Below are 67,112 nucleotides of genomic sequence, written 5' to 3' on the forward strand. Positions count from 1 at the left end.
AGGCCACACACAATACTCAGCCTCATCAGGAGCATGCCCAGGCGTTGAAGGGAGGTCATACAGGCACGTGGAGGCCACACACAATACTGAGAGTCATCAGGAGCATGCCCAGGCGTTGTAGGGAGGTCATACAGGCACTTGGAGGCCACACACAATACTGAGCCTCATCAGGAGCATGCCCAGGCGTTGTAGGGAGGTCATACAGGCACGTGGAGGCCACACACAATACTGAGACTCATCAGGAGCATGCCCAGGCGTTGTAGGGAGGTCATACAGGCACGTGGAGGCCACACACAATACTGAGACTCATCAGGAGCATGCCCAGGCGTTGTAGGGAGGTCATACAGGCACGTGGAGGCCACACACAATACTGAGACTGATCAGGAGCATGCCCAGGCGTTGTAGGGAGGTCATACAGGCACGTGGAGGCCACACACAGTAATGAGACTCATCAGGAGCATGCCCAGGCGTTGTAGGGAGGTCATACAGGTACGTGGAGGCCACACACAATACTCAGCCTCATCAGGAGCATGCCCAGGCATTGTAGGGAGGTCATACAGTCACGTGGAGGCCACACACAATACTGAGACTCATCAGGAGCGTGCCCAGTCATTGTAGGGAGGTCATACAGGCACGTGGAGGCCACACACAATACTGAGCCTCATCAGGAGCATGCCCAGGCATTGTAGGGAGGTCATACAGGCACGTGGAGGCCACACACAATACTCAGCCTCATCAGGAGCATGCCCAGGCATTGTAGGGAGGTCATACAGGCACGTGGAGGTCACACACAATACTGAGCCTCATCAGGAGCATGCCCAGGCGTTGTAGGGTGGTCATACAGGCACGTGGAGGCCACACACAATACTCAGCCTCATCAGGAGCATGCCCAGGCATTGTAGGGAAGTCATACAGCCACGTGGAGGGCACACACAATACTCAGCCTCATCAGGAGCATGCCCAGGCGTTGTAGGGAGGTCATACAGGCACGTGGAGGCCACACACAATACTCAGCCTCATCAGGAGCATGCCCAGGCGTTGTAGGGAGGTCATACAGGCACGTGGAGGCCACACACAATACTCAGCCTCATCAGGAGCATGCCCAGGCGTTGCAGGGAGGTCATACAGGCACGTGGAGGCCACACGCAAAACTCAGCCTCATTTTGACTCGTTTTAAGGACATTACATCAAAGTTGGATCAGCCTGTAGTGTGTTTTTCCACTTTAATTTTGGGGGTGATGCCAAATCCAGGCCTCCATTGGTTAATAAATGTGATTTCCATTGATGATTTTTGTGTGATTTTGTTGTCAGCACATTCAGCTTCTACAGAACAAAGTATTCAATGAGAAGATTTCATTCATTCACATCTATGATGGGGTATTTCACTGTTCCCTTTAGTTTTTTGAGCTGTGTATAATAAATTCTCCTCCGAAAAATAGAGCTCGAGAGAAAACCTTGAGTCTCTTCTGTCACCAAATGTCAACTTTACTTCCACATCATTTTCTAATCCGCTTTTTATCTTCTTATGATGTTAGAAGGCTTAAAAGTTTTTATTATTTCAATGAAATGTACAAAATTTACAAAACCTGTTTTTTTTTGTGACAACTTGAGTCTTGAAGTAATTTTGAGGGGTCTATATGTCATATCGTGCCCAGACAAGACCCCGTTTACAAAGCTACAACCCTTAAAGTTTTCAGACCACATTCGGGAATTGTATGAACCCTTCAGCTGCTTCATAGGAAAACAAAAGGAAAAAAATGACATTTTATTTTTTTTCACTAAAATTTTACTTTAGCATCAAATTTTTCATTTTCACAGAGATAACAGGAAACAGTGGACCCCGCAATGTATTGAGCAATCTCCTGAGAACAGCAGGACCCCACATTTGGTCAGAAGCTACTGTTTGGCCAGACGGCAGGACGGGAAGGAGCGCTATTAGACTTTTGAAGCACAATTTTGACTGTAATAAATTGTGGACGTCATTTTGCATTTGCAGAGCCCCTAAGGGCCAAAACAGCAGAAAACCCCACAAGTGACTTCATTTTGAAACTTGACCCCTGAAAAATTCATCTATGGATGTGGTGAGGAACATGAACCCTCAGGTGATTCACCAAAGATTTCTCCACATAAATCTTGCCTATCCCCAAATTTTTCATTTTCATTAAGTGTAATAGGAAAATATAGACCCCCTAATTTGGTTTGCAATCACTCCTGAATGCAGTAATACCCCACATGTGATCAGACACTACTGTCCGAGGACACGGCCAGGCACAGATAGGAAGGAGCGCCATATTGGAGGGCAGATTTTGCCTGAAAGGTCTCCATGTGACTTGTATCATTTGTAGATCCCCCAGGTGCCAGAACAGAAGACACCTCCGATGAGTGACCCATAGTGATGAGCGAGCGTGCTCGTCACTACTCATTACTCGCCTGAACATCTCACTGCTCAAGATGCTCGGCGCTCACCGAGTATTTCCGGGTTGCTAGGCGGGAGCTCGGGTCACCTCCCTGCATGTTTGGCGCTTATTGCAGAGCCAATGAACATGCAGGGATTGTCTGCCACTCACTGTAATGTGGTAGCCATGTTGGTTGTGGCATTACAGTGATTGGCTGGCCGCACAGCGTCATCAGGTGTATATCAGACCTGGCGCCGCCATGCTCGTCACAGTCACTCCGGATCAGACAGTGTAGGGAGAGTTGATGCTGCTGCTGCGTCAGGGAGAGATTTTTACCTGCATTTAGGCTGGGATCCCACCACTATTATTTATTTCATCTACACTAACAGTCCCCGTAAGGACTAATTCTGATGGATATTGATCCCGCTGATAGCAGTAGTTAGGCAGAGTTTGTGGAGACCTCGTATAGTACGGAATAGGGGCCGCTGCACGTTCTTTCTGCTGCTGGATCTCCTATCCATAGCCCTAGATATCAGGCTGATAATATTCTTTTTGCTCTGGATCCTGATACTTTTGGTAAGCAGTAATATAATATTCCATTTATACTGCTCCATTTGCTAGTTAGCAGCATACAGCCAGATTTGGTTGATGTGACTGGCATTGCTGTATTGTGCTATTTCCGCCTGTCAACTGAAAATGCTGATTGTCTGACTCTTATCAGAATGAATAAATTCTGGATTGGAGCCGATGTCTCATCACCACCGGATGACATCAGCGGAACATAAACTGAAATACACTTTTTTCTGGTCTATTCCCATGCACCCCTTCACACCCAGACATGGGTAGATGCTTCAGCATTTAGACTTTTGATGTCATCCTCCTTCTCCTCCACCACCATCTCAACAGGGTGACCATCATGCAGCACCCCCATTAATTTTTTAAGAGTGTTTATGAAGCCTGTCGGAACTATTATTAGAGGCCTACCTCTAACATTCTGTATAATATATATGTATACCCCCCAGGGGTCAATGTTTTTCAGCGCACGCACTTAGTGTATGGGCATTACCAGTCTAGGAGACCCACTCCTTAATAATGGAAAACATTTTTTACTGAGGCTCTCCACTACATCTCTTCAAAGGGGTATTGGAGCGCGTCATAATTTTTGGCAGCCCTTGCACTTACTGCATACGCATTAACAGTAATTTAGCAATAATTTACCAGATATATAGTTTCAATCCGGAAAAAAAACAGAAGCGACCAAAATATTAGAACTAAAAAACACTTTTTTATTAGAAAACATTTTAAAACCAATAAACAAACAGGAAAATGTCCTGTAAAAGGAATGTGAAGAGCTCCTGCCTTCAGCCCCAGGGCATTTTGATGATGCTGAGTCTAAAGAAATATGTTTTAGAGCACGCTTAAAACTCAGGAGGCTTGGAATTAATACTGTATGACTGCCTGGGGTGGAGTGTTCTGGATAACTGGTGCAGCACAAGAGAAATCTTGTAGAGGATTTCAATCTTAGGTCATTAGTGGAGAGAAGAGAACGAGGAGAGATATGGCAGAGATGAGGAGGAGATGTAGTTGGTGCAGAACTGTGGAGAGCCTCGTGGCCGAGAGAGATAAGTTTATATTGTACTCTGCAGTTAATGGACAACCAGTGCAATGTCTGGCACAGAGTGGAGGGATCGGTGTAGTGGCTGGATAGAAATATGACCTTTGCTGCTGCCTTTGGTGCAGATTGGAGAGGGGAGTTTTTAGTAAGAGAGAGACCAATTAGTCAGCCGTCTAGACAAAAATGAAAAGAAAATCATTAATGAAACAAGGGAACGTTTTTTCTTTATTTTGCTTCTCTCTGGGGAAAATGATGATAATTGGTGAGGAAAATGAAAATTGGTTCTATCCTGAAAAATTATCCAGGTGTAAATGACGAGATCAGATCAATATCCACCATTTGTAAAATTGATCTGATCAGTCACAAATCTTTTGAGTAGTTTGAAGTTAATGTAGCTGAGCTGCAATACTGTAAACAACCTGTGGGCGTCTTTGGTGCTTGTATAATGCCGTCATGACTTTCATGTTGTGATGCTCTTGTTTTGCTTCTTATATAAATGTTTATGGTTAAAGGATTAAAACTAAATTACAAAACCAGACAAAGGCAAAAAAAGCTCTAGAATCTGTGATATTTATCTTGAGTTTTTTTCGTCCTTATTGAAAGCAGCGAAATAATAGGAAAAATGTCCAGAAAAACATCACAAGAAGAGCTGAGGTCAATATCTAACAAATCCTGGAATTTTTCCCAGACTTTTAGAGATTTAAAGTAATAAGAAGTGCGGTGCTCGCTCCAATTAATTGGTGATTAGCAATGGATGTACAACCTCGGTGCAGTCACCACTCGGTTACTCGGCTGTTGTAGACCTCTGCACAGTAAGATCTCGTAGTTCTCCAGTGATTGTCGCCTCGTACTGTGTCATAGACTAAGTGAGTTTTTCTGAACTAAACAGAAAAAATATATAACATAGTCACTCAGTTTAAAGAAAAATAAGTGGAGGATGCGGGCATCGATCACGCTACCTCTCGCACGCTAAGCGAGCGCTCTACCATTTGAGCTAATCCCCCTTTGCTGAGCTAGCAGTTGCTGTTCCCTTTCTCGTCACTAGGCGGCCGGTCACTTTCCACCTGATGTTTTCTTTCTTGGTGGTTGATGGTGGAGCATTATATAATCTTCTCTGCTGTAATAATGATTCCCACAGACAGCAGGGACGTTCACAGCAGGTTCTCACCGCATAGATGACGACTGTAAAATAACGTCTACTGATAGATCAGGACTCTCTGGCGATACAGCAGCTCCTGATGATGTTGTAATACAATCATGCCTCTTGATCCTGTTGTATCCCAGCAGGGTTGCCACCAGGAATTTCAGGGCTCCATACTGGCAAAACCTTCGGGTTCCTTTGAGACTCCACCCCAGCTGCTCCTCCACCCCTCGAACCTTTCACAGTCCCACCGCCCACTGTTGGAAAAACTCCATTCTGCACCACGTCCTCACCAATCACACATTATCAGTTCCCATTGAACACCAGATCACATACATAGCCAGCAGCTTTTGCTTTCGCCAAAAGATTTTTTAAGCCGCCACTGCGACAAGTTAGGGTCCTACTCTACTCTAATATATTAAACAAGTCTTAAAATATCCAGTTCTCTTTTCAGATATATTTTTATTTATTTTTCTTTAAGGGAATGTGTCACATACATTTTTTAAAATGACCAATAATATCACATACAAGGGACAAATACCACCACACCATGACCAGATCACATATTACCACCACATAGTGACTGAATAATACCACATACAAGAGACAAATACCATTACATCATGGCCGAACTACATAGTGACAGAATAATACCACATACAAGTGACAAATACCGTTACATCATGACCATCCACATAATACCACCACATAGTGACCGAATAATACCACATACAGGGGATACATGCTGCCACGTCATGACCAGACCACATATTACCACCACATAGTGACAGAATAATACCACATACAAGTGACAAATACCGTTACATCATGACCATCCACATAATACCACCACATAGTGACCGAATAATACCACATACAGGGGATAGATACAGCCACGCCATGACCAGACCACATATTACTACCACATAGTGACTGAATAATACCACATACAAGAGACAAATACCGTTACATCATGGCCGAACTACATAGTGACAGAATAATACGACATACAAGGGACAAATACTGTTACATCATGACCATCCACATAATACCACCACATAGTGACCGATTAATACCACATACAGGGGATAGATACTGCCACGTCATGACCAGACCACATATTACCAGCACATAGTGACTGAATACTACAATACTGATCATTAAAAAAAAAACACAATACTCATATTAACATAAGTGCCATTATACACAGGAGCTCTGTACATAGTATACAGAGTATAGTGCAAGTGTATAGGTAATACAGTGATCACCAGTGACTTTATAGACAAGAGCTCTGTATGAAGTGTATAGTGTATAGTGTATAAGTAACACACTGACTCACCAGTGACATCTCTAGTTAAAGTCCTTTATCTTCGCTTTTCCTCTTCATCCAGGGCACACCGCCATCACTTCTTCCATCCAGGACTCATCTCAGCAAAAAATAACACAGTTATCTAGAGCAGCTTCCAGAGCACATTCCCCAATTTATCCCCAACTTCTACACTACGCATCATGAAGAAAAAAAAGCGATATTGTGCCGCCCTGCACAGTAACATGACCCCCCTCACTGAAAACAGTATCTTCAAAAATAAAATACATCATAGCAGTAATAATATCCATAATTAGCTACTACAGTAATAGTGTCCCCCATCCTGGCCCCCTTGTGTCTCACTCCTAGCCCCATGAGACTCATTCTTGGCCCCAGCCATATGTTCTCTCCTCATGTGTCTCCATCCTGCCCCCATGTGTCTCTATTAGTGATGAGTGAGCACTTAAATGCTTGAGTGCTCGTTGCTTGGTTTGAGCAAATCGTAATGCTCGGGTGCTCGACCTGAGCAACGAGTCATATGTAAGTCTATTGGAAACTCGAGCATTTTTCTTGTGGCCCACCCCCCGGAAGTCTGAAGGGGACTTAAAAATAGGCCAAATCGATGGGAACAGTGCTAAAATGCTATGGGAACAGCATGTGGAAGACCCCTGGAAGCATTTCTGACTCCCAGGTCACTGCTGTGAATAATGTTGTCAGAGTATTACGCCACTTTTACTGACTTACAATAAAACATACAAAAACGAAGCCAAAATGGATTTTCCTGAAAAAATGTTAAGGAACATTCTTTCCAGGGTACTGACTTGTATATAAGGCAAAATAAATAACCATAAACAAAATGCTCCTCCACACCTTGGGCTATGTTCACACGTAGCACTTTTGATGTGTTTTTGCACTTTTGGTGTATACCGGACTATTTTAAATTGATATATTTGAAACTGAACAGTGAGCAACACACTCAAACTGTTTTTTTTTAGGTAAAAATGGCCCAAAAGTGGATAATACAGAGGTTTGAACCGTGGAACTGCAAAACTACACTTCTATTTCTCTGTCCTACACCAGACTATTTTAAAAATATATATTTGTGTCTGAACTGTCACAGACACACATTTTTTTTTGGGGGGGGGTGGACACCAAAAGGTTAATAAGGTGGGTATTTGTACAGTGTGAAGGAGGAAAAAAAAAAAAGAGGATTTAGATGAAAAGAAAAGGATTTTTCCTGGTCCCTGGTCCCTGAGACCTGGAGCTAAGTCCAGCAATTTCAGCAACAGGAGCACACAGGACTGTAATGCAGCGTTTGCTGGTATAACCACTGTGTCTCCTATACAGCCTGCCTGCCTGATATCTGGGATGGTTATTAGTCCTGAGAAAGACTGTTTGATCTGGCAGCCTTCACAGACGCTACACTAACTATTTCGCAGTATATATCTCTCCTTAAATCAGCAGCGCTGTCCCTACACTGGCTGATACGGAGCGACTGTGTCCAAGATGGCGGTGCCCGGTTTTAAATTCTCGAGGTGACGCTGTGCGGCCAGCCAATCAATGTAATACCCACAACCAACATGGCTGCGGCATAATAGTGACTGGCTAGCAATCCCTGCATGTTCATTGGCTCTGTAAAGAGCGCCAAACATGCAGGGTGGAGAACCGAGCTCCCGTCCGAGTAACCCGGAAATGCTCGGTGCTCGCCGAACATCCCTAGTAACGTGATGCTCGGGGGAATACCGAGAAGTGTCGAGCATGTTCGCTCAACACTAGTGCTCACACAGTAACTATAAGAATCAGACAGTTACCGCGCCGCCGCCCTAAGCAATCAGACAAGAGACATGCACACAGCAGATACTGGAGCAAAGTGTGCAGCCAGGACTGATAGGTAAGATGGCGGTCTTGCATGGTGGGAGGTGGTAAGCCATGCCAGCACGCCGCCAGGGATGTTACAGTACCCCGCCCCTTTATGCCCGCTCTTCTTCAAGCCTGCAAGGATTTTCTGCAGAGAATTTGTAGGCCGATCCTTCTCTTCAAGAAGATTACCTCTTCTGTCCACTAGAGGGAACGAAACATGTCTCACCATCTGGGTGACTAGGATGCTTCCTCCCATCGAGCCATCCTCAGCAACAGATGAAGTGAGTGAAGTACCCGGAACAGGACACAGGAAAGTCTCTTTCCATTTGTTAATATCGGGTAGCACCCCAAAGGATTCACGGGACAACTGGAAGTCCTCCGCCTGGTTGGAGGGGTGCAGAGACTTGGAGATAGCCACCGCCTTGATGGACTTATTGCCAGATTTATTAGAGATGGAGGAACCTTGTTTAGGGACCAACTTCAGTCTGATTTCTGAGATGACACGTCTGCGAGGCGGGATGGTACCTGAAGCCAGATCATTGGTACAATCATCGAGACTGTGTGGGGACAATGCCTCCGCTTCCCTTCCTTCGGAGACTTCAGCACACAGCCAGTCAGCGACTAGCAGATCTGGTGAAGAAGATGAAGACACTGCTGACAGTCATGAAGATATGAGGACTGGACACCCCTTGTACCTCAACAGTCCCCCAGGAAACACCATACAGGATCTCCAGACCTGAGCAGGCACTAGATCTCTCGGCTCTGGACGACCTGTGGGTAAACCAGACAGCACCTGGAATGTGAACTTCTTCATTTGTTATGCTTCAATCTGGAGCTTAATTTGTACAGACATATTTTGACTGTTTCTAAGTAGGGCTCGTCCTTCCACTGACAATGCCCAAACCAGATTCTGGAGTTGTCGGATGGGAATCAGACACCGACTCTTCAAGGCAATACGCCCGAAACTTCCGGTTAATCTGAGGTCTTCACTTGTCATGGAGACTGTCACGGTCATCTGTGGAGAGGAAACACTAACGCCAAGGGCAGCCTCTCCTACAGGTCTAATGTCTTGGGATTCTCCAACCTTCGCTGGACAAAGATCGTCAGGGTGTTCCAAACAACCGCTGCGGGACCGCAATCCAATTTTGTGACTGAGTTCCGGCCTCTGCTTTGCCTGACAAACATGATCATCCTTCATGGATTCTGTATGGGTAGCTGCCTCTACAGGCTGGGGATCAGGAGGTCTTTGGGAGGACAGAACCTGGCGTGATGATTTACCTCTACGCCTAGCACGTTTGGACTGCCTCTTGAGGTTGGGAAGAGAAGAATTCTGTGGAGCATTGTCATCCTGTGTGGATTCTGTGTGGGCAGCAGTCTCTTCAGGCTGGAGAGCTGGTGGGCTACCTACACGCATCACCCATCGGGACTGCTCCAGGATATTGGGAAGGGAAGCTTCAGCAGAAACTTCAGGGTTAGGGTCATCGAAGACCATTAGAAAGGCCACCAGGAAGGCCTGCAGGTCAGAGACGATAGGATCCCATGCTTCCCATAGGGGGGTGATCCAATTCAAGGCATCACCCGCTAAGTAGGACATCATAAATGCTACTTTAAACCGATCAGTGGGAAAATAGTGAGCATAGAATTTGAAATGCATTGCTCCACAAACGCATGGCTTTGTTTTGGATCCCCGTAGTACCGTGGTGGATCCGCAGGAACGAGTGCTGATAGCTCCATTTGGACTGGTGCGTAAATCTCCTGGACCTCAGGTTGAGAAAAAGTTTTTCCTTGGAGCACGTATTTGCCAGGCAAGAATTCAAATGTCTCCGAGAGCGAAGGGCCGTGGGGCTCAACGGGGACCATGGCCTGAGCAAACTGTTACGCAAACGCCCGGACTGACTGGCGTGAGCATGGTTAGTGATCCCACTGGACCATGAACTGAGGAGTGCTGGATAGGTGTGACTAAGTATCAACTCGGTCCGACCAAGGTTGCACGGCGGCTCAGTCGACTAAGTGAACCAGGGAGGAACCGAGCAGAGGGACCAGGTGCTACTTCAGGTCAGACCCCTGTCACAGCTGTTGACCCACACCGGGGAAAGCAGGAACAGACACGTTATGCTGGCATACTGAAAGGTGGGTACTGGCAGGCACGGCCGCTAAGCAGACAGGTGGGTACTGGCAGGCACGGCTGGTATACAGACAGGTGGATACTGGCAGGTAAGAACGGAGGCAGAATAGAGACCAGTGCAGACTGGGACAGAGGAACAAAGCCGCAGGTGCGGTAAACGAGCAGAGCAGAGCAAAACCCGCAGGTGCGGTAGACGAGCAGAGCAGAGAAAAACCCGCAGGTGTGGTAGACAAGCAGAGCAGAGAAAAACCCGCAAGTGCGATAGACAAGCAGAGCAGAGCAAAACCCACAGGTGCGGTAGACAAGCAGAGCAGAGCAAAACCCGCAGGTGCGGTAGACAAGCAGAGCAGAGCAAAACCCGCAGGTGCGGTAGATAAGCAAAGCAGAGCAAAACCCGCAGGTTCGGTAAACAAGCAGAGCAGAGCAAAACCCGCAAGTGCGGTAGACAAGCAGAGCAGAGCAAAAACCGCAGGTGCTGTAGATAAGCAAAGCAGAGCAAAACCCGCAGGTGCGGTAGACAAGCAGAGCAGAGCAAAACCCGCAGGTGCGGTAGACAAGCAGAGCAGAGCAAAACCCGCAGGTGCAATAAACAAGCAGAGCAAAACCCGCAAGTGTGGTAGACAGGCAGAGCAGAGCAAAACCCGCAGGTGTGGTAGACAAGCAGAAGAGAGCAAAACCCGCAGGTGCAGTAGACAAGCAGAGCAGGGCAAAACCCGCAGGTGCGGTAAACAAGCAGAAGAGAGCAAAACCCGCAAGTGTGGTAGACAGGCAGAGCAGAGCAAAACCCGCCGGTGTGGTAGACAAGCAGAGCAGAGCAAAATCCACAATTTCGGTAAACAAGCAGAGCAGAGCAAAACCCGCAAGTGCGGGAGACAAGCAGAGCACAGCAAAACCCGCAGGTGCGGTAGACAAGCAAAGCAGATACACAGAAGATACTTACAATGAAGTAACGAGTGAACACTAAACTCACAAACAGAAGTACAGAGACAATGAATTGGAGATAGGTACAGGATCAGACACTGCAGGAAAAGGGAAGATACGAACATAGAGACAAACAAGTAATGGGCTCGGACACCGTTCAGACCGGAACTGAACCAGGAACAAGATACAGGAACGAGCCCGGGGACTCAGCCCACAGGGTGGCGGAAACAGACTAAAAGTCACAGATACAGGTAACGGGCCTGGGTATACAGCCCCCAGGGTGGCGGAACAGACTAGAAGTCACAGATGCAGGTAACAGGCCTGGGTATACAGCCCCCAGGGTGGCAGAAACAGACAAGGTACAGGACAGGACCTGGCAACTCAGTTGCAAGAACAGACTGAAAGAAAGTGTTGCTCAGGCACCTCCTACTGGGTGGAGGGGGTTTAAGTACCAGTGACTCACAACAATAGGCTGGGGACGCATTAGGAGTGCTCACACAGTAACTATAAGAATCAGACAGTAATCGAGCTGCTGCCCTAAGCAATCTGACAAGAGACATGCATACAGCAGATACTGGAGCAAAGTGTGCAGCCAGGATTGATAGGTAAGATGGCGGTCTTGCATGGTGGGAGGTGGTAAGCCATGCCAGCATGCCACCAGGGATGTTACACCTTATAACTATTCAGTATCCAAGCTGGACACGTGGCATGAACTGGCTCTCTATGACTTTGAGGTTCTGGCCTGCCCTGCCACTAGTGTTTTGTCAGAGCAGGTTTTTACTACCCCCGAGGGAATTAAAACTGATAGGCGCATCCACTTGTCAACTGAAAATGCTGTCAGGCTGACTCTTATCAAAATGAACAGGGGCTGGATTGGGCCAGACTTCTCATCACCACCGGATGATAGCAGCGGAACACAAAGTTTTTGATTTTGTCTATTTTCTGTTGTCCTCCTTCTTCTCCTTCTTCTCATCCCCCACCACAGTATCATCAGGGTGACCGTGATGCAACACTCACATAATTTTTTTAAGGGTGTTTACGATGCTCGTAGGAAATTGTTTTAGAGGCCTACCTCCAACATTCTGTATGTTATACAGTATGTTTTTGTGTACCCCCCAGGGATAAATGTTTTTCAGCACATGCTTTTAGTGCAAGAGTTTTACCAGTATAGGAGACCCACTCCTTACCAATATAATAATTATTTACAATTAAATAATACTATGGCATAATTTTTTTTAGTGAGGACCTCTTCTACGTCTCTTGAAAGGGGTATTGTAGTACGGCCAATTTTTTTGAAGCCCTTGCAGTTACTTCATGGGCATTACCACTATGGAGACCTACTCCTTAATAATGGGAACAATTATTTTAATGACGCCATTCTTTACGTCTCTTCAAAGGGCTATTCGAGTGTGTCCTAGATTTTGGCAGCCCTTGCAGTTACTGCATACACAATAACAGTAGAGGAGACCCACTTTTTAATAATGGAAACAACAAAGAATAGCTGACTGATGGTTCTCTAACAATAGTGAGGGATGACTGCTGACCCCCTAACAATAGTAAGGGCAGCCTGATGGCCTTGTAAAAATAGGCTTTGTGACTTTCACTGTCCCTCCTTCATAAATGAAACAGGATGTGTCTGATCATGTCTCACACACCACTTGGCCAGATGAGGTAGTAAAATGTTAAAATTACATTTATCGGTGAATAAATTTTTCACCTTTGAAAGCAATGCAAAAGTGCAAAAACACATCAAAAGTGCTACGTGTGAACATAGCCCAAGGTGTTTAGGAGCATTTTTGTTTATAGTTATTTATTTTGCCTTATACACAAGTCAGTACCCTGGAAAGAATGTTCCTTATCATTTTTCCAGGAAAATCCATTTTGGCTTCGTTTTTGTATGTTTTATTGTGAGTCAGTAAAAGTGGCGTAATACCGCTGACAACATTATTCACAGCAGTGACCTGGGAGTCAGAAAAGCTTCCAGGGGTCTTCCCCATGCTGTTCCCATATCATTTTAGCACTGTTCCCATCGATTTGGCCAATTTTTAAGTCCCCTCCAGACTTCCGGGGGGTGGGCCACCAGAAAAATGCTCGAGTTTCCCATAGACTTACATATGACTCGTTGCTCGGGTCGAGCACCCGAGCATTACGATTTGCTCAAACCGAGCAAAGAGCACTCAAGCATTTAAGTGCTCGCTCATCACTAATAGAGACACATGGAGGCAGGATGGAGACACATGGGGAGAGAACATATGGCTGGGGCCAAAAATGAGACTCATGGGACTAGGAGTTAGACATAAGGGTGCCAGGATGGGGGACACTATTACTGTAGTAGCTAATTACGGATATTATTACTGCTATGATGAATTTTATTTTTGAAGATACTGTTTTCAGTGAGGGGGGTCATGTTACGGTGAAGGGCGGCACAATATCGCTTTTTTTTCTTCATGATGCGTAGTGTAGAAGTTGGGGATAAATTGGGGAATGTGCTCTGGAAGCTGCTCTAGATAACTGTGTTATTTTTTGCTGAGATGAGTCCTGGCTGGAAGAAGTGATGGCGGTGTGCCCTGGATGAAGAGGAAAAGTGAAGATAAAGGTCTTCAACTAGAGATGTCACTGGTGAGTCAGTGTGTTACTTATACACTATACACTTCATACAGAGCTCTTGTGTATAAAGTCACTGGTGATCACTGTATTACCTATACACTTGCACTATACTCTGTATACTATGTACAGAGCTCCTGTGTATAATGGTACTTATGTTAATATGAGTATTGTAGTTTTTTTTTAATGATCAGTATTGTAGTATTCAGTCACTATGTGGTGGTAATATGTGGTCGGGTCATGACGTGGCAGTATCTATCCCCTGTATGTGGTATTATTCGGTCACTATGTGGTGGTATTATTTGGATGGTCATGATGTAACAGTATTTGTCCCTTGTATGTCGTATTATTCTGTCACTATGTAGTTCGGCCATGATGTAACGGTATTTGTCTCTTGTATGTGGTATTATTCAATCACTATGTGGTGGTAATATGTGGTCTGGTCATGGTGTGGCAGTATCTATCCCCTGTATGTGGTATTATTCGGTCACTATGTGGTGGTATTATGTGGATGGTCATGATGTAATGGTATTTGTCACTTGTATGTGGTATTATTCTGTCACTATGTAGTTCGGCCATGATGTAATGATATTTGTCTCTTGTATGTGGTATTATTCAGTCACTATGTGGTGGTAATATGTGATCTGGTCATGTTGTGATGGTATTTGTCCCTTGTATGTGATATTATTGGTCATTTTAAAAAATGTATGTGACACATTCCCTTAAAGAAAAATAAATAAAAATATATCTGAAAAGAGAACTGGATATTTTAAGACAAGTTTAATAGATTAGAGTAGAGTAGGGCCCTAACTTGTCGCAGTGGCGGCTTAAAAAATCTTGTGGCGAAAACAAAAGCTGCTGGCTATGTATGTGATCAGGTGTTCGATGGGAAATGATAATGTGTGATTGGTGAGGACGTGGTGCAGAATGGAGTTTTTCCAACAGTGGGCAGTGGGACTGTAAAAGGTTTGAGGGGTGGAGGCGCAGCTGGGGTGGAGCATGGATGGAGTCTCAAAGGGACCCGAAGGTTTTGCCAGCATGGGGCCCCGAAATTCCTGGTGGCAACCCTGCTGGAATACAACAGGATCAAGAGGCATGATTGTATTACAACATCATCAGGAGCCGCTGAATCGCCAGAGAGTCCTGATCTATCAGTAGACATTATTTTACAGTCGTCATCTATGCGGTGAGAACCTGTTGTGAACGTCCCTGCTGTCTGTGGGAATCATTATTACAGCAGAGAAGATTATATAGCGCTCCACCATCAACCACCAAGAAAGAGAACATCAGGTGGAAAGTGACCGGCCTCCTAGTGACAAGAGAGGGAACAGCAACTGCTGAGAAAAGTTCAGGGGGGTTAGCTCAAATGGTAGAGCACTCGCTTAGCATGCGAGAGGTAGTGGTGTCGATGCCCGCATCCTCTACTTCATTTTTTTTTAAACTGAGGGACTATTTTATATATTTTTTCTGTTAAGTTCAGAAAAACTCACTTAGTCTATGACACAGTACGAGACGACAATCACTGGAGAACTACGAGGTCTTACTGTGCAGAGGTCTACAACAGCCGAGTAACCGAGTGGTGACTGCACCGAGGTTGTACATCCATTGCTAATCACCAATTAATAGGAGCGAGCACCGCACTTCTTATTACTTTCAATCTCTAAAAGTCTGGGAAAAATTCCAGGATTTGTTGGATATTGACCTCAGCGCTTCTTGTGATGTTTTTCTAGACATTTTTCCTATTATTTTGCTGCTTTCAATAAGGACGAACAAAACTCAAGATAAATATCACAGATTCTAGAGCTTTTTTTGCCTTTGTCTGGTTTTGTAATTTAGTTTTAATCCTTTAACCATAAACGTTTATATAAGAAGCAAAACAAGAGCATCACAACATGAAAGTCATGATGGAATTATACAAGCACCAAAGACGCCCCCCTCCCGACCACAGGTTGTATACAGTATTGCAGCTCAGCTACATTAACTTCAAAATACTCAAAAGATTTGTGACTGATCAGATCAATTTTACAAATGATGGATATTGATCCGATCTCGTCATTTACACATGGATAATTTGTCAGGATAGAACCAATTTTCATTTTCCCCAGAGAGAAGCAAAATAAAGAAAAAACGTTCCCTTGTTTCATTAATAGTTTTCTTTTCATTTTTGTCTAGGCTGCTGACTAGTTGGTCTCTCTCTTACTAAACTCTCCCCTCTCCAATCTACACCAAATGCAGCAGCAAAGGTCATATTTCTATCCAGCCGCTACACCAATGCCTCCACTCTGTGCCAGACATTGCACTGGTTGTCCATTAACTGCAGAGTACAATATAAACTTATCTCTCTCGGCCACGAGACTCTCCACAGTTCTGCACATCTCCTCCTCATCTCTGCCATATCTCTCCTCGTTCTCTTCTCTCCACTAATGACCTAAGATTGAAATCCTCTACAAGATTTCTCTTGTGCTGCACCAGTTCTCCAGAACACTCCACCCCAGGCAGTCATGCAGTATTAATTCCAAGTCTCCAGAGTTTTAAGCATGCTCTAAAACATATTTCTTTAGACTCAGCATCATCAAAATGCCCTGAGGTTGAAGGCAGTAGCTCTTCACATTCCTTTTACAGGACCTTTTCCTGTTTGTTTATTGGTTTTAAAATGTTTTCTAATAAAAAAGTGTTTTTTAGTTCTAATTTCTTGGTCGCTTCTGTTTTTTTCCGGATTGAAGCTATAAATCCGGTAAATTATTGCTAAATTACTGTTAATGTGTATGCAGTAAGTGCAAGGGCTGCCAAAAATTATGACGCGCTCCAATACCCCTTTGTAGAGATGTAGTGGAGGGCCTCAGTAAAATTTTTTTTCCATTATTAACGAGGGGGTCTCCTAGACCGGTAATGCCCATGCACTAAGTGCGTGGGCTGAAAAAAATTGACCCCTGGGGGGTATGCATATATATTATACAGAATGTTAGAGGTAGGCCTCTAATAATAGTTCCTACTAGCGTCCTAAACACCCTTAAAAAAATTAATGGCGGTGTTGCATGATGGTCACCCTGTTGAGATGGTGGTGGAGGAGAAGGAGATGGAGGAGGATGACATAAAAAGTCTAAATGCTGAAGCATCTACCCATGTCTGGGTGTGAAGGGGTGCATGGGAATAGACCAGAAAAAAAATGTATTTCAGTTTATGTTCCGCTGATGTCATCCAGTTTTGATGAGATGTCGGCTCCAATCCAGAATTTATTCATTCTGATAAGAGTCAGACAATCAGCATTTTCAGTTGACAGGCGGAAATAGCACAATACAGCAATGCCAGTCACATCAACCAAATCTGGCTGTATGCTGCTAACTAGCAAATGGAGCAGTATGAATGGAATATTATATTACTGCTTACCAAAAGTATCAGGATTCAGAGCAAAAAGAATATTATCAGCCTGATATCTAGGGCTATGGATAGGAGATCCAGCAGCAGAAAGAACGTGCAGCGGCCTCTATTCTGTACTATACGAGGTCTCCACAAACTCTGCCTAACTACTGCTATCAGCGGGATTAATATCCATCAGAATTAGTCCTTACAGGGACTGTTAGTGTAGATGAAATAAATAATAGTGGGGGGATCCCAGCCTAAATGCAGGTAAAAATCTCTCCCTGACGCAGCAGCAGCAGCAACTCTCCCTACACTGTCTGATCCGGAGTGACTGTGACGAGCATGGCGGCGCCAGGTCTGATATACACCTGATGACGCTGTGCGGCCAGCCAATCATTGTAATGCCCACAACCAACATGGCTACGGCATTACAGTGAGTGGCAGGCAATCCCTGCATGTTCATTGGCTCTGTAATGAGCGCCAAACATGCAGGAAGGAGACCTGAGCTCCCGACGAGCAACCCCGGAAATACTCGGTGAGCACCGAGCATCTCGAGCAGTGAGACGTTCAGGCGATTAATGAGTAGTGACGAGCACGCTCGCTCATCACTATGGGTCACTCATCGGAGGTCTCTTCTGTTCTGACACCTGGGGGATCGACAAGTGATACAAGTCACATGGAGACCTTTCAAGCAAAATCTGCCCTCCAATATGGCGCTCCTTCCTATCTGTGCCCGGCCGGGTCCTCGGACAGTAGCGTCTGATCACATGTGGGGTATTACTGCATTCAGGAGTGATTGCAAACCAAATTATGAGGTCTATATTTTCCTATTACACTTAATGAAAATGAAAAATTTGGGGATAGGCAAGATTTATGTGGAGAAATCTTTGGTGAATCACCTGTGGGTTCATGTTGCTCACCAGATCCATAGATGAATTTTTCAGGGGTCAAGTTTTAAAATGAAGTCACTTGTGGGGGTTTTCTGCAGTTTTGGTCCTTAGGGGCTCTGCAAATGCAAAATGACGTCCACAATTTATTACAGTCAAAATTGTGCTTCAAAGGTCTAATAGCGCTCCTTCCCGTCCTGCCGTCTGGCCAAACAGTAGCTTCTGACCAAATGTGGGGTCCTGCTGTTCTCAGGAGATTGCTCAATACATTGCGGGGTCCACTGTTTCCTGTTATCTCTGTGAAAATGAAAAATTTGATGCTAAAGTAAAATTTTAGTGAAAAAAAATAAAATGTCATTTTTTCCTTTTGTTTTCCTATGAAGCAGCTGAAGGGTTCATACAATTCCTGAATGTGGTCTGAAAACTTTAAGGGTTGTCGCTTTGTAAACGGGGTCTTGTTTGGGCACAATATGACATATAGACCCCTTAAAACTACTTCAAGACTCAAGGTGTCACAAAAAAAAAACAGGTTTGGTAAATTTTGTACATTTCATTGAAAAAATAAAAACTTTTAAGCCTTCTAACATCATAAGAAGATAAAAAGCGGATTAGAAAATGATGTGGAAGTAAAGTTGACATTTGGTGACAGAAGAGACTCAAGGTTTTCTCTCGAGCTCTATTTTTCGGAGGAGGATTTATTATACACTGCTCAAAAAAAACAGGGGAACAGTGAAATCCCCCATCCAAGATCTGATGAATGAAATCTCCTCATTGAATACTTTGTTCTGTAGAAAGCTGAATGTGCTGACAACAAAATCACACAAAAATCATCAATGGAAATCACATTTATTAACAAATGGAGGCCTGGATTTGGAGTCACCCCCAAAATGAAAGTGGAAAAACACACTACAGGCTGATCCAACTGTGATGTAATGTCCTTAAAACGAGTCAAAATGAGGCTGAGTTTTGCGTGTGGCCTCCATGTGGCTGTATAACCTCCCTACCATGCCTGGGTATGCTCCTGATGAGGCTGAGTATTGTGTGTGACCTCCACGTGCCTGTATAACCTCCCTACAACGCCTGGGCATGCTCCTGATGAGGCTGAGTATTGTGTGTGGCCTCCACGTGCCTGTATGACCTCTCTACAACGCCTGGGTATGCTCCTGATGAGGCTGAGTATTGTGTGTGACCTCCACGTGCCTGTATAACCTCCCTACAACGCCTGGGCATGCTCCTGATGAGTCTCAGTATTGTGTGTGGCCTCCACGTGCCTGTATGACCTCCCTACAACGCCTGGGCATGCTCCTGATGAGGCTGAGTATTGTGTGTGGCCTCCACGTGCCTGTATGACCTCCCTACAATGCCTGGGCATGCTCCTGATGAGGCTGAGCATTGTGTGTGGCCTCCACGTGCCTGTATGACCTCCGTACAATGCCTGGGCATGCTCCTGATGAGTCTCAGTATTGTGTGTGGCCTCCACGTGCCTGTATGACCTCCCTACAACGCCTGGGCATGCTCCTGATGAGGCTCAGTATTGTGTGTGGCCTCCACGTGCCTGTATGACCTCCCTACAATGCCTGGGCATGCTCCTGATGAGGTTGCGGATGGTCTCCTGTGGGATCTCCTCCCAGACCTGGACTAAAGCATCCGCCAACTCCTGGACAGTCTGTGGTGCAACGTGACGTTGGTGGATGGAGTGAGACATGATGTCCCAGCTGTGCTCAATCGGATTCAGGTCTTGGGAACGGGCGGGCCAGTCCATAGCTTCAATGCCTTCATCTTGCAGGAACTGCTGACACACCCCAGCCACATGAGGTCTGGCATTGTTCTGCATTAGGAGGAACCCAGTGCCAACCGCACCAGCATATGGTCTCACAAGGGGTCTGAGGATCTCATCTCGGTACTTAATGGCAGTCAGGCTACCTCTGGCCCCCAAAGAAATGCCACCCCACACCATTACTGACCCACTGCCAAACCGGTCATGCTGAAGGATGTTGCAGGCAGCAGATCGCTCTCCACGGCATCTCCAGACTCTGTCACGTCTGTCACATGTGCTCAGTGTGAACCTGCTTTCATCTGTGAAGAGCACAGGGCGCCAATGGCGACTTTGCCGATCCTGGTGTTCTGTGGCAAATGCCAAGCATCCTGCATGGTGTTGGGCTGTGAGCACAACCTCCATCTGTGGAAGTGGGACCCTCATACCACCCTCATGGAGTCGGTTTCTAACCGTTTGTGCAGACACATGCACATTTGTGGCCTGCTGGAAGTCATTTTGCAGGGCTCTGTCAGTGCTCCTCCTGTTCCTCCTTGCACAAAGATGGAGGTAGTGGTCCTGTTGCTGGGTTGTTGCCCTCCTATGCCCCCCCCCACGTCTCCTGGTGTACTGGCCTGTCTCCTGGTACCGCCTACAGCCTCTGGACACTACGCTGACAGACACAGCAAACCTTCATGCCAAAACTCGCATTGATGTGCCATCCTGGATGAGCTGCACTACCTGAGCAACTTCTGTGGGTTGTAGAGTCCGTCTCATGCTACCACGAGTGTGAAAGCACAACCAACATTTAAAAGTGACCAAAACATCAGCCAGAAAGCATTGGTACTGAGATGTGGTCTGTGGTCCCCACCTGCAGAACCACTCCTTTATTGAGGATGTCTTGATAATTACCAATAATTTCCAACTATTGTCTATTCCATTTGCACAACAGCATGTGAAATTGATTGTCAATCAGTGTTGCTTCCTAAGTGAACAGTTTGATTTCACAGAAGTTTGAGTTACTTGGAGTTATATTCTGTTGTTTAAGTGTTCCCTTCATTTTTTAAAGCAGTGTAGTTAATGCTAAGAAAAAAAATGTTCTGCGATGGCCAGCAATCGAACCTGGGTCAACTGCTTGGAAGGCAGCTATGCTCACCACTATGCCACCAATGATTGGACTGGGGGATGTTGTTTTTTTCTGGATTCCATCGCTCTGCCTGGAGGAAGTACATGAAAGCTCCCAGGATATTTCCCATACAGCTCACATACAGCTCAGGTACTTTTTTTGATGGAGATTCTACAATCTTTCTTTCTCCCCTATCACTTCTGGACTTGCTGCTTAGCTCCTTTCCATCATTCTAACGTCAATGTCTCACTGTTGAGTCTCTGCCATTTGGTCTAGCAGTTAGAGTTCCTGGTTTTCATCCGGGAGGCCTGGTTTCGACTCCCGGTATAGGAAGATGCTTTTCCTTTTTTTGGTTGTTACCTTACTATTGTCACAGTCAGAATCTTATTGACCAGTAATTAATGTACATGTATAACATGCTATAGAAATGTCCAGTATTATGTGACCCATACACCTGGAGACGCAGTGAGGTGATGACGGCAGGAGAGCTGCAGTACACAACCCTTTGATAGCTCAGCTGGTAGAGCAGAGGACTGTAGTGGGGCACAGACATCCTTAGGTCACTGGTTTGATTCTGGTTCGTAGGACATTTTATTACTTATTGTTAGTATGGTATAATTATCTCCAGAATTAAGCAGCCACATTACTGGTGGGGTCACATTAGCCACAATATTAATTTTCCTTAACGATCCCTCCTAGCTGTCCGCTCTCCTGAAGTAGGGCTTCTATTAGGGTCATTATGGTTCTTCACTTACAGCGGATTATCCGGACAGAAGTTTCCTCCCTCTCTTCCTCCTCATTTTTGACTTTTTCGGAAGATGATGTTTTTAGCTCTTTGGCCTCGATTCATGATTGTGTTTTTCGGCTGTACCTCAGTCATTACTTACTTTGAGCCTTTTTTAAGTCTATTTCCTCTGTGTTCACCTGTTTTTTCTTCTGGTCCCCATTGTGGGCGAGGTTTGGAGTTTCTACATCAGGGGTGGGGAATCTTTTCTCTTCCAGGGGCCATGTGGATCATTGTACCATCCTTCGGGGGGGCGTATAAATTACCCGCTAATTAAGTCCGTCCTGACGCGGCGCTGGTGTCAGGACGTAATATTTCATTGCAGGCGCCTCAGCATTTGGCGGTGAAGACTGCGTACACGTGCTCACCGAGCGAGGAGACATTAACCGTCACAATACAGCTGCCAGCCCCAAGTACTGGGGTCCCCGGATATCTACCCGGGGGCAGATAAAAGGTCATCGAGGGCTGTAAATGTCCCGCGGGCCTGAGGTTCCCCACCCCTGTTCCAGATGTTTTCGACTCATCCAATTGTCACTTTTTAAAAAGTCAACACATTTTTGTTAGAAGATGTTCTCCAGTCTCCCCATGGAGTGAATTTATGGACGTCTATAGCTTTTCTGCAAGTTTGGGGACATTTTAGCCGAACATGTCACTTTTTGCTCTAAAAAGACTCCTAAAAGAGAGAAGAGAAAAATAATAAATGATTTTGCAACATAATGTAAGAACCGCCTGCGACACTGAAGAAACTGGCGCATAAGATACCAATGAATGGAACAAGCCAAAAAAGAAAAGTGACTTTCTGTGAATGATTTACCAGGAGACAAGTGAAGCCGTGTCGCTTGGTCGCTTGGTGGAGGTAAAGGACTATAAATCTGTTAAAGTCTCCACGCGCAGATTTGTATCCTGCTGACTACATGAGAAGTTCTTCTGATGGACACTAATTACAGATCTGTACCTTATAGGGGCTGTTTTGCTGGGTTCACGTTACTTGTATTCCAAAAATGCGAATTATATAGAATCCGTGAATTTTGAAAATTATTAATTGACAACATAAAGCAATTTGGGTAGCTGTCCAAGCAAAAGACACCAACGTCCCTGGGTGGGCTTGAACCACCAACCTTTCGGTTAACAGCCGAACGCGCTAACCGATTGCGCCACAGAGACGCCTGTGCTCAGCAGCTCTGCCTGAACAGCAAATAACCAACATTTCGGCTCAGTGCACATTGCTCATTAGCGGCTGATGGTGACTATTGAGCTCCTGGGTCGGAGGACGACACCACAGAATCCTGGGAATTTCCTCTACATTCAGACATTCTCATTCTTATTCCAGTGACTTATGATCGCTCAGACGATGTCCTGGGAGGTCTCTACGTTTAGGTATCGGTGGCTCCTCTCTTGGGTTTTATAACACTGGATGATGTCGGGTTTTCATATGGACGGTCTTGGGTTTGATTCCTGGAAACGGAAATTAAGTTTCAATTGTTTCCTGAGAAAATCTATAGTTGTATTATGTGAATAAATATTGTTATTAACTAGAAAACAATATAACGGTATTGAATACATTTCATCACTGTCGTATTGTCTGCGACCTTATAAAACTCCATCACAACTTTTATGTGATCTTCTTTTATGGGCTTGATGTGTTTTTTGTTCCTTGTATCTTATTTTATATATGAAGGTCTATGGGAAAACAGTTTGAAGACAATCTCCTACAGCGCGTCTCGGACCCCGGGGGCCATTACAATATGTTTTTCTTTGAAATGCTGCAGCGTTTTAGAGTTAAACATACCTGGCTGAGATCATACAGCCGGTGGCCACGAACGTGGCATTATGTATCAGCTGTCAGGTTCACTTTACATCGGACAGGTTTCATCCCAAACACATAAAATCTCATTGAGCCATCAGATACAATGAGATATGTTCAGACCCCAGTGTCAGACTGAAGAACATTGGGCCCACCAGAGGATTTGATTCTGAGGGTCCTCCTTTCTCCCGCACTCAAGGCCCCCATAGCAGCTGGAAGATTTGCACTATGAACTCTCCTAAAGGAGAAGCCAGGGCCCACCGGAGGATTCTCCGGTTCTCTGGTGGGCCAGTCCAGCCCTGCCAGACCCTATATATCACTTTTGAATCATGGCTACCATCCAACAACAATTAAAAACCAGATTTCAAAAGCCACTAGAATATCAAGGAATCATCTCCTACATTACAAAACTAAAGAAAGACATTGGATCCCTCTAGTAGTCATCTATCTGGATGGTAGGTGACTACAATTGCAAATCGCCAAATGATTAAAGGAAAAAGATTACCAGTGGCTAAAGATTTCTGTAGCCCTGATCATAGCATCATGGACATGAAATTGCTGGTATTGAAAGAAAAATACACATAGTTACATAGATACATAGTTTATAAGGCCGAAAAAAGACAAGCGTCCATCCAGTTCAGCCTATTTCTAGTGCACTGCAGCTATTCCGCAGCGTTGATCCAGGGGAAGGCAAAAAAAAACATGCGGTATAGGCCAACTTACATCATTGAGGAAAAATTCACTTCCCGACACCAATCTGGCAGTCAGATTAAATCCCTGGATTAATTAACTGTCACTAAGCATAAGATGTAATTTTATTGTTCTCAAGAAAGGCGTCCAGGCCTCTCTTGAACTCATTAAGTGAGTTGGACATCACCACTTCCTCTCCCAGAGAGTTCCAGAGCCTCACGGCTCTGACCGTAAAGAATCCCCTTCTATGCTGGTGCAGGAACCTCCTTTCCTCCAGACGCATAGTGTGCCCCCTCGTCTTTGTCACCATCCTTGGTATAAACAGGTCATGGGAGAGATCTCTGTACTGCCCCCTGATGTATTTATACATGTTTATGAGGTCTCCCCTAAGCCTTCTCTTTTCCAACGTAAATAGGCCTAATTTTGACAACCTCTCTGGGTATTCTAGTCCCTCCATTCCCTTTATTACCTTAGTCGCCCTCCTTTGTACCCTCTCTAGCTCCAATATGTCTTTCCTGAGCCCCGGAGCCCAGAACTGTGCACAATATTCTAAGTGCGGCCTTACCAGCGCTTTATACAGAGGAAGAACAATGTTCTCATCATATGCCCCTATTCCTCTACTGATGCATGCCATGACTCTATTTGCCTTCGCAGCTGCTGCCTGACACTGGGCACTCCAATTTAATTTGCTGTTAACCAAGACGCCCAGGTCCTTCTCCATGTCAGATTTCCCCAACGGTTTCCCATTTAATATGTATGGGTGACTGCTGTTTTTCTTTCCCATGTGCATGACCTTACATTTATCGGCATTGAACTCCATTTGCCATTTTTTGGCCCAACTCCCCAATTTATCTAAATCCTCCTGTAGCTGTGCCCTATCCTCATCTGTATTAACAACTTTACAAAGTTTAGTATCATCTGCAAATATTGCTATTTTACTATGCAACCCTTCCACTAGATCATTAATAAATATATTAAATAATATAGGGCCCAAGACAGACCCTTGAGGCCCCCCGCTAGTAACCCTGACACCCCCTGAGCTTACTCCATTGATAACCACCCTCTGCTTTCTATCACTCAGCCAGCTATTTACCCACTTGCACACATTATCCCCCAGACCAAGCATTCTCATTTTATATACCAACATTTTGTGTGGCACGGTATCAAACGCTTTGGAGAAGTCAAGGTCTACAACATCCACTGACTCTCCCCGGTCCAGCTGTGAGCTCACCTCCTCGTAGAAGGCCATCAGGAGCGATCCCTCATGAATCCATGTTGATATGGAGTTAGACAGTTATTATCATTAAGATATTCTACAATAGCATCTCTAAGAAATCCTTCAAACAATTTACCCACAACAGACGTTAAGCTGACTGGTCTATAGTTCCCAGGGTCACTTTTAGACCCCTTTTTGAATATTGGTACCATATTTGCTTGGCGCCAGTCTAGTGGGACAGTCCCTGTCCATAAAGAGTGCTTGAATATAAGATACAGCGGCCTGTCTATCACATTACTTAATTCTTTTAGTACCCGGGGGTGTATGCCATCTGGGCCTGGTGACTTGTCTATTTTGATATTATTTAGGCGTATCTGAACTTCCTCCTGGGTTAGGTGGGTGATATTTAGCGGAGGGTTTACTTTATCACTCTGCATTTCCTCCGATAAATTGTTTTCTTTTGTGAAAACAGTGGAGAAGAAGCTATTGAGTAGGTTTGCTTTACCCTCATCGCCCTCTATGATTTTACCCAGGTTATTTTTCAATGAGCCAACTCCATCAGTTTTAATCCTTTTACTGTTTATAGAGTTACAGAACAGTTTGGGATTGGTTTTACTTTCCTTGGCAATTAGTCTCTCTGTCTCCTCTTTTGCTATTCTTATTTGTTTCTTACAGATTTTGTTTTTTTCCCTATAAGATATTAGCGCTTCCTCACTGCCTTCTTGTTTAAGTTTACCGAAAGCCCTTTTTTTGTTTTTCATTGCCCTCTTGACCTCCTTATTTAGCCACATTGGCTTCCTCCTATTCCTAGCCCTTTTATTCCCATAAGGTATCTACCTTCTACAGTGACTATGCAGGACTGTTTTGAAAATTTCCCATTTTCTATCCGTGCTCCTATTACTAAAGATACTATCCCAGTCTATAAGGTGAAGGGCATCTCTTAGCTGATCAAACTTTGCCCTCCTGAAGTTCAGTGTTTTTGTGACTCCCTTGCTGGGCACCCTACTGAAGCACATGTGGAATTGTATAATGTTGTGGTCACTATTTCCCAGGTGCCCCCCGACCTGCACCTCAGTTATTCTGTCTGGCCTGTTAGTTAATCTCAGAGACAGAAGAGTCTGGGAGTACAAACTTATGATGACCGGTGACACAGAATACTAAAGCAGATATTGGATGGATTTATGTCTTTTTACATGAATTAAGAAATGTGCACCTCTGACCTTGTGGGGTCATCACAAACCTGGACCAGAGCTCAATCATTATTTACTGCCACATCTGCTTCTCCCCTTCTCAGATTGATCGATCTGCTTCACGACACTTGTCTTATTACTGCATTATTCTGTATTATGTTGAGTATAAATATGTGACCCTTCAAATTTTGTATTATACTGAGCCTGATGAAGAGACCGGAGGAGTCTCCAGAACTGATGTTTATCACCATCTTTTCAGTTCAACATTAGAAGGTATCAGCCACTGAGGACTCTCAATTCATAATATTTTTTTATCTACTGGTGAACTCAGTACAAAGATATCTCTATCCTGTGACAGAATTTCTCCCACAATTTTGTAGACTTGAAAGTAATAAGTAGTGTGGTGCTCGGCTCTATCGGCTCCTTGGTGATTAGTAATGGCCGTACAATCTCGGTGCCGTCACCTCTCGGAGCAGTTACTCTTCTGTTGTAGATTTCTGTACAGTAGGACCTCGTAGTTATCCATTGATGGTCTCCTCATACTGTAATACAGTTTAAACAGGGGGATTACTTGATCAGGACTAAAAAATGAAAAGAATAACTCAATTATAACTGTTCCTCCATTTGAAGAAAAGGTGGAGGATGCAGGTATCGATCCCATTTCCTCTCACGTGCTTAGGATCTTGCTTTTCACTGCAACTTTTACCTCTCGTGTCACCCAATGGCAGGCTATACTTTCTGTTTTGATGTGTTCTTTAGGTGTGATGGCCACGACTGGTCGTCATATCGAAGGCCTTAAACTGTCTACAGGAGTTAGGTAAGTATCACGCTCTTGGTCTCGCACCGCTCCTCCTCTTTGTTTCCTTAGATGCCACAACCAATAGCGACCATAACACCAAAACAGTTAGAGGGGGTGGCTCCCACTGTCAACCCATCAACACCCCCATTGAATGTTATTGCAGGTCACCAACAGATGGTGTCGGCCTCCTAACTATCCAAATATGACACCAATCACTAATGTGAATCATGAACATGGATCAGCCATTGTGGGACCGGCATCTTCATACACAGACAACACCGGGCATCCTAGAACTGGACAGCATGGCAAAGAAAATAACTAAGACCCTGCCATAAAGTCTCCAGACCCGTCTCCTGATGGCGGACGTTACATCAGTACATTACAGTAATCACCGATGAGGGAGGTTTCTACAGTCAGAGATCGTCCGGATCCATGGAAGCTCCGGATTCTCCTTATGAGGATCTAGTTGGTAATAAGTCTTTATGTAATGTACCCAAGATAAATCCTCTCCATAAAGAAGAAAATGATCCTGTTAGTGGCCCTAAAGGCCCGTGCCTTGCAAATTTCTGTCTCTTTAGATGATTTACAGGATATCCACCTATAGGTGGCACTAGCGAGGTGGATTACTTCTATAATCGTATAGAAAATGATTTTTACTACTGATCCGTCAGTCATATAGAAATGACAGGAGTAGTCCGTCCACCTACGACAGCCTCGTATATACAACGGCCTCCCATTTTAGATTAAATTTGTATTTTTAAAAAAAAAACAAAAAAAAAACAAGATCTTCCACGTAGTCGGCAGGATTTGAACCTGCGCGGGGAGACCCCAATGGATTTCTAGTCCATCGCCTTAACCACTCGGCCACAACTACAGATGCATACACCAGATGTGGAGTCACCGGCTCACTATCTACACACACAGCGTTCTCTATTCTGAGGAGAAGACATTAGTGTCACCACCCAACTCCACAATGTGCTCCGAGGAGGAGACATCGATCCTACACGTGAGGTCCTACCGGCTGCCCATGACTGAGTAGTAGGATCACACTACTATGAATGAATACAGCAGGTAGGACAAAGTGTATATAATGTTAGAAAATCATTATATTACCACCAATTTTAATGAAAAAGGTTGTTAGTGCTTTACTAACAACGCTATGGGGGCAGTGTAGATAGTAGCTAGGACGTGACCAGTTTCCTTTAAGGTGTTAAGGGAATCTGTCTCCACTTTGGAGTTATCAGACCTCTATTATGGCCATACAGGGAATAGAAAAGTAAATCTATACTTACCTGTATGGCCCATAGCAGAGGTCTGATTGCAGAGAAAAGGGCTTTATTCAATTCTGTCTTGTACAGGCTTAGTGTCCGGGGAACGCCAAGAAATCCCAGCCTATGTGCTTATTATTCCCCTAAATCCCCGCCTATGTGCTTATTATTCCCCTAAATCCCCACCTATGTGCTTATTATTCCCCCAAATCCCCACCTATGTGCTTATTATTCCCTTAAATCCCCGCCTATGTGCTTATTATTCCCTTAAATCCCCGCCTATGTGCTTATTATTCCCCTAAATCCCCACCTATGTGCTTATTATTCCCCCAAATCCCCACCTATGTGCTTATTATTCCCTTAAATCCCCGCCTATGTGCTTATTATTCCCCCAAATCCCCACCTATGTGCTTATTATTCCCCCAAATCCCCACCTATGTGCTTATTATTTCCTTAAATCCCCGCCTATGTGCTTATTATTCCCCTAAATCCCCGCCTATGTGCTTATTATTCCCCTAAATCCCCACCTATGTGCTTATTATTCCCCCAAATCCCCACCTATGTGCTTATTATTCCCTTAAATCCCCACCTATGTGCTTATTATTCCCCTAAATCCCTGCCTATGTGCTTATTATTCCCCTAAATCCCTGCCTATGCGCTTATTATCCCCCCAAATCCCCGCCTATGTGCTTATTATTCCCCTAAATCCCCGCCTATGTGCTTGTTATTCCCCCAAATCCCCACCTATGCGCTTATTATCCCCCCAAATCCCCGCCTATGTGCTTATTATTCCCCTAAATCCCCACCTATGCGCTTATTATCCCCCCAAATCCCCGCTTATGTGCTTATTATTCCCCTAAATCCCAGCCTATGTGCTTATTATTCCCCCTAATACCCACCTATATGCTTATTAATCCCCCAAATCCCCACCTATGTGCTTAGTTATTATATTCCCCCCCTCCCCTGCAGGTCACAGGTTCCTGTGACGTGCACTGTGCTCCCTGACTTCCCGGGCATATGCAAAGCGCCGCTCACATAGAGCTCACATACAGCGCGCTTTGCATAATTCCGGCCCTGTCTCTCTGTGTACTGCTCTGCAGGGTTCTATTGCGCAGGCGCTGGAAAGTGACAGCGACTCCCCGGGACCTGCGCAATAGAAACCTGCAGCACAGTGCACAGAGAGACGGGGCCGGGATGAAGCAAAGCGCACTCTATGTGAGTGGCGCTTTGCGCATGCCCGGGAGGTCAGGGAGCACATTGCACGTCACAGGGCCTGTCACAGATAATGATATGATAATTAAGCATATAGGCGGGGATTTGGGGGAATAATAAGCACATAGGCGGGGATTTGGGGGAATAATAAGCACATAGGCGGGGATTTCTTGGCGTCCCCCGGACGCCAAGCCTGTACAAAACAGAATTGAATAAAGTGCTTTTATCTGCAATCAGATCTCTGCTATGGGCCATACAGGTATGTATAGATTTACTTTTCTATATGGCCATAGTAGAAGTCTGATAACTCCAAAGTGGTGAAAGATTCCCTTTAAGTAAATGAATACATCACCAGAACCACAGTCAGAACATTAATACATTACCAGAACCAAGTTTTGAGTATTTGAAGAGGATTTGGAGAGTTTTGTCTAAAAAAAAATCAGTGTTAAACTGGGTTTTTGGAGCAGAAACTTGCCAAATCCTCTGCAATTTAAAATCTCTAAGTTTGAAATATTTTTAAGTTTTAACACTGCCATGAAGCACATTATGGATTGCTACATGAATGCAGCACCAAAACCACAGTCATTACATGAATGAAGTGCCAAAACTACAGGCAGTACTTAAATGCAGCACCAGAAGCACCGACAGTACTATAATGTTGTACCAGAACCACTAGCAGTTCATAAATGCAGCTCCAGTACCACCATCACTACATGAATGCAGCACCAGAACCACCATCAGTAAATGAATACGCAGCACCAGAGCCACCATCAGTACATGAATTTAGCACCAGAACCACCAGCAGTACATGAATGCAGTGCCAGAACCACTGTCAGAATATGGATGCAGCACCAGAATAGCAGGCAGTAAATAAATGCAGCACCAGAATCACCGGCAGTACATAACTGCAGTGCCAGAACTACCCTCAGTATATTAGTGCAGCGCCAGAACCACCATCAGTATATGTATAAAGTATCAGGCTTAATACAGAAATTAATTGTAATGTCAGGTCAGCTCCATATATAATTGTATCACATGAACCTACTATTCTCATTATGTCCTCAACAATGTTAATGAGATACTGGGAGTTATTGTTACTAGCAATCATCAGACTGCAGACCATGAAAGAATCACAGTATTGATGAGACGTAATCAGTATCACAAAAACAAATATTTGCATCCAGGTGCCTTATAGGTGACATCTTCCCTGATTGGACTTGCTCCCATCACTTTCGTCTCCATGTAGCACAGATGTCATGATGAGACTCCACACCCAGAGCTCATCTCTGCAGACTTGCCTCTTCTCCATCTTCAGCAGCACATCCCGACATGGTGCCCTTAAAAATAAAAGTATCATTATACTGCCATATAAATAAAGATGTCTCCTATGCTGTGCCCCTGAATAAATAATTGCCCCTCACAGTGCTTCCTGCACAAAACATCCCCACAACAATGCCTCCATAATAGTCCCCCACACTGCCGCTCTCCATAATGTCCCCAACACACTGCCGCTCTCAATAATGTCCTCAGCATACTGCCCCTTTATATAATGTCCCTCACACTGCCCCTCTCCTTAAAGTCCCCCCACACTGCCCCTCTCCATAATGTCCCCAACACACTGCCGCTCTCAATAATGTCCTCAGCATACTGCTCCTTTATATAATGTCCCTCACACTGCCCCTCTCCATAACGTCCCCCCACACTGCCCCTCACCATAATGCCCCCCCCCTCAATAACACTCTATATAATGTACCCCCATATTGCTCCTCTCCATAGTATCCCCCTTTACAGTCTTTACATAATGTCTCCCTTTCACACTGACCATCACCATCATTTATACCACCAGGTATAAATGAAGAGCTGGCAACATTGAGAACCATAGACATTATGGAAAGGAGTTTGCTCCTCAATGAGCAGGTGCTCGCGGGGATAGATGTGGGGGAGGATGGTAGCACGGAGCTGCAGGACAGTGAGGCAGCTAGCTGGGTGACAGAAGTCAGAGTGTCAGGGAGGCTCGTCCTGTGATGGCACCCCAACAAGTTTACTAAGTTGGCAGATGATGGGTGTCAGTACAATGGTAGCATTATTGCTGCAAGATGTGTCCTCGAAAATCCGGCAGCGTGTCTACTCCAGTATAGAATAGAACACATAAAGAAGTATATAAGTGCTGGGGACCATCGTATATTAGCATTTATGTTTATTAATGGCTTAGCATTAGTGTTGAGCCACCCCCGTAGTGTTCGAGTTCGGTTCGGTTCGTCGAACACCCGTGTGTTCGCCGAACTGTTCGTCGAACTGTTCGTCGAACACCTTCGAACACCGTTAAAACCAATGGCAGGCAAACAAAAACACATAGAAACACATAGAAAACACCTTCAAAGGTGTCCAAAAGCTGACAAACTGCTCAGAAGACACAACTAACACATGGAAAAGTGACAAGTACATATAGTCATGCGAAAAGAAAAGAGGTGGAGGAGTAAAAGGAGGGGGAGACACAGATATAGGCATGTCATGCCCTTCTAAAATCCAAAAAGTGAGAAGCCGAGACGGCCAGTCCGCTCCTGCCCGTGCCACCTCCGTGTCGCCGGGTTTGTGCCAGAGCCGCGGTGAACCCGGACGGCCAGCCCCCCTCTCCCAATACTGGTGCCTGTCCGCTGGTGGGTCGAGAGAGCCCCCCTGTGGTGGAGGCAGCTCTAAGCTTTTTAATTTAAATTGTCCCTCTAATTTGAATGAATACACTTTAAATCCATTTACAAGGATCTATTGGAGGGCAAGTCTCATGCCAGCAGCCGCGTAATTCCAGCTCCAGTAGCGTCCACTAAAGCTGCTGCAGTTAAAAAGCTTTTATAAGGATCGAGCTCGGCTGTCCACCGCAAGGCATCCTAGTGCCAGTCCCAGCCCCTATGCCTTGGGGTGCCTCCTGATGCTCTTCACTAAGTATCCCGTGGTCCCGAAGCATTTCCTTTGAAAAAATTAAGTGTCCAAACTACAGGTGGTGTAGCTTGCTTAACAGCCGGGATAATCCGCTGACTAGCAGACACTGCTACTAGGCACAAAGTATTTCCTGGGCTAGATGCAGTTAAAAATTGTAAGTAGATACTCTCGTTGGATGCTGAGAAAGCATTCCATAGAGTCTCCTGGCACGCCATATATGACTCTCTTAAAAAGCTTGGGGTAGGGGTCTAGGGGACCCTTTTATAGCCAAAATCACGGCCCTGTATCACAATACGTCACCTAGGCTGAAGATAAATGGAACTGTAGCACCGAGGGCTCGGTTGCTACAGACGTATTGCACCTCACCCAGAGGTGTGATATCTCACTCTCAGATAAGGATGGAGTGTGGATCAGGACCCGACACCTGCATGCATTACACCACATTGCCGTGGGGCAGGGCGACCAATATGCCCCTGAGATGGGCACGACAGTCCCTGTCCCTGGCTGGAGTGGGGGGAGGGAACACTGAGGAAGGGGAACCCTGCAGTGCAGGAGCAGGGAGGAAGCAGTTCCTGGGTGCATTGAGAAGGGAGTATAAAAGGTGGGCACCATCTTAGTTCAGTGCAGAGAAGTCTGAGCAGAAGTGGCAGGGAGCAGGGGCTCTGCATGAGCTCTGCTCCGGAGGCGGGCCTAGTAACAGAGGCCCAGGCCTGCAAGAGGGAGAAGGAAGGAAGAGGAGCGGAGAAGGCTCCAGGAACGAGGAATGAAGGGATCCCAGGGGTGCGGACGGGCGAGTCGCCACCGCACGCCCGAATCCACCTGCGTGGAGGGGTCAGGCCAAAGGGGGAGACCGGTCCACGAACTAGTGGAGGCAGGAAATGACCCTCAGCTAGAAACCGGAGGCTCTGACATTTTATGTGGCGCAGCCCCTTGCTCCACCCGCTAGGAAGGCACCACATAGGGTCAGGGAAACTGGCGCCAAGTTTACCAAGAGGAGGCCCGAGGCAGCCGGACAGAAGTGTTGGTAAGAAAGGCCAGACAAAGGACACACAAAGGGGGTCCTGTGAAGCGCTCCAAAGTTATCTGGGAGTTGTCTGAGCCCCTCACCTGGTGAGCACAGTACGACGTGGGCAGCCGTTACCTGCAGACGTGGTCTGGATAATAAGAACTGTGAGTAAAGGCCCTGAACTGCATCACTGACTCCGTGTCGTTACTGCTGCTGCCCTGCACCATCACCCCCATCCTCCGCATACACTGCCCTGAGGCTATACTCCTCCCGTGGGGAGTTATGCTACGCTCTGCTGCACCCACAACACCAGCCTTAGCGGTCTGCCCTGTAGCGGCGGTTCACTCTGACCGCAATCCACGGGTGGCGTAGTCGGACATTTAAACATCAAAACCACATAAATAGTTCCGCCACTGGTTTGACCGCCCTGAGCCACGGAACCGGATCGCCGCCACGAAGACTACAACCACCAGCATCCACCAAAAAGGGTCCGGCTCCGGGTGTCCCAAGGCCCAGGGGGTGCGTCAGAACATTTTCATCACCTTTCACAATCACCAATGGGACAAGGCAGGGATGTCCTCTGTCCCCTCTCTTATACATCCTAGTGACGGAGCACCTGCTCTCATCAATTCGCCATAACCCCAATATTAGGTGGATTGAGGTGGGAGGCACCGAGTACAAGTGCTCTCTATTTGCTGATGATGTCCTAGTATATATCACTCAATCACATATATCCATCCCTGCTGTTATGGCTGAAATAGATCACTTTGTTACATGGTCAAATTTTAAAATCAATGCAGCGAAGTCTGAGGCCCTCGATGTCTCCCTCCCTAAATCCATATAGGATTCCATCCAGTCCAACTTTCCCTTTGCCTGGCCCTCACAGGGTATCAAATACTTAGGAATTCCTATTCATAGAGACCTCTCCCATCTATGTTATCTTAATTTTGGGCCCTTTATTGAACAATTCCATACAGACCACGGTTGGCAAGTTAGAACTGTAAGATTCACTACGTGAACCACTGGTGTTTTGTGGAAAAGCACATGTACACCGCGTTCCAAATTATTATGCAAAAAGTGTTTAGGAGTGATAAGGGAAGAATTTGTTTGTTTGTCAGTTAAACTCATTGATGGTGATGTGTGTCAGGGCTCTTTATATCACTGTAAGCAATTGCAGACACCTGTGCTAATTAGTTTGGCAGGTGTGTTCAATGAAAGGCAAGACTACTTAAGAAGGCTCTCTCACATTATTAAGCAGCCTACATTTTCTGCCAAAATGGGAAAGAAAAGGGATGTGTCGGCTGCTGAGAAGCAACAAATTGTGGAGTGTTTAGGTCAAGGCATGACTACAATCAACATTGTGCGATGATCAGGATGAAGTGTCTTGGCAATCAAGAAGTATGTAGCTGATTCACAGTACACACGTGTGCGTGCTGATAAGGGCAAATTGAGGACTCTTTCCTACAGGCAATTACGTCAGGTTGAAAGAGCAGCGGCAAAAAAGCCTTGTCATAGCAGCAGACAAGTTTTTGAAGCTGCTTGTGCCTCCAACGTCCCCCGAACAACAAGATGCAGGGTCCTTCAGAGGTTTGCAGCTGTGCATACGCCATCCTGTCGACCTCCTCTATCCACTTCACACAAGCAGAAACGGCTCCAGTGGGCCAAGTATTACATGAAGACTGATTTCAAAACTGTTTTGTTCACGGATGAGTGCCGTGCAGCGCTCGATGGTCCAGATGAATGGAGTGGAGGATGGCTGGTTGATGGACACCCCACGCAAACACGGCTACAGCGCCAACAAGGAGGAGGTGGAGTAATGTTTTGGGCTGGAATCATGGGGAGAGAGATTGTCGGCCCCTTTAGGATCCCTGAAGGCGCTAAAGATGAACTCCATAATGTATGTGGATTTTCTCAAACAGCACTTCCTGCCATGGTTCAAGAATAAGAACCGTGTATTTCACAGCAAGATCATTTTTCTGCATGATAATGCACCATCTCATGCTGCACATAAAACATCTGCATCTCTGGCTGATACGGGCATAAAAGGGGACAAACTTATGGTGTGACCCCCATGCTCCCCTGACCTCTACCCCATTCAGAACCTTTGGAGCATCATTAAAAGGAGTGTCTATGATGGCGGGAGGCAGTTCACATCTAAGCAACAGCTCTGGGAGGGTATTCTGTCCTCATGCAAAACAATTGAAGCAGAAACCATCCAAAACCTGACAAATTCAATGGACGAGAGAGTTCAGAAGCTCCTTTCGAACAAGGGGTCCTATGTGAAAATGTAACATCACCTAGAATAAAGTTTTGAGTTGAAAACTGTTTGATTTCAGTTTCTAACAACCTGCTAATGCTTATAATTTCAAAAATGACCATTTTTTTGGTCTTTATTAAAATGAAAAGGTTGATCGAAAAGTTTGGGGGATCTAAGAGTGTGGCAACCCAGTAGTCATGATTACTTCGAATTCTGACAATATGAGGGTCATGCTGCAGGTAGTGCAGCAAGAAGGCACTTATGTGTCTTGCGCATCTCGGAGCCCCAAAATTATTTTCCGGGCTAGATGCAGCTAAAAATTATTTTTAATTTTAAATCTGGTGAAGCTTATTATAGATGGCCTAATAGGATCAGTGCTGCACACTGCTACAAAGCCCAAATTATTTTCCAGTCAAGATACAGATAAACATGATTAGTAATTTGAAAGCTTAAAACGGTTGGTAGGGTGATTTTAACCAATCATCAAGCTTTTACTCTCCCCAGGATGACACAGGGGTAGAAAAGTCGTTTCGGATCCATGATTTGTTCATCTTTATGAACGTGAGTCTGTCTACATTATCAGTGGAGAGCCGCGTGCGCTTATCTGTCAGCACACCACCAGCAGCGCTGAACACACGTTCAGACAGAACGCTGGCTGCGGGGCATGACAAAATCTCCAAGGCGTAAGTGGCTAGCTCCGGCCATTTATCCAGATTGGAAGCCCAAAAAGAGCAAGGGTCCAGTGACACAGTCGTGGCTTCAATGTTTACTTGGAGATACTCCTGTACCATCGTCTCTAGGCGTTGACTATGTGTCAGACTTCTTGTCTCCTGTGGCCTTGCAAAGGATGGGCTAAAAAAGTGGTGAAATGATTCCGCAAAATTGATGTTACCAGCAGATACTGTGGTTCTGTTACGGTTTGAGTGCTGAACACTTGACGGTCCCACGGTTGGCAAGTTGGAACTGTGAGATTCACTACGTGCACCACTGGTATTTTGTGGAAAAGCACATGTAAGATTCTGCAACAGTCTCTGCTGATACTCCTGCATGCGTGCATCCCTTTCTATGGCAGGAATAATTTCTGCAAATTTACTTTTGTACCGGGGATCTAACAGTGTGGCAACCCAGTAGTCAGGATTATTTCTAATTCTCACAATTCGAGGGTCATGTTGCAGGTAGTGCAGCAAGAAGGCACTCATGTGTGTTGCGCATCCAGGAGCACCAAGTCCCTGTTGTGTTGGTGGCGAGGTAACAATCATGCTTCCTTCCTCTGTCCTCTCCCCCCAACCTCGCACAACAGAAATGTGATCAAGGTCTCCCTCATCTGATGAGTCTTCCATCAGTTCGTCCTCCACTTCTTCCTGGGCTCCTGCACCTTCCTCACTAGTTTGGCTGCTACCATGCGCCCTGGTAAAATCATCTCCCCCACCCTCACATGCCTGCCGCCCTGGTGCTGCCGACCGTCTGGACCTTGCAGATGTTAGCCCTTCCGCATACAACTCCTCCTCCTCTACTTCCTCCACCTCCTCTTGTGCCACCACCTGACTCCGAATTCTGTTTAACATGTGCTCCAGCATGTAAATCACCGGAATAGTCATGCTGATAATGGCATCGTCAGCACTAAACATCTTCGTCGCCATTTCAAAACTGTGCAGAAGGGTGCATAGGTCCCTGATCTGAGACCACTCCTCCAGCGTGATTTGCCCCACCTCTGAATCTCGTTGGCCCAGGCTATACGTCAGAACGTATTGCACCAGGGCTTGTCGGTGCTGCCACATTCGCTGCAACATGTGCAGAGTTGAATTCCACCGGGTAGGCACATCGCATTTTAGCCGGTGAAGTGGCAGGCCCAACGACTTCTGTAGAGATGTAAGTCGCTGAGCTGCGGGATGCGAACGGCGGAAGTGAGCACACAGCGACCGTGCCCTCTGCAGAAGGCCATCTAGTCTGGGATAGTGGGCTAAAAATTGCTGGACAACCAGGTTCAACACGTGAGCCATACAAGGCACGTGTGTGACATTGCCCCGGCGAAGGGCCGCACCCAGGTTTGCAGCATTGTCGCACACGGCCTTCCCTGGTTTCAGGTCCAGTGGAGACAACCATTCATGAAATTGGTTCTCCAGAGCTGACCACAACTCCTCAGCTGTGTGACTCACATTTCCCAGACATTTCAATGTAAAAACCGCCTGATGACGTTGAGCCCTACTGCCAGCATAGTAAGGAGGTGTGCAGGATCCCTTCTGCGCAGTTAGAAAGCTTGTGGCATGACCAGACAGGCTTTGGGTGCAGGTGGAAGACCGAGAGGAGGTTGAGGAGGCAGAAGCAGTGGAGGAAAAATGACATAAAGAGGATTGACGCACAACTCGTGGGGACGGCAAGACTTGGACAGCAGCCCCTTGTCCTGCTGTCACCATAGTTACCCAGTGCCCAGTCAGCGACATGTAACGCCCCTGTCCATGCCTACTCGTCCAAGTGTCTGTGGTGAAATGCACCCTGTCACACACAGAGTTTCTCAAAGAAGCGGTGATGTTGTGTGCGACATGCTGGTGGAGCGCAGGCACACCTTTCTTTGAGAAGTAGTGCCGACTGGGCATCTGGTACTGGGGCACTGCGACGGACATAAGGTCTCGAAAATCCTCTGTGTCCACCAGGCGGAAAGGCAGCATTTCTGTAGCCAAGAGCTTGCAGATGGTGAAATTCAACCTCTTAGCTTTCTCATGGCTAGGAGGAAATGGTCTTTTACTTGTCCACATCTGAGGGACCGAGGGCTGGCTATTGTGCTTAGACGGGGTTGATAAGGGTGTCCCCGGCAAACTGCCGGTCTGTGAGGAAGATGCAGGCGGACATGTTAGGTTGCCTTGATCCAAAGGTGGTGCTATCGATGTCGGACAGCGCTCAAGACCAGCTGGTGTTACCACCTCCAAAGAAAATGATGACCTGCCAATCACGCTGGCTGTTGCGGGTAAAGATGTGGCAGGTCTGCGCCCCAAAACAGGTGTGACTGCTGTCCCCCCAGTCACAGAGGATGAAGAGGCCGCGGATGCACAAGATATGGCAGACGGTGGTTGGCCCGGCCGGCTAGACCGCATTGTAGCACACTGAGCTTCCCACTGCAACTTATGCTTCATGTCCATGTGCCGGTTCATGCATGAAGTACTCAAACTATGTATTTTTTGGCCTCTACTTAGCTTTTGCTGACAAATGTTACAGATAACACGAGTTGGGTCATCTTTATCGATCTGAAAAAATGCCCAGGCTATGCAAGGCTTAGCACCCATGCGACCTGAAGAGCCACCACGACTTGTGGTGAGAGGCAGAGTTGTGTTTGAGGATGCAGTTGTTGACGTGCTTCCAGTACTACGTCTCTGTCCAGGAAGGCGCAACCTGACCTCGTCGTCACTAGCATCTTCCTCCACCTCCTCTGCTGACCTCATCTCTTGGCTGACTGTGGGTTGACAGTAAGTGGGATCTCCGACCTCATCATCATCACCCTGTGCGTTATCACACCCGTCGTCCTCAGAGCCAACCTGTTCCTGCCCTGACAAAAAACTAAAGTTGTCGCTCCAATCAGGTATTTGAGTCTTATCATCGTCTTCCTCATTGTCTCCACCAACAGGAGTTACAGTTTGGGAATGAGGGTCTACATTATGGTCAGAACCTTCTGCGTCTGGTCCTGGATCCGACTCATAAAGATTCTGGGCATCAGTGCAGATCATTTCCTCGTCTGGATTCACAGAAGCGCTGGAGTCGACCTCTGATTCCCAGGCTATAGTATGAGTAAACAGCTCTGCAGACTCAACCATCTGTTCTACCTCATACTCAGACGGGCAGCTGGAGATTTGGGAGCTGTGAGGAAGCAAGTGCGATTTGGGTGACACCTTTGAGGACTGGAGTATTAGTGATGTTGAAGTTGATGTGGAGGAGAGCCCACTTAAAGGAGCACTTGATATCCGTTGAAGCACCTGCTGTTTTTGTGCCTCATCTGGAATTTGTAGCGATTGGCGTAGCCGTAAGAAAGGGATCTTATCACATTGTCCGCTAAAAGAAGTAGACATTTTAGTTTGGCTGGAAGATGGTCTTTCTTCTGCACCTACCCCACGGACACAACCTTTTTTCCCCTTCCCAACATGCCTATTCCCCTTTCCACCAGCAGCAGGCCTTTTTCCACTCATTTTGGTGGTTAACTAATTCACAACTCTTGAGTTGTTTGCACAAAAAAACAATGGATGGTAACCGAGCAGAGCTGAGTGGCCAAACTGTGGTATTAGGCCAAAACTATTGGCTGGGTTAGATGCAGAAAAAAATTATTTTTAATTTGCAACCTGATGGAGGTCAGTATAGATGGACTAATAGACCAAGTCCCACACACCGCTAGAAGCCCAAATATTTTTTCAGAGCTAGATGCAGAAAATTTTTTTATTCAATTTGCAACCTGATGGAGGTCAGTATAGATGGACTAATAGACCAAGTCCCACACACTGCTAGAAGCCCAAATATTTTTTCAGAGCTAGATGCAGAAAAAAATTATTTTTAATTTGCAACCTGATGGAGGTCAGTATAGATGGACTAATAGACCAAGTCCCACACACCGCTAGAAGCCCAAATATTTTTTCAGAGCTAGATGCAGAAAAAAATTATATTCAATTTGCAACCTGCTGGACGTCAGTATAGAAGGACTAATAGAACAAGTCCCACACACTGCTAGAAGCCCAAATATTTTTTCAGAGCTAAATGAAGAAAAAAATTATTTTTAATTTGCAACCTGATGGAGGTCAGTATAGATGGACTAATAGACCAAGTCCCACACACTGCTAGAAGCCCAAATATTTTTTCAGAGCTAGATGCAGAAAAAAATTATTTTTAATTTGCAACCTGATTGAGGTCAGTATAGATGGACTAATAGACCAAGTCCCACACACCGCTAGAAGCCCAAATATTTTTTCAGAGCTAGATGCAGAAAATTTTTTTATTCAATTTGCAACCTGATGGAGGTCAGTATAGATGGACTAATAGACCAAGTCCCACACCCTGCTAGAAGCCCAAATATTTTTTCAGAGCTAGATGCAGAAAAAAATTATTTTTAATTTGCAACCTGATGGAGGTCAGTATAGATGGACTAATAGACCAAGTCCCACACACTGCTAGAAGCCCAAATATTTTTTCAGAGCTAGATGCAGAAAAAAATTATTTTTAATTTGCAACCTGATGGAGGTCAGTATAGATGGACTAATAGAACAAGTCCCACACGCTGCTAGAAGCCCAAATATTTTTTCAGAGATAAATGAAGAAAAAAATTATTTTTAATTTGCAACCTGATGGAGGTCAGTATAGATGGACTAATAGACCAAGTCCCACACACTGCTAGAAGCCCAAATATTTTTTCAGAGCTAGATGCAGAAAAAAATTATTTTTAATTTGCAACCTGATGGAGGTCAGTATAGATGGACTAATAGAACAAGTCCCACACGCTGCTAGAAGCCCAAATATTTTTTCAGAGATAAATGAAGAAAAAAATTATTTTTAATTTGCAACCTGATGGAGGTCAGTATAGAAGGACTAATAGAACAAGTCCCACACGCTGCTAGAAGCCCAAATATTTTTTCAGAGCTAGATGCAGAAAAAAATTATTTTTAATTTGCAACCTGATGGAGGTCAGTATAGATGGACTAATAGACCAAGTCCCACACACCGCTAGAAGCCCAAATATTTTTTCAGAGCTAGATGCAGAAAAAAATTATATTCAATTTGCAACCTGCTGGAGGTCAGTATAGAAGGACTAATAGAACAAGTCCCACACACTGCTAGAAGCCCAAATATTTTTTCAGAGCTAAATGAAGAAAAAAATTATTTTTAATTTGCAACCTGATGGAGGTCAGTATAGATGGACTAATAGACCAAGTCCCACACACTGCTAGAAGCCCAAATATTTTTTCAGAGCTAGATGCAGAAAAAAATTATATTCAGTTTGCAACCTGATGGAGGTCAGTATAGATGGACTAATAGAATGATGCTATGCCCAAAAGATTTTACTTCACTAGGTGCAGTAAAAAAATTGGTATTCTATACACAGGTGGTATATCTTGCAACACAGATAGGCTACTCCACTGACTAACACACTCTGCAATAGGCCAAAAAGGATTAGCTTTGCTAGATTCAGCCAAATGCTGTGAAAAAAACTTGCACAACACTGGCACAGACCTGCCTGGCAAAAACTGAAAGGAACTGATGTAACCTAGTCCTGAAAAGGACTCCAATTACAATTAGTCTTTACTCCCACAATCTATCTATTTAAGAGCACAGACCTGCCTGATAAAAGTCGTAGGAAATGCTGTAACCTAGTCCTTAAAAGGACTGCAATCACAACTATTCCCTACTCCCAAGCTATCTGTATATTTGTGCGAAAATTGGCTTGAAATTAACAAGGTATAGCGCACACAGCAACAGCGGTGCCGTCTAACACGCAGCTGCAGCAGTGAGAAAATGGTGGCGACGGGGAAAATGGCTTGGTCTTATAGGGCAAGGACATGTGACATACACTGCCAATCACACATGCCCTTGCTTGTGTGAAAAAAAGCACTTCGCTCCGTGTGTGCGCTGCTGATAGGCTGACAGATTGCACCTCCCCACTGCAAATGCGGGAAAGAGAAAAAAAAATGGAGATCTTCATTGTTCCTGCAGAGATCCATCCCCTGCCCCTCCCCCCGCCCCGCTGTACACTCAAACTGCGTATTAACATTAATTTTCATCATTACTGAGAAAAAATCCAGTTATGATTTTGGTGCACGAACAGTTATCGAACATAACCTCGAACAGCCGAATTTTTCTCAAATTGTTCGTGTTCGCCGACCGGCTCGAACACCGCCAAAACAGCTCGAATTTGAGATTGGCGAACAGTTCGAGTAGAACAACGCTCATCTCTACTTAGCATGCAAGAGGTAGCGAGATTGATTCCTTCAAAGCTTCTTTCGCTGATTTATTTTTTTAATCAAATAGTTATATTCTTTCTACTCCTAATCCCATAGTTACCCCAGCTACTCCTTATTACAGTACAAGACAACTATCACTGGAGAACTACAAGGTCTCAGTGTTCAGAGGTCTACAACAGCCGAGTAACGGCCCCGAGTGGTGACTGCTCCGACATTGTGCGTCTGTAAGGAGGAAGACCGGGGTGTAAGTACTTTCAGAACAAGGGATCCGGAACTGCCGGGCCTGTGCCTCTGGTTGCAGGGGGAAGACAGACTGCGAGCACAGGAGTCAGGTGACGGGAAAGCTGGGGGCGTGTCCAGGGGGAGAGCTGAGGAGTCAGGTGACTGGGGAGCTGGGGGCGTGTCTAGGAAGAGGGAGTAAAAGGAGTTTTGCACAGGAAAGCAGGGAGTTGACAGTTGGGGTCAAGCACGACTAGAGGGAGAAAAGACGCAGGGTCCGTGGAGCCGAGCAAGTGAGGTGCAGTGTTATGGACTAGGGGCTCAGCGGGTCAAACCGGAGACCGCCCGCTACCACCAGAAGACAAAGCAATGTTTAGACAGGGAAGCCAGAAGAAAACAACACTGGCATCAGCCGGCAATAGCTTTGTGGGGAACAAGAGTCTGCTAAGTGTAAAACTGCCTATTACAACCATGTCGACTCTGCTACATCTAGCCAAACTGGGGATAGCTGGTTAAAGACTGCTAACTGCTACTCCCCTTGTTGTCCCCATAATTGCCCTGTTACACCCTGCATGGAGATTGACCCTGTTACAATAAATTCCCCTTGTTTATTAACCCTGTACTGGCTGCTCTGTGTTTCTGTGTGACTGCATCTAAAGTACCTGTGTTACACTTGGCGTAGTCGGCAGGATCATATCCAAATGTCCTGTGCCCACCGGACTAGTGGAGAGGACCCCTGAGGCCTGTGAAACGGCACCTGCATGGCGCATTGCAATGGCGACCACGCTGTGGTCCAAGATGGCGCCAAACACTGACAAGAAGATGGCGGTCAGTGGCGCGAAATCCTGGGGAGGCAGAGAAAGCGCGCAAAGAAGTGACCCGCCCTCCGATAGCAAGTGTGTGCTGAGGGGACAACCTGAGAGAAGGAGGCAGTCCCCAGAATTTTATCTGCAGGCCGGCAGATGGAGGGAAAAGAGGAAGAAGGCCCGCCCCAAGCAGCACGATGGGGGTAGGAGGATCCTCGTGTGGAGAAGTGCAGGTGGCCTGTCGCCATTTGAAAGTTGGAGAGTGAATCTGAGTGGAAGACCGATGTTGCCGAGCCCTCCTGATACTTCCAGTGAGGCCCGTTGAGAGCTGAAGAGAATTTTTCTTTGCTGAAAAAGGGTGTTACCCCACAAGCTGAGGGCGTTGAAGCCGGTCAAACTGGACCGAAGTGAAGCCGCGATGGCAGTTGTTGTTTTCTCCCTGATACCAGTTGGAGCCTCGACATCGGAGGCCTATTTTGGACTTGGACTTTGATGACCTCAGCAATTGCCTCTGGGGTCCGGATCGGTGCTGCCTTGCAGGAGCAAGCACACGTGTGTGTAACCCCTTTAAATGCTTTAGTATCGTTGGAGAAGGAATCGTGTCCCTGTTGCCACAGGGAATGTAATGGACTGTGCCCGGATGCAGTTGGGCATGCAAAGGACACTTTGCAGCAATTTTTGCATTTCTTAAAGGGACATTTTTGTCCCTTAAAGGGGAAGTGATTTTTCGCAGGGTCTTTCTTCTGTTTTGTTGCCTCGTCAAGTGAGGCTGGATTTTGCATGTTTTGGACTTCTATGCTTCATAGCAGTGGACTTGTTGCGATTCCGCCGGAGCAGAGTGTATGTGTGTGGGCTACCCCTTTAAGATGTGCACGTTGGGACTGTGTTTATGCTGTGTTTCTTTACATGGTCCCTGCATGTCCGAGGACGGCCATGTTTAAGAAGGGGGGGAGTGTAAGGGGGATGGACGCCACCACCCTTTTAAGAAGGACTTTTCCCTGTTATTATTCCCACGTGCAGCAGTAGTTGTCCCCGTGTGAGTGTAATGTCTAATGTAATGTTGATGCTTTTATGTGTTCTCCCTGTATTGTACAGTGCAGTAGTTGCCTAGTTACAGCAGCATGGCAGAGCTGGCCGGGGGAGGAGCGCAGCAGGGAGGAGCAGAGGCAGTGAGCTTGGAGACAGGAGACAGGAAGTCAAGGAGCAGTGTCCAGGCGGCCATGCCCAGGACAAGGTGTCAAAGAAGAGCTCCAGAGAAAGGGAGCTTGTATGAAGATGGGGGTGTCCCCGCAAAGAAGGAGTCGAGGCAGTGGGGGCCGTAAGCCCACGAGAGAGGACCTGCTCGTGACAGGTCGGGACAGAGGACAGGTCGAAGCAGTGGGGCCGTGAGCCCATGAGTAAGGACCAGTGATGGTGTAGCACCCTGAGGACTCGGCTGCTACAGGGGTATAGCACCTCAAACCAGAGGTGTGGTATTCCACTCCCGGGTAAGGATGGAGTGTGGGACTGAGCTCAGTAGGCTGCATGCACTACATACATCCCATTTCCGGGGGACAGAACTACGGTACTCCCACCAAGTAGATGTGCAGGTACGACAGCGTCTGTCCCTGGCTGGAGTGGGAGGGGGGGTGGAACATCCCAGTAGTGTAGGGGCAGATAGGGGAGGGGCTCTGGGCATAGAGATAGGAGCCCATTGGGTGCTGGTCACCTGGGCTCACACATAGAGGGAGTATATATGGTGGGCACCATCTAGAGATAGGGTCAGTCTGTCAGGAGAGTGCTGAGGAGGAGTTCAGCCAGGAGGGCTGACAGGGAGCTGTGGCTCCGGCTGGGCCCAGCTCCAGGGCCAGGCCTGAAGCAGAGAGGAAGAGGAAGAAAGGCCCAGAGGCATAAGACCAAGAGGGAACCCTGAGATCCCACGAGTGAGCTAAAAAGGGTGAAGGGTTGGCAGAAGAGGGCACCGGATCCCAAGCTGGCGGAGGCAAAAGTAACCCTTAACCAGGAACCGGAGGTCGTGGGCAAGCTTTGCCACGACCCTCACCACATCCACCAGGAAGGTACACCAAGAGTAGGGTCAGGAAAGCCAGAGAAGGTTTTACCATAGAAGGCCCAAGGGAACCGGACAAAGGTGGATCCCTGGTGGGGACGGCCAGGAGAAAGAGAGAGAGAGGGAAGCTCAGGACCACGCTCCGGAACTGCCTGGGGGTTGGCCGAGTCCAGCACCTGGTGGATGCAGCACGGCTCGGGTGGTCACTCAAGGCCAGAGTGACTGAAGGAACACCTGTGAGTAAAAACCCTGAAACTGCATCTCACGTCTCTGACTCTCCTTTCTGCACTATCACTACCCCCATCATCCGCACCAGCTGCCCTGAGGCCATACCCCTCCCGTTGGGGGTTATACCACCATCCCTGCACCCATACTACCGGCCTCAGCGGACTGTTCTGCAGCGGCGGCCTTGTGACCGCAAATCAACGGGTGGCGTAGTCGACACAGAAACAACATCTACCAAGACTGCCACACACTTAGTTTGACACCCTGGGCACGGACCGGGTTACCGCCACGAGACTACTACCCCCATCTGATCCGGCTCCGGGTAAGCCCCCGTGCGCGCGATGCCGCACGACACAGCAGGCCCAGGGGCGCGTCAATGGTGTAAATGCACTCAGAGAAGAGGCCAGTACACGAGACATCAAGGGTCCATGTGAGTAGCAGAGATTCCGGCAGCTAGAGACCTGAGCCAGGGCCGAGGACAGAGACTAGGCACTAAGCAGAGTCCGGCAGCCATAGACCCAGGCCAGGGTTAGAAGGTGCGCGGATCCGAGGACAGAGACTCGGCACTAAGAAGAGTCCGTCAGCCATAGACCCAGGCCAGGGTTAGAAGATGCGCAGATCCGAGGACAGAGACTAGGCACTAAGCAGAGTCCAGCAGCCATAGACCCAGGCCAGGGTTAGAAGGTGCGCGGGAGAGAGAGAGAGACTGCCGACAGCCCTCAGCAGGAGCTGAGGACCGAACAGAGGCTGTGGAAAAGGGATGTACATTTATATATCTATATCTGAGTAGCACAGCGAGAGAGGACAGGGACTGTGGAAAAGGGATAGGAGCCTTATCCGAGTAGCACAGCTTCCCTCGGACAAGCGACAACCAGCACAGAGGGTGTGCTGAAGGTGAGAGTCGGCCTGCTGTGATAAACTGAGTCGGAAGGTAGAAAAACGGCTTATTGTCCCTGCATAAGACCTGGGCCTAAGAATATCTGCTGCACCTGCCTGTACACTGCAATCTGTCAGTAAAGTTGGTTTTATTTAAAAGCACTGACTCTATCTATTTATTCATGTGCGAGGTGCCGAGGTGCTCGCTGAAGGTTGCTCAGTAGACTCGCCCACGGCTACCACCCCGTGCCACCTCGTTCAACGTCCATTACACATATATCACAAAAGAAAGCAACAAACATAAAGAAACAATGGCCGATCCCCAGGAGGACACTAGTCCCAGATGTCACCAGATGAAAGTATCACATGGCTGCCGGTAGGAACTCACGTGTAGGATCGATGTCTCCTCCTCGGAGCACATTGTGGAGTTGGGTGGTGACACTAATGTCTTCTCCTCAGAATAGAGAACGCTGTGTGTGTAGATAGTGAGCCGGTGACTCCACATCTGGTGTATGCAGCTGTAGTCGTGGCCGAGTGGTTAAGGCGATGGACTAGAAATCCATTGGGGTCTCCCCGCGCAGGTTCAAATCCTGTCGACTACATGGAAGATCTTGTTTTTGAAAAAAGAAAATACTAATTTAATCTAAAAATGGGAGGCCGTTGTATACAGGAGGCTGTCGTAGGTGGACGGACTACTCCTGTCATTTCTGTATGACTGAGGGATCAGTTGTAGAAATCATTTTCTGTGTGAATATACGATTATAGAAGTAATCCACCTCGCTAGTGCCACCTATAGGAAATAGACTTAAAAAAGGCTCAAAGTAAGTAATGACTGAGGTACAGCCGAAAAACACAATCATGAATCGAGGCCAAAGAGCTAAAAACATCATCTTCCGAAAAAGGCAAAAATGAGGAGGAAGAGAGGGAGGAAACTTATGTCCGGATAATGCGCTGTAAGTGAAGAACCGTAATGACCGTAATAGAAGCCCTACTTCAGGAGAGCGGATGGCGAGGAGGGATTGTTAAGGAAAATTAATATTGTGGCTAATGTGATCCCATCAGTAATGTGGCTGCTTAATTCTGGAGATAATTATACCCTACTAACAATAAGTAATAAAATGTCCTTTGAACCAGAATTGAACCAGTGACCTAAGGATGTCTGTGCCCCACTACAGTCCTCCGCTCTACCAGCTGAGCTATCGAAGGCTTGTGTATTGCAGCTCTCCTGCCATCATCACCTCACTGCGTCTCCAGGTGTATGGGTCACATAATACTGGACATTTCTATAATATATTATACATGTACATTAATTACTGGTCAATAAGATTCTGACTGTAACAATAATAAGGTAACAACCAAAAAAAGAAAAAGACATCTTCGGGCCGTCTGTGTGAAAACCAGGAATCCTAACCGCTAGACCATATGGGAGAGACACCTTAATGAATCATTGGCGTTTGAATGATGGAAAGGTTCTAAGCAGCAAGTCCAGAAGTGATAGGGGAGAAAGAAAAGATTGTAGAATCTCCATCAAAAAAAGTACCTGAGCTGTATGTGAGCTGTATGGGAAATATCCTGTGAGCTTTCATCTACTTCCCCCAGGCAGAGTGATGGAAGCCAGAAAAAAACACCATACATCAGTCCAAGCGTTGGTGGTATAGTGGTGAGCATAGCTGCCTTCCAAGCAGTTGACCCAGGTTCGATTCCCGGCCAACGCAGAACATTTTTCTTTAGCATTAACTATAATAAATTGTCCAAAAATAGAGCTCGAAAGAAAACCCTGAGTCTCTTCTGTCAACCAAATGTCAACTTTACTTCCACATCATTTTCTAATCCGCTTTTTATTTTGTAATGATGTTAGAAGGTTTAAAATTTGTTATTATTTCAATGAAATGTACAAAATTTACAAAACCTGTTTTTTTTTGTGACAACTTGAGTCTTGAAATAATTTTGAGGGTTCTGTATGGCATTTTGTGCCCAAACAAGATCCCGTTTACAAAGGTTTGAAAGGAGTATACCTCTTGACAAAGGCTCGTTTGCCGAAACGTGCGTCGGGGCTGGCGCACAGGTGGCAGTGACTGAAGGGTGGCTCTGTTATTAACAGGTTTATTATATCTCAAAGATGTGCATGATGTATAAGTAAGTATTAATTATGTACTGTAAGGCAGCGCTAGTCTTCATCCTGGGGGATACTCGCTGCGCCGGGTCTATTAATGCACACCAGCCACGTTTTCCGGTATTTCACCATCCAGCAGTTTATTACACTTCATAAACTGCTGATCACACAGTCCATCTTAGTGGCTCACTGGCATAAACATACAATGTCCAGGATCCTCAAGTGGCAGACAGGCCCACTTGGCTCCAGTCACAGCCTTCAGCAAGGTAATAGCATAAATGTCCACAATAAGCAGTGTTTTTACCTTTGCTGGGTTACAGCTGCTTCAGTCCGCCACCCCTGTGGCTCTAAACCTTACCAAACGTGGTCTCCAGCCCTTATCCCATCCAAGGCCACTGGCATCTCTCACACACACAGATCCAGGCTCTGCCTTCCAGGACGCTTATCTTCCAAGCCTCTGGCACTCCAAGGCTTACTGGCATCGCTTACACACACACAAGGATCCAGGCTTCACCTTCCAGGAGTCCACCAGGCTTCACCAGGCCTTACCAGGCCTCTCACTCTCACGGTGTCCCACACAGGAACAGGCCTCATGCCTTTCACACCTGTCTCAAATCTACCAGGGTTTATATAACCATCCAGTGCACACACACAGGACCATTACAGTAATGCCACTGCATTACATATCCCCCCCTTTGTTCAAACTTGTGGGGTTGAACACATAATATACACAAACAGTTTATAACCCACAGAGATCATGTACTTGACAATTGCGCTGCTCAGCCCCTGGAACATTAGTCAACGACATCAGCACATTCCTCAGGGACCTACTATCTGCCATTGTCACTGATTTCGTCAAGTCACATTTCCGGGTCGTAAATAGTGTTGAGCCACCCCCGTAGTGTTCGAGTTCGGTTCGGTTCGTCGAACACCCGTGTGTTCGCCGAACTGTTCGTCGAACTGTTCGTCGAACACCTTCGAACACCGTTAAAACCAATGGCAGGCAAACAAAAACACATAGAAACACATAGAAAACACATTCAAAGGTGTCCAAAAGCTGACAAACTGCTCAGAAGACACAACTAACACATGGAAAAGTGACAAGTACATACAGTCATGTGAAAAGAAAAGAGGTGGAGGAGTAAAAGGAGGGGGAGACAAAGATATAGGCATGTCATGCCCTTCTAAAATCCAAAAAGTGAGAAGCCGACACGTTCAGTCCGCTCCTGCCCGTGCCACCTCCGTGTCGCCGGGTTTGTGCCAGAGCCGCGGTGAACCCTGACGGCCAGCCCCCCTCTCCCAATACTGGTGCCTGTCCGCTGGTGGGTCGAGCGAGCCCCCCTGTGGTGGAGGCAGCTCTAAGCTTTTTAATTTAAATTGTCTCTCTAATTTGAATGAATACACTTTAAATCCATTTACAAGGATCTATTGGAGGGCAAGTCTCATGCCAGCAGCCGCATAATTCCAGCTCCAGTAGCGTCCACTAAAGCTGCTGCAGTTAAAAAGCTTTTATAAGGATCGAGCTCGGCTGTCCACCGCAAGGCATCCTACTGCCAGTCCCAGCCCCTATGCCTTGGGGTGCCTCCTGATGCTCTTCACTGAGTATCCCGTGGTCCCGAAGCATTTCCTTTGAAAAAATTAAGTGTCCAAACTACAGGTGGTGTAGCTTGCTTAACAGCCGGGATAATCCGCTGACTAGCAGACACTGCTACTAGGCACAAAGTATTTCCTGGGCTAGATGCAGTTAAAAATTTGTAATTAGATACTCTCGTTGGATGCTGAGAAAGCATTCCATAGAGTCTCCTGGCACGCCATATATGATTCTCTTAAAAAGCTTGGGGTAGTGGTCTAGGGGACCCTTTTATAGCCAAAATCACGGCCCTGTATCACAATACGTCACCTAGGCTGAAGATAAATGGAACTGTAGCATCCTGAGGGCTCGGTTGCTACAGAGGTATTGCACCTCACCCAGAGGTGTGATATCTCACTCTCAGGTAAGGATGGAGTGTGGATCAGGACCCGACACCTGCATGCATTACACCACATTGCCGTGGGGCAGGGCGACCAATATGCCTCTGAGATGGGCACGACAGTCCCTGTCCCTGGCTGGAGTGGGGGGAGGGAACACTGAGGAAGGGGAACCCTGTAGTGCAGGAGCAGGGAGGAAGCAGTTCCTGGGTGCATTGAGAAGGGAGTATAAAAGGTGGGCACCATCTTAGTTCAGTGCAGAGAAGTCTGAGCAGAAGTGGCAGGGAGCAGGGGCTCTGCATGAGCTCTGCTCCGGAGGCGGGCCTAGTAACAGAGGCCCAGGCCTGGAAGAGGGAGAAGGAAGGAAGAGGAGCGGAGAAGGCTCCAGGAACGAGGAATGAAGGGATCCCAGGGGTGCGGACGGGCGAGTCACCACCGCACGCCCGAATCCACCTGCGTGGAGGGGTCAGGCCAAAGGGGGAGACCGGTCCCCGAAACTAGTGGAGGCAGGAAACGACCCTCAGCTAGAAACCGGAGGCTGTGACATTTTATGTGGCGCAGCCCCTCGCTACACCCGCTAGGAAGGCACCACATAGGGTCAGGGAAACTGGCGCCAAATTTACCAAGAGGAGGCCCGAGGCAGCCGGACAGAAGGGTTGGTAAGAAAGGCCAGACAAAGGACACACAAAGGGGGTCCTGTGAAGTGCTCCAAAGTTATCTGGGAGTTGTCTGAGCCCCTCACCTGGTGAGCACAGTACGACGTGGGCAGCCGTTACCTGCAGACGTGGTCTGGATAATAAGAACTGTGAGTAAAGGCCCTGAACTGCATCACTGACTCCGTGTCGTTACTGCTGCTGCCCTGCACCATCACCCCCATCCTCCGCATACACTGCCCTGAGGCTATACTCCTCCCGTGGGGAGTTATGCTACGCTCTGCTGCACCCACAACACCAGCCTCAGCGGTCTGCCCTGCAGCGGCGGTTCACTCTGACCGCAATCCACGGGTGGCGTAGTCGGACATTTAAACATCAAAACCACATAAATAGTTCCGCCACTGGTTTGACCACCCTGAGCCACGGAACCGGGTCGCCGCCACGAAGACTACAACCACCAGCATCCACCAAAAAGGGTCCGGCTCCGGGTGTCCCAAGGCCCAGGGGGTGCATCAGAACATTTTCATCACCTTTCACAATCACCAATGGGACAAGGCAGGGATGTCCTCTGTCCCCTCTCTTATACATCCTAGTGACGGAGCACCTGCTCTCATCAATTCGCCATAACCCCAATATTAGGTGGATTGAGGTGGGAGGCACCGAGTACAAGTGCTCTCTTTTTGCTGATGATGTCCTAGTATATATCACTCAATCACATATATCCATCCATGCTGTTATGGCTGAAATAGATCACTTTGTTACATGGTCAAATTTTAAAATCAATGCAGCGAAGTCTGAGGCCCTCGATGTCTCCCTCCCCAAATCCATATAGGATTCCCTCCAGTCCAACTTTCCCTTTGCCTGGCCCTCACAGGGTATCAAATACTTAGGAATTCCTATTCATAGAGACCTCTCCCATCTATGTTATCTTAATTTTGGGCCCTTTATTGAACAACTCCATACAGACCACGGTTGGCAAGTTAGAACTGTAAGATTCACTACGTGAACCACTGGTGTTTTGTGGAAAAGCACATGTACACTGTGTTCCAAATTATTATGCAAAAAGTGTTTAGGAGTGATAAGGGAAGAATTTGTTTGTTTGTCAGTTAAACTCATTGATGGTGATGTGTGTCAGGGCTCTTTATATCACTGTAAGCAATTGCAGACACCTGTGCTAATTAGTTTGGCAGGTGTGTCCAATGAAAGGCAAGACTACTTAAGAAGGCTGTCTCACATTATTAAGCAGCCTACATTTTCTGCCAAAATGGGAAAGAAAAAGGATGTGTCGGCTGCTGAGAAGCAACAAATTGTGGAGTCAATTGTGGAATCAACATTGTGCGATGATCAGGATGAAGTGTCTTGGCAATCAAGAAGTATGTAGCTGATTCACAGTACACACGTGTGCGTGCTGATAAGGGCAAATTGAGGACTCTTTCCTACAGGCAATTACGTCAGGTTAAAAGAGCAGCGGTAAAAAAGCCTTGTCATAGCAGCAGACAAGTTTTTGAAGCTGCTGGTGCCTCCAACGTCCCCCGAACAACAAGATGCAGGGTCCTTCAGAGGTTTGCAGCTGTGCATACGCCATCCTGTCGACCTCCTCTATCCACTTCACACAAGCAGAAACGGCTCCAGTGGGCTAAACATTACATGAAAACTGATTTCAAAACTGTTTTGTTCACGGATGAGTGCCGTGCAGCGCTCGATGGTCCAGATGGATGGAGTGGAGGATGGCTGGTTGATGGACACCCCACGCAAACACGGCTACAGCGCCAACAAGGAGGAGGTGGAGTAATGTTTTGGGCTGGAATCATGGGGAGAGAGATTGTCGGCCCGTTTAGGATCCCTGATGGCGCTAAAGATGAACTCCATAATGTATGTGGATTTTCTCAAACAGCACTTCCTGCCATGGTTCAAGAAGAAGAACCGTGTATTTCACAGCAAGATCATTTTTTTGCATGATAATGCACCATCTCATGCTGCACATAAAACATCTGCATCTCTGGCTGATATGGGCATAAAAGGGGACAAACTTATGGTGTGACTCCCATGCTCCCCTGACCTCTACCCCATTCAGAACCTCTGGAGCATCATCAAAAGGAGTGTCTATGATGGCGGGAGGCAGTTCACATCTAAGCAACAGCTCTGGGAGGGTATTCTGTCCTCATGCAAAACAATTGAAGCAGAAACCATCCAAAACCTGACAAATTCAATGGACGAGAGAGTTCAGAAGCTCCTTTCGAACAAGGGGTCCTATGTGAAAATGTAACATCACCTAGAATAAAGTTTTGAGTTGAAAACTGTTTGATTTCAGTTTCTAATAACCTGCTAATGCTTATAATTTCAAAAATGACCATTTTTTTGGTCTTTATTAAAATGAAAAGGTTGATCGAAAAGTTTGGCGGATCTCAGAGTGTGGCAACCCAGTAGTCATGATTACTTCGAATTCTGACAATATGAGTGTCATGTTGCTGGTAGTGCAGCAAGAAGGCACTTATGTGTCTTGCGCATCTCGGAGCCCCAAAATTATTTTCCGGGCTAGATGCAGCTAAAAATTATTATTAATTTTAAATCTGGTGGAGCTTAGTATAGATGGCCTAATAGGATCAGTGCTGCACACTGCTACAAAGCCCAAATTATTTTCCAGCCAAGATACAGATAAACAGGATTAGTAATTTTAAATCTGGTGGAGCTTATTATAGATGGCCTAATAGAATCAGTGCTGCACACTGCTACAAAGCCCGAATTATTTTCCAGCCAAGATACAGATAAAGATGATTAGTAATTTGAAAGCTTAAAACGGTTGGTAGGGTTATTTTAACCAATCATCCATCTTTTACTCTCCCCAGGATGACACAGGGGTAGAAAAGTCATTTCGGATCCATGATTTGTTCATCTTTATGAACGTGAGTCTGTCTACATTATCAGTGGAGAGCCGCGTGCGCTTATCTGTCAGCACACCACCAGCAGCGCTAAACACACGTTCAGACAGACCGCTGGCTGCGGGGCATGACAAGATCTCCAAGGCGTAAGTGGCTAGCTCCGTCCATTTATCCAGATTGGAAGCCCAAAAAGAGCAAGGGTCCAGTGACACAGTCATGGCTTCAATGTTTACTTGGAGATACTTCTGTACCATCGTCTCTAGGCGTTGACTATGTGTCAGACTTCTTGTCTCCTGTGGCCTTGCAAAGGATGGGCTAAAAAAGTGGTGAAATGATTCCGCAAAATTGATGTTACCAGCAGATACTGTGGTTCTGTTATGGTTTGAGTGCTGAACACTTGACGGTCCCACGGTTGGCAAGTTGGAACTGTGAGATTCACTACGTGCACCACTGGTGTTTTGTGGAAAAGCACATGTAAGATTCTGCAACAGTCTCTGCTGATACTCCTGCATGCGTGCATCCCTTTCTACTGCAGGAATAATTTCGGCAAATTTACTTTTGTACCGGGGATCTAACAGTGTGGCAACCCAGTAGTCAGGATTATTTCTAATTCTCCCAATTCGAGGGTCATGTTGCAGGTAGTGCAGCAAGAAGGCACTCATGTGTGTTGCGCATCCAGGAGCACCAAGTCCCTGTTGTGTTGGTGGCGAGGTAACAATCATGCTTCCTCCCTCTGTCCTCTCCCCCCAACCTCGCACAACAGAAATGTGATCAAGGTCTCCCTCATCTGATGAGTCTTCCATCAGTTCGTCCTCCACTTCTTCCTGGGCTCCTGCACCTTCCTCACTAGTTTGGCTGCTACCATGCACCCTGGTAAAACCATCTCCCCCACCCTCACATGCCTGCCGCCTTGGTGCTGCCGATCGTCTGGACCTTGCAGATGTTAGCCCTTCCGCATACAACTCCTCCTCCTCTACTTCCTCCACCTCCTCTTGTGCCACCACCTGACTCCGAATTCTGTTTAACATGTGCTCCAGCATGTAAATCACCGGAATAGTCATGCTGATAATGGCATCGTCAGCACTAAACATCTTCGTCGCCATTTCAAAACTGTGCAGAAGGGTGCATAGGTCCCTGATCTGAGACCACTCCTCCAGCGTGATTTGCCCCACGTCTGGATCTCGTTGGCCCAGGCTATACGTCAGAACGTATTGCACCAGGGCTTGTCGGTGCTGCCACAGTCGCTGCAACATGTGCAGAGTTGAATTCCACCGGGTAGGCACATCGCATTTTAGCCGGTGAAGTGGCAGGCCCAACGACTTCTGTAGAGATGTAAGTCGCTGAGCTGCGGGATGCGAACGGCGGAAGTGAGCACACAGCGACCGTGCCCTCTGCAGAAGGCCATCTAGTCTGGGATAGTGGGCTAAAAATTGCTGGACAACCAGGTTCAACACGTGAGCCATAGAAGGCACGTGTGTGACATTGCCCCGGCGAAGGGCCGCACCCAGGTTTGCAGCATTGTCGCACACGGCCTTCCCTGGTTTCAGGTCCAGTGGAGACAACCATTCATGAAATTGGTTCTCCAGAGCTGACCACAACTCCTCAGCTGTGTGACTCACATTTCCCAGACATTTCAAAGTAAAAACCGCCTGATGACGTTGAGCCCTACTGCCAGCATAGTAAGGAGGTGTGCAGGATCCCTTCTGCGCAGTTAGAAAGCTTGTGGCATGACCAGACAAGCTTTGGGTGCAGGTGGAAGACCGAGAGGAGGTTGAGGAGGCAGAAGCAGTGGAGGAACTTTGACATAAAGAGGATTGACGCACAACTCGTGGGGACGGCAAGACTTGGACAGCAGCCCCTTGTCCTGCTGTCACCATAGTTACCCAGTGCCCAGTCAGCGACATGTAACGCCCCTGTCCATGCCTACTCGTCCAAGTGTCTGTGGTGAAATGCACCCTGTCACACACAGAGTTTCTCAAAGAAGCGGTGATGTTGTGTGCGACATGCTGGTGGAGCGCAGGCACACCTTTCTTTGAGAAGTAGTGCCGACTGGGCATCTGGTACTGGGGCACTGCGACGGACATAAGGTCTCGAAAATCCTCTGTGTCCACCAGGCGGAAAGGCAGCATTTCTGTAGCCAAGAGCTTGCAGATGGTGAAATTCAACCTCTTAGCTTTCTCATGGCTAGGAGGAAATGGTCTTTTACTTGTCCACATCTGAGGGACTGAGGGCTGGCTATTGTGCTTAGACGGGGTTGATAAGGGTGTCCCCGGCAAACTTCCGGTCTGTGAGGAAGATGCAGGCGGACATGTTAGGTTGCCTTGATCCAAAGGTGCTGCTATCGATGTCGGACAGCGCTCAACACCAGCTGGTGTTACCACCTCCAAAGAAAATGATGACCTGCCAATCACGCTGGCTGTTGCGGGTAAAGAGGTGGCAGGTCTGCGCCCCAAAACATGTGTGACTGCTGTCCCTCCAGTCACAGAGGATGAAGAGGCCGCGGATGCACAAGATATGGCAGACGGTGGTTGGCCCGGCCGGCTAGACCGCATTGTAGCACACTGAGCTTCCCACTGCAACTTATGCTTCATGTCCATGTGCCGGTTCATGCATGAAGTACTCAAACTATGTATTTTTTGGCCTCTACTTAGCTTTTGCTGACAAATGTTACAGATAACACGAGTTGGGTCATCTTTATCGATCTGAAAAAATGCCCAGGCTCTTAGCACCCATGCGACCTGAAGAGCCACCACGACTTGAGGTGAGAGGCAGAGTTGTGTTTGAGGATGCAGTTGTTGATGTGCTTCCAGTACTACGTCTCTGTCCAGGAAGGCGCAACCTGACCTCGTCGTCACTAGCATCTTCCTCCACCTCCTCTGCTGACCTCATCTCTTGGCTGACTGTGGGTTGACAGTAAGTGCGATCTCCAACCTCATCATCATCACCCTGTGCGTTATCACACCCGTCGTCCTCAGAGCCAACCTGTTCCTGCCCTGACAAAAAACTAAAGTTGTCGCTCCAATCAGGTATTTGAGTCTCATCATCGTCTTCCTCATTGTCTCCACCAACAGGAGTTACAGTTTGGGAATGAGGGTCTACATTATGGTCAGAACCTTCTGTGTCTGGTCCTGGATCTGACTCATAAAGATTCTGGGCATCAGTGCAGATCATTTCCTCGTCTGGATTCACAGAAGCGCTGGAGTCGACCTCTGATTCCCAGGCTATAGTATGAGTAAACAGCTCTGCAGACTCAACCATCTGTTCTACCTCATACTCAGACGGGCAGCTGGAGATTTGGGAGCTGTGAGGAAGCAAGTGCGATTGGGGTGACACCTTTGAGGACTGGAGTATTTGTGATGTTGAAGTTGATGTGGAGGAGAGCCCACTTAAAGGAGCACTTGATATCCGTTGAAGCACCTGCTGTTTTTGTGCCTCATCTGGAATTTGTAGCGATTGGCGTGGCCGTAAGAAAGGGATCTTATCACATTGTCCGCTAAAAGAAGTAGACATTTTAGTTTGGCTGGAAGATGGTCTTTCTTCTGCAGATGTTACTGTTGCTTTAACACCTACCCCACGGACACAACCTTTTTTCCCCTTCCCAACACGCCTATTCCCCTTTCCACCAGCAGCAGGCCTTTTTCCACTCATTTTGGTGGTTAACTAATTCACAACTCTGGAGTTGTTTGCACAAAAAAACAATGGATGGGAACCGAGCAGAGCTGAGTGGCCAAACTGTGGTATTAGGCCAAAACTATTGGCTGGGTTAGATGCAGAAAAAAATTATATTCAATTTGCAACCTGATGGAGGTCAGTATAGATGGACTAATAGAATGATGCTATGCCCAAAAGATTTTACTTCACTAGGTGCAGTAAAAAAATTGGTATTCTATACACAGGTGGTATATCTTGCAGCACAGATAGGCTACTCCACTGACTAACACACTCTGCAAAAGGCCAAAAAGGATTAGCTTTGCTAGATTCAGCCAAATGCTGTGAAAAAAACTTGCACAGCACTGGCACAGACCTGCCTTTCAAAAACTGATAGGAACTGATGTAACCTAGTCCTGAAAAGGACTGCAATTACAATTAGTCTTTACTCCCACAACCTATCTATTTAAGAGCACAGACCTGCCTGATAAAAGTCGTAGGAAATGCTGTAACCTAGTCCTTAAAAGGACTGCAATCACAACTATTCCCTACTCCCAAGCTATCTGTAGATTTGTGCGAAAATTGGCTTGAAATTAACAAGGTATAGTGCACACAGCAACAGCGGTGCCGTCTAACACGCAGCTGCAGCAGTGAGAAAATGGTGGCGACGGGGAAAATGGCTTGGTCTCATAGGGCAAGGACATGTGACATACACTGCCAATCACACATGCCCTTGCTTGTGTGAAAAAAAGCACTTCGCTCCGTGTGTGCGCTGCTGATAGGCTGACAGATTGCACCTCCCCACTGTAAATGTGGGAAAGAGAAAAAAAAATGGAGATCTTCATTATTCCTGCAGAGATCCATCCACTGCCCCTCCCCCCACCCCGCTGTACACTCAAACTGCGTATTAACATTAATTTTCCTCATTACTGAGAAAAAATCTAGTTATGATTTTGGTGCACGAACAGTTATCGAACATAACCTCGAACAGCCGAATTTTTCTCAAATCGTTCGTGTTCGCCGAACGGCTCGAACACCGCCCAAAACAGCTCGAATTTGAGATTGGCGAACAGTTCGAGTAGAACAACGCTCATCTCTAGTAGAAACTCCAAACCTCGCCCACAATGGGGACCAGAAGAAAAAACAGGTGAACACAGAGGAAATAGACTTAAAAAAGGCTCAAAGTAAGTAATGACTGAGGTACAGCCGAAAAACACAATCATGAATCGAGGCCAAAGAGCTAAAAACATCATCTTCCGAAAAAGTCAAAAATGAGGAGGAAACTTCTGTCCGGATAATGCGCTGTAAGTGAAGAACCGTAATGACCCTAATAGAAGCCCTACTTCAGGAGAGGGAACGGCGAGGAGGGATCGTTAAGGAAAATTAATATTGTGGCTAATGTGACTGCTTAAGTCTGGAGATAATTATACCCTACTAACAAGTAATGAAATGTTGTTTGAACTGGAATCGAACCAGTGACTTAAAGATGTCTGTGCCCCACTACAGTCCTCCACTCTACCAGCTGAGCTATCAAAGGCTTGTGTACTGCAGCTCTCCTGCTGTCATCACCTCACTGCGTCTCCAGGTGTATGGGTCACATAATACTGGACATTTCTAGAATATATTATACATGTACATTAATTACTGGTCAATAAGATTCTGACTGTGACAATAATAAGGTAATAACAAAAAAATAGGGAAAACAGCTTCCCTTACTGGGAATCGAACCAAGGACGTTTGGGTGAAAACCAGGAGACATTGGCGTTTGAATGATGGAAAGTTTCTAAGCAGCAAGTCCAGAGGTGATAGGGGAGAAAGAAAAGATTGTAGAATCTCCATCAAAAAAAGTACCTGAGCTGTATGTGAGCTGTATGGGAAATATCCTGTGAGCTTTCATGTACTTCCCCCAGGCAGAGCGATGGAAGCCAGAAAAAAACACCATCCTCCAGTCTAAGCGTTGGTGGTATCGTGGTGAGCATAGCTGCCTTCCAAGCAGTTGACCCCGGTTCGATTCCTGGCCAACGCAGAACATTTTTTTTTCAACATTAACTACACTGCTCAAAAAAATAAAGGGAACACTTAAACAACAGAATATAACTCCAAGTAAATGAAACTTCTGTGAAATCAAACTGTCCACTTAGGAAGCAACACTGATTGACAATCAATTTCACATGCTGTTGTGCAAATGGAATAGACAATAGTTGGAAATTATTGGTAATTATCAAGACACCCTCAATAAAGGAGTGGTTCTGCAGGTGGGGACCACAGACCACATCTCAGTACCAATGCTTTCTGGCTGATGTTTTGGTCACTTTTGAATGTTGGTTGTGCTTTCACACTCGTGGTAGCATGAGACGGACTCTACAACCCACAGAAGTTGCTCAGGTAGTGCAGCTCATCCAGGATGGCACATCAATGCGAGTTGTGGCAAGAAGGTTTGCTATGTCTGTCAGCGTAGTGTTCAGAGGCTGGAGGCGATACCAGGAGACAGGCCAGTACACCAGGAGACATGGAGGGGGCCATAGGAGGGCAACAACCCAGCAGCAGGACCGCTACCTCTGTCTTTGTGCAAGGAGGAACTGGCGGAGCACTGCCAGAGCCCTGCAAAATGACCTCCAGCAGGCCACGAATGTGCATGTGTCTGCACAAACGTTTAGAAACCGACTCCATGAGGGTGGCATGAGGGCCCGACATCCACAGATGGGGGTTGTGCTCACAGCCCAACACCGTGCAGGACGCTTGGCATTTGCCACAGAACACCAGGATAGGCAAAGTCTCCACAGGTGCCCTGTGCTCTTCACAGATGAAAGCAGGTTCACACTGAGCACATGTGACAGACGAGACAGAGTCTGGAGACGCCGTGGAGAGCGATCTGCTACCTGCAACATCCTTCAGCATGACCGGTTTGGCAGTGGGTCAGTAATGGTGTGGGGTGGCATTTCTTTGGAGGCCGCACAGACCCCCATGTGCTCGCCAGAGTTAGCCTGACTGCCATTAGGTACCAAGATGAGATCCTCAGACCCCTTGTGAGACCATATGCTGGTGTGGTTGGCCCTGGGTTCCTCCTAATGCAGGACAATGCCAGACCTCATGTGACTGGAGTGTGTCAGCAGTTCCTGCAAGATGAAGGCATTGAAGCTATGGACTGGCCCGCCCGTTCCCCAGACCTGAATCCGATTGAGCACATCTGGGACATCATGTTTCGCTCCATCCACCAACATCACGTTGCACCACAGACTGTCCAGGAGTTGGCGGATGCTTTAGTCCAGGTCTGGGAGGAGATCCCACAGGAGACCATCCGCAACCTCATCAGGAGCATGCCCAGGCGTTGTAGGGAGGTCATACAGGCACGTGGAGGCCACACACAATACTCAGCCTCATCAGGAGCATGCCCAGGCGTTGTAGGGAGGTCATACAGGCACGTGGAGGCCACGCACAATACTCAGCCTCATCAGGAGCATGCCCAGGCGTTGTAGGGAGGTCATACAGGCATGTGGAGGCCACACACAATACACAACCTCATCAGGAGCATGCCCAGGCGTCGTAGGGAGGTCATACAGGCACGCGGAGGCCACACACAACCTCATCAGAAGCATGCCCAGGAGTTGTAGGGAGGTCATACAGGCACATGGAGGCCACACACAATACTCAGCCTCATCAGGAGCATGTCCAGGCCTTGAAGGGAGGTCATACAGGCACGTGAAGGCCACACACAATACTCAGCCTCATCAGGAGCATGCCCAGGCATTGTAGGGAGGTCATACAGGCACGGGGAGGCCACACACAATACTCAGACTCATCAGGAGCATGCCCAGGCATTGTAGGGAGGTCATACAGGCACGTGGAGGCCACACAGAATACTGAGTGTTATCAGGAGCATGCCCAGGCGTTGTAGGGAGGTCATACAGGCACGTGGAGGCCACACACAATACTCAGCCTCATCAGGAGCATGCCCAGGCATTGTAGGGAGGTCATAGAGGCACGTGGAGGGCACACACAATACTCAGCCTCATCAGGAGCATGCCCAGGCGTTGTATGGAGGTCATACAGGCACGTGGAGGCCACACACAATACTCAGCGTCATCAGGTGTATATCAGACCTGGCGCCGCCATGCTCGTCACAGTCACTCCGGATCAGACAGTGTAGGGAGAGCTGCTGCTGCTGCTGCGTCAGGGAGAGATTTTTACCTGCATTTAGGCTGGGCTCCCACCACTATTATTTATTTCATCTACACTAACAGTCCCTGTAAGGACTAATTCTGATGGATATTAATCCCGCTGATAGCAGTAGTTAGGCAGAGTTTGTGGAGACCTCGTATAGTACAGAATAGAGGCCGCTGCACGTTCTTTCTGCTGCTGGATCTCCTATCCATAGCCCTAGATATCAGGCTGATAATATTCTTTTTTCTCTAAATCCTGATACTTTTGGTAAGAAGTAATATAATATTGCATTCATACTGCTCCATTTGCTAGTTAGCAGCATACAGCCAGATTTGGTTGATGTGACTGGCATTGCTGTATTGTGCTATTTCCGCCTGTCAACTGAAAATGCTGATTGTCTGACTCTTATCAGAATGAATAAAGTCTGGATTGGAGCCGACGTCTCATCACCACCGGATGACATCAGCGGAACATAAACTGAAATACATTTTTTTCTGGTCTATTCCCATGCACCCCTTCACACCCAGACATGGGTAGATGCTTCAGCATTTAGACTTTTGATGTCATCCTCCTCCTTCTCCTTCTCCTCCGCCACCATCTCAACAGGGTGACCATCATGCAACACCCTCATTAATTTTTTTAAGAGTGTTTATGAAGCCCGTCAGAACTATTATTAGAGGCCTACCTCTAACATTTTGTATAATATATATGTATACCCCCCAGGGGTCAATGTTTTTCAGCGCACGCACTTAGTGTATGGGCATTACCAGTCTAGGAGACCCACTCCTTAATAATGGAAACCATTTTTTACTGAGGCCCTCCACTACATCTCTTCAAAGGGGTATTGGAGCGCGTCATAATTTTTGGCAGCCCTTGCACTTACTGCATACGCATTAACAGTAATTTAGCAATAATTTACCAGATATATAGTTTCAATCCGGAAAAAAAACAGAAGCGACCAAGAAATTAGAACTAAAAAACACTTTTTTATTAGAAAACATTTTAAAACCAATAAACAAACAGGAAAAGGTCCTGTAAAAGGAATGTGAAGAGCTCCTGCCTTCAGCCCCAGTGCATTTTGATGATGCTGAGTCTAAAGAAATATGTTTTAGAGCACGCATAAAACTCAGGAGACTTGGAATTAATACTGTATGACTGCCTGGGGTGGAGTGTTCTGGAGAACTGGTGCAGCACAAGAGAAATCTTGTAGAGGATTTCAATCTTAGGTCATTAGTGGAGAGAAGAGAACGAGGAGAGATATGGCAGAGATGAGGAGGAGATGTAGTTGGTGCAGAACTGTGGAGAGTCTCGTGGCCGAGAGAGATAAGTTTATATTGTACTCTGCAGTTAATGGACAACCAGTGCAATGTCTGGCACAGAGTGGAGGCATCGATGTAGCGGCTGGATAGAAATATGACCCTTCCTGCTGCCTTTGGTGCAGATTGGAGAGGGGAGATTTTAGTAAGAGAGAGACCAATTAGTCAGCCGCCTAGACAAAAATGAAAAGAAAATTATTAATGAAACAAGGGAACATTTTTTCTTTACGTTGCTTCTCTCTGGGGAAAATGATGATAATTGGTGAGGAAAATGAAAATTGGTTCTATCCTGACAAATTATCCAGGTGTAAATGACGAGATCAGATCAATATCAACCATTTGTAAAATTGTTCTGATCATTCACAAATCTTTTGAGTATTTTCAAGTTAATGTAGCTGAGCTGCAATACTGGATACAACCTGTGGTCGGCGGGGGGCGTCTTTGGTGCCTGTATAATTCCATCATGACTTTCATGCTGTGATGCTCTTGTTTTGCTTCTTATATAAATGTTTATGGTTAAAGGATTAAAACTAAATTACAAAACCAGACAAAGGCAAAAAAAGCTCTAGAATCTGTGATATTTATCTTGAGTTTTTTTCGTCCTTATTGAAAGCAGCGAAATAATAGGAAAAATGTCTAGAAAAACATCACAAGAAGAGCTGAGGTCAATATCCAACAAATCCTGGAATTTTTCCCAGACTTTTAGAGATTTAAAGTAATAAGAAGTGCGGTGCTCGCTCCAATTAATTGGTGATTAGCAATGGATGTACAACCTCGGTGCAGTCACCACTCGGTGAGACCTCTGCACAGTAAGACCTCGTAGTTCTCCAGTGATTGTCGCCTCGTACTGTGTCATAGACTAAGTGAGTTTTTCTGAACTTAACAGAAAAAATATATAAAATAGTCTATCAGTTTAAAGAAAAATAAGTGGAGGATGCGAGCATCGATACCACTACCTCTCGCACGCTAAGCGAGCGCTCTACCATTTGAGCTAATCCCCCTTTGCTGAGCTGGTGGTTGCTGTTCTCTTTCTCGTCACTAGGCGGCCGGTCACTTTCCACCTGATGTTTTCTTTCTTGGTAGTTGATGGTGGAGCATTATATAATCTTCTCTGCTGTAATAATGATTCCCACAGACAGCAGGGACGTTCACAGCAGGTTCTCACCGCATAGATGACGACTGTAAAATAACGTCTACTGATAGATCAGGACTCTCTGGCGATTCAGCGGCTCCTGATGATGTTGTAATACAATCATGCCTCTTGATCCTGTTGTATTCCAGCAGGGTTGCCACCAGGAATTTCAGGGCCCCATTCTGGCAAAACCTTAAGGTTCCTTTGAGACTCCACCACAGCTGCGCCTCCACCCCTCGAACCTTTCACAGTCCCACCGCCCACTGTTGGAAAAACTCCATTCTGCACCACGTCCTCACCAATCACACATTATCAGCTCCCATCGAACACCAGATCACATACATAGCCAGCAGCTTTTGCTTTCGCCAAAAGATTTTTTAAGCCGCCACTGCGACAAGTTAGGGTCCTACTCTACTCTAATCTATTAAACATGTCTTAAAATATCCAGTTCTCTTTTCAGATATATTTTTATTTATTTTTCTTTAAGGTAATGTGTCACATACATTTTTTAAAATGACCAATAATATCACATACAAGGGACAAATACCATCACACCATGACCAGATCACATATTACCACCACATAGTGACTGAATAATACCACATACAAGAGACAAATACCATTACATCATGGCCGAACTACATAGTGACAGAATAATACCACATACAAGTGACAAATACCGTTACATCATGACCATCCACATAATACCACCACATAGTGACCGAATAATACCACATACAGGGGATAGATACTGCCACGCCATGACCAGACCACATATTACCACCACATAGTGACTGAATAATACCACATACAAGAGACAAATACCGTTACATCATGGCCGAACTACATAGTGACAGAATAATACGACATACAAGGGACAAATACTGTTACATCATGACCATCCACATAATACCACCACATAGTGACCGAATAATACCACATACAGGGGATAGATACTGCCACGTCATGACCAGACCACATATTACCAGCACATAGTGACTGAATACTACAATACTGATCATTAAAAAAAAACCACAATACTCATATTAACATAAGTGCCATTATACACAGGTAATACAGTGATCACCAGTGACTTTATAGACAAGAGCTCTGTATGAAGTGTATAGTGTATAGTGTATAAGTAACACACTGACTCACCAGTGACATCTCTAGTTAAAGTCCTTTATCTTCACTTTTCCTCTTCATCCAGGGCACACCGCCATCACTTCTTCCAGCCAGGACTCATCTCAGCAAAAAATAACACAGTTATCTAGAGCAGCTTCCAGAGCACATTCCCCAATTTATCCCCAACTTCTACACTACGCATCATGAAGAAAAAAATGCGATATTGTGCCGCCCTGCACAGTAACAGGACCCCCCTCACTGAAAACAGTATCTTCAAAAATACAATACATCATAGCAGTAATAATATCCATAATTAGCTACTACAGTAATAGTGTCCCCCATCCTGGCACCCTTATGTCTCACTCCTAGCCCCATGAGACTCATTCTTGGCCCCAGCCATATGTTCTCTCCCCATGTGTCTCCATCCTGGCTCCATGTGTCTCTATTAGTGATGAGCAAGCACTTAAATGCTTGAGTGCTCGTTGCTCGGTTTGAGCAAATCGTAATGCTCGGGTGCTCGACCCGAGCAACGAGCATATGTAAGTCTGTTGGAAACTCGAGCATTTTTCTTGTAGCCCACCCCCCGGAAGTCTGAAGGGGACTTAAAAATAGGCCAAATCGATGGGAACAGTGCTAAAATGCTATGGGAACAGCATGGGGAAGACCCCTGGAAGCATTTCTGACTCCCAGGTCACTGCTGTGAATAATGTTGTCAGAGTATTACGCCACTTTTACTGACTCACAATAAAACGTACAAAAACGAA

The 67,112-nt window shown here is 46.4% G+C and overlaps 5 non-coding genes across 5 annotated transcripts; 2 read left to right on the forward strand and 3 right to left on the reverse strand.

Annotated features, from left to right (window-relative positions):
* Positions 1 to 22,968: 22,968 nt before the first annotated feature.
* On the reverse strand, positions 22,969 to 23,042 carry TRNAN-GUU (transfer RNA asparagine (anticodon GUU)). The gene has a single exon. It is a non-coding gene; the product is annotated as a tRNA-Asn (tRNA).
* A 5,327-nt stretch (positions 23,043 to 28,369) lies between these two features.
* On the reverse strand, positions 28,370 to 28,451 carry TRNAS-AGA (transfer RNA serine (anticodon AGA)). Its single transcript has one exon. It is a non-coding gene; the product is annotated as a tRNA-Ser (tRNA).
* A 19,422-nt stretch (positions 28,452 to 47,873) lies between these two features.
* Positions 47,874 to 47,955, forward strand: TRNAS-AGA (transfer RNA serine (anticodon AGA)). The gene has a single exon. It is a non-coding gene; the product is annotated as a tRNA-Ser (tRNA).
* A 519-nt stretch (positions 47,956 to 48,474) lies between these two features.
* TRNAY-GUA (transfer RNA tyrosine (anticodon GUA)) lies at positions 48,475 to 48,559 on the reverse strand. The gene is given in 2 exon segments: positions 48,475 to 48,510; positions 48,523 to 48,559. It is a non-coding gene; the product is annotated as a tRNA-Tyr (tRNA).
* A 437-nt stretch (positions 48,560 to 48,996) lies between these two features.
* Positions 48,997 to 49,068, forward strand: TRNAG-UCC (transfer RNA glycine (anticodon UCC)). The gene has a single exon. It is a non-coding gene; the product is annotated as a tRNA-Gly (tRNA).
* Positions 49,069 to 67,112: the final 18,044 nt, after the last annotated feature.

The sequence above is a fragment of the Phyllobates terribilis genome, unplaced genomic scaffold (assembly GCF_046119375.1).
Source record: "Phyllobates terribilis strain yellow unplaced genomic scaffold, ASM4611937v1 Scaffold_3__8_contigs__length_932513732, whole genome shotgun sequence".
Classification (NCBI taxonomy): Eukaryota; Metazoa; Chordata; class Amphibia; order Anura; family Dendrobatidae; genus Phyllobates; species Phyllobates terribilis.